The sequence below is a fragment of the Prunus mume genome, linkage group LG4 (assembly GCF_029339155.1).
Source record: "Prunus mume cultivar Tortuosa linkage group LG4, ASM2933915v1, whole genome shotgun sequence".
NCBI lineage: Eukaryota > Viridiplantae > Streptophyta > Magnoliopsida > Rosales > Rosaceae > Prunus > Prunus mume.
In genome coordinates, this window is record NC_142701.1 from 12,062,856 (window position 1) to 12,132,596 (window position 69,741).

The 69,741-nt window shown below is 35.9% G+C and overlaps 7 protein-coding genes and 1 pseudogene across 34 annotated transcripts in view; 3 read left to right on the forward strand and 5 right to left on the reverse strand.

Annotated features, from left to right (window-relative positions):
* Positions 1-329: 329 nt before the first annotated feature.
* On the forward strand, positions 330-4,354 carry AR791 (actin binding protein family). Of its 2 annotated transcripts, none has more exons than XM_008230176.2 (5): positions 330-802; positions 1,221-1,451; positions 1,550-1,659; positions 2,350-3,120; positions 3,207-4,354. In XM_008230176.2, exons 2-5 carry the CDS (start codon positions 1,301-1,303, stop codon positions 4,074-4,076), a joined length of 1,902 nt encoding a protein of 633 aa, XP_008228398.2. In that variant the 5' UTR covers positions 330-802; positions 1,221-1,300; the 3' UTR covers positions 4,077-4,354. The 2 variants fall into 2 exon arrangements, with proteins under 2 accessions (XP_008228398.2, XP_088906126.1); XM_089050000.1 differs by lacking the exon at positions 330-802 and adding an exon at positions 911-928.
* Positions 4,355-5,075: 721 nt separating this feature from the next.
* On the forward strand, positions 5,076-8,892 carry LOC103327811 (polyadenylate-binding protein 6). Its single transcript, XM_008230175.3, has 8 exons — positions 5,076-5,448; positions 6,190-6,499; positions 6,883-7,127; positions 7,228-7,521; positions 7,609-7,871; positions 7,985-8,041; positions 8,226-8,429; positions 8,528-8,892. The coding sequence occupies exons 1-8, from the start codon at positions 5,175-5,177 to the stop codon at positions 8,681-8,683; spliced, it is 1,803 nt and encodes a 600-aa protein (XP_008228397.2). The 5' UTR covers positions 5,076-5,174; the 3' UTR covers positions 8,684-8,892.
* Positions 8,893-8,991: 99 nt separating this feature from the next.
* On the reverse strand, positions 8,992-11,863 carry LOC103327810 (GDSL-like Lipase/Acylhydrolase superfamily protein). Its single transcript, XM_008230174.3, has 5 exons — positions 10,980-11,863; positions 10,331-10,461; positions 10,002-10,235; positions 9,436-9,691; positions 8,992-9,338 (listed from the first exon to the last, which is right to left on the reverse strand). Exons 1-5 carry the CDS (start codon positions 11,242-11,244, stop codon positions 9,142-9,144), a joined length of 1,083 nt encoding a protein of 360 aa, XP_008228396.1. The 5' UTR covers positions 11,245-11,863; the 3' UTR covers positions 8,992-9,141.
* Positions 11,864-13,646: 1,783 nt separating this feature from the next.
* Positions 13,647-17,796, reverse strand: LOC103327855 (LRR receptor-like serine/threonine-protein kinase IOS1). Its single transcript, XM_089050441.1, has 13 exons — positions 17,712-17,796; positions 17,085-17,622; positions 16,504-16,976; positions 16,286-16,424; positions 16,125-16,196; positions 15,944-16,015; positions 15,773-15,853; positions 15,373-15,545; positions 15,083-15,279; positions 14,863-14,989; positions 14,713-14,775; positions 14,424-14,613; positions 13,647-14,221 (listed from the first exon to the last, which is right to left on the reverse strand). The coding sequence occupies exons 1-13, from the start codon at positions 17,794-17,796 to the stop codon at positions 13,837-13,839; spliced, it is 2,595 nt and encodes an 864-aa protein (XP_088906567.1). The 3' UTR covers positions 13,647-13,836.
* Positions 17,797-44,144: 26,348 nt separating this feature from the next.
* Positions 44,145-48,614, reverse strand: LOC103342877 (putative LRR receptor-like serine/threonine-protein kinase At1g51880; annotated as a pseudogene). Its single transcript, XR_016126161.1, has 13 exons — positions 48,372-48,614; positions 47,736-48,278; positions 47,165-47,640; positions 46,917-47,055; positions 46,749-46,824; positions 46,589-46,677; positions 46,408-46,488; positions 45,985-46,136; positions 45,606-45,823; positions 45,389-45,515; positions 45,148-45,210; positions 44,830-45,019; positions 44,145-44,558 (listed from the first exon to the last, which is right to left on the reverse strand). The product of XR_016126161.1 is annotated as a putative LRR receptor-like serine/threonine-protein kinase At1g51880 (transcript).
* A 1,362-nt stretch (positions 48,615-49,976) lies between these two features.
* Positions 49,977-54,605, reverse strand: LOC148917909 (putative leucine-rich repeat receptor-like protein kinase At2g19210). Its single transcript, XM_089050442.1, has 13 exons — positions 54,515-54,605; positions 53,439-54,087; positions 52,845-53,320; positions 52,594-52,732; positions 52,443-52,514; positions 52,240-52,311; positions 52,062-52,142; positions 51,690-51,841; positions 51,361-51,581; positions 51,138-51,267; positions 50,980-51,042; positions 50,667-50,856; positions 49,977-50,540 (listed from the first exon to the last, which is right to left on the reverse strand). The coding sequence occupies exons 1-13, from the start codon at positions 54,603-54,605 to the stop codon at positions 50,144-50,146; spliced, it is 2,733 nt and encodes a 910-aa protein (XP_088906568.1). The 3' UTR covers positions 49,977-50,143.
* A 6,015-nt stretch (positions 54,606-60,620) lies between these two features.
* The window catches only part of LOC103342878 (putative leucine-rich repeat receptor-like protein kinase At2g19210), an 11,853-nt gene continuing 2,732 nt past the window's right edge, over positions 60,621-69,741 (reverse strand). Inside the window, exons 9-14 of the mRNA XM_089050443.1 lie at positions 69,715-69,741; positions 69,492-69,621; positions 65,118-65,124; positions 61,463-61,521; positions 61,160-61,349; positions 60,621-61,035 (exon numbers count right to left, since the gene is read on the reverse strand). The exon at positions 69,715-69,741 is cut by the window's right edge and continues 217 nt beyond it. Coding sequence (XP_088906569.1) covers positions 60,621-61,035; positions 61,160-61,349; positions 61,463-61,521; positions 65,118-65,124; positions 69,492-69,621; positions 69,715-69,741 — 828 coding nt within the window. The remainder of the gene's footprint in view (positions 61,036-61,159; positions 61,350-61,462; positions 61,522-65,117; positions 65,125-69,491; positions 69,622-69,714) is intronic.
* LOC148917910 (large ribosomal subunit protein eL20-like) lies at positions 63,417-69,311 on the forward strand. Of its 26 annotated transcripts, none has more exons than XR_016126299.1 (13): positions 63,417-63,569; positions 64,849-65,001; positions 65,430-65,479; positions 65,609-65,702; positions 65,785-65,901; positions 66,055-66,134; positions 66,676-66,791; positions 66,888-66,951; positions 67,037-67,110; positions 67,225-67,273; positions 67,889-67,948; positions 68,114-68,278; positions 68,976-69,311. XR_016126299.1 is itself a non-coding variant. In XM_089050974.1 (10 exons), the coding sequence occupies exons 4-9, from the start codon at positions 65,886-65,888 to the stop codon at positions 67,927-67,929; spliced, it is 366 nt and encodes a 121-aa protein (XP_088907100.1). In that variant the 5' UTR covers positions 64,684-65,001; positions 65,430-65,479; positions 65,609-65,702; positions 65,785-65,885; the 3' UTR covers positions 67,930-67,948; positions 68,976-69,311. The 26 variants fall into 26 exon arrangements, 1 of the variants encoding a protein (XP_088907100.1); XR_016126300.1 differs by lacking the exon at positions 63,417-63,569 and adding an exon at positions 64,481-64,650; XR_016126317.1 differs by lacking the exon at positions 63,417-63,569 and having other exon boundaries at positions 64,686-65,001; positions 67,025-67,110.

The window sequence follows — 69,741 nt, forward strand, 5'->3', positions numbered from 1 at the left end:
AAACTAAATATAATTTTTAAATTCTTGGTCAAAGTACAAATCTTAAACATTAAAGCTGTGTAATTTCCATACTTGTTGACCTAAGTCCACACCTCTTTTATTTTTTTCTCTTTTTTCCATTTTTTAAAATGAAACCTAATAATAGTAGACGTGGATTTAGTCAAATTGCCTAGAACGAACGTGATTCTGCACCTGAGTTTGAATCTCTCTCCCAATAGATTAGATTGAAGTAGAATATATCTTATATATATAAAAAAAGAAACCCAATAATAAATTCCAGGTTCCCACCTTCTCACCCACTCAATATATAGTTTGTAAATGGAGGGAAAAGAAAACTGTAAAGAACAAGAGAACAGAGGGCGCTCTTAATTATAGGCTATCCTGTACTTTCATCAAAGTCCAAAACCAAACCTTCTAAATTTACCAAAAACCCTCTCCATTTTTCTTCTCCTCCTCCATTTGAGAGATTCCAACAAAACAACCCTGTTTTCTTTCTTTTTCTTATGGTTTGTCCACCTGGAAGTAGAATCTCTTTCCTCCCTCTCTCTCTGAGCTGCTTTTTTGTACATCACATCCAACATGACATAAGACAACAATTAGTGGCAGATGTTTCTGAACATTGTATTTAAGAAAGATTTTCATGTAAGATTTTGTTTTATACTTTACCAACTGTTTCATCAGCCCACTAGAGAGACAAACAAATCCTCAACTGAAATTTAAATCACAGACCAAATCAAAACGTTTACTGTGTTTTTGATCCTTACTGATTCAGTGCCTTCGAGAAACGCTCCCTTAAATAATTGTAAGTTCTCGTTTTATTTTGAATCACCATAAATTCAAAAGGGTCTTGCTTATTTTTGCTATTTTATGTTTTTTTTTTCTTTGTCAATCTGACATGATGAGCTATATAAAATTTTCTCTTTTCTGGGTATGTAGAGACGCTTTTGAATTGAGATGGGTTTGGCTTAGTTTTTAATTCCTGTGATTTTTTTTTTGGCTTAATCTGTAATGGGTTATGTGATTCTTTTCTGTTTCTGGTATGAACTTTGATCAAAATCAGGCTTTTAATTTTATTTGAATATTTTGTTGTTGTCATTTTTGGTTTAATTTATATGATATGGTTCATGTTTATTCTTTTGGGTTAAGGTTTAGTAAGGGTCTTTGATAATTTCTCTCGTGTGGTTTAATCTGACATGAGTTCATGGGTCATGTTCATGTAGCTGGAGGAAGATGAAGAAGAGGAACCATAATCATTCTCTAAACTATGTGGCTAATGCTTTTCAATTAGGGGGTTTTTAATATGGTGCTGGGAAAGAACAGGGACATAAAGCCTCTTTTGTTGAAATTTGGGGTGGCTTTTGCTCTCTCTTTTGCTGGATTTCTCTTTTCTCGTCTCAAAATCAAAAGGACTAAGCCCTCCCTGCCTCCTCCATGCTCGCCGCGCTCTTCGGGTTTGTCTTCTCACCTTAGATTGATCTCCTTCGGTTGAGTTTTTCTGTGTTTGCTTGGTTTTCAATTTACTCATCATCTTGATCATGTACGTATGTAGATAAAGAAAGTGAAGTTGATCCAGGAGTAAGACATCGGGGAAAGGATGACCTTAATGTGACAAGGAAATCACACAGTTCATGCAATGCTTCAATTGCGTCAGAAAAATATGTATGTTTAGATTGATCATAAAGTCTTTGTTATATTCACTATGAAATCTCTGTTTTTGTTTTCGATTGATTTCAAAATTTTACAGTAATAATGATTTTGTTGCTTGATCAGAAAGTCTTATATGAGCAGATTATTTCTACATGCTGATATAGCTTTACCATAAAAAACGAAAATCAGTTCTGAAGGATTTTATTGGTGTGATAGCATTCCTTCTGATTTATATAAGGGAAGAGATGATTTATATAAAGGAAGAGATGATTTATATTGGTGTGATAGCTTCATGATTATCCAACTAATTGTCTCACTTGAATGATGAAGGATTACTTTTCCAATTATAGAAACTAAAGATATGATTATGGAATTTCTCATTCGTTCTTTGCCCCTATTTTCCCTTGATATTTGTGGTGGAAACCAAACATAGAAGGTTGATTGCAAGTACATAACTTGATCATGCATTAATTTTTCAACTGTTCGTTTGTCTAGCGATTGCTTCCTGAATATTGAAATGCGTTTTTGCCGTGACTAATGAAATCCATTCTATTTCAAATCTTTGTTCCTTCATTTTTTTGAGCATGAGAGGGAATATATCTGTATTTCATCTTGATCACAGTTATGAAGAACCAAATGAGTGGCTTTGTTCCTGTTAAATTTAATATCAGTAAACTAAGCATTTCTTTGTTTTTTTACCAGGAAGAGGCATACATCCCAAAGGTCTGTGCTGGTAATTGCACAGCCAGCGTTTTTCCATGCAGTAAACATGGTGGAGGTAAAGATGGATTACTCTTGCCAGTGTTCAATGATCTTGTGAAGGAATTTGACTTTGCTGCTGCAAATTCTGGGTTTTCTCCAAGGATGAATGTTGAAACGCCTAGGTCAGATGTAGACACTCCGAAAACATTTAGAACATCAGAAATGGAAGAACATGAACAAGAAATCAGACACCTCAGAAGCACAGTCAGAATGCTTCGAGAGACGGAGCGGAATCTTGAGGTCCAGTTGCTTGAGTATTATGGCCTGAAAGAGCAGGAGACTGCCGTTATGGAGCTCCAAAATCAGTTAAAGATAAACACCATGGAGGCTAAGCTTTTCACTCTCAAGATTGAGTCTTTAGAGGCAGAGAACCGAAGACTGGAGGCACAAGTGGCTGATCATGCAAAAATGGTGGGTGAGCTTGAGGCTACTAGGGCCAAAATCAAGATTCTAAAAAAGAAACTCAGATTCGAAGCTGAACAGAACAAAGAACAGATCTTAACTCTTAAGAAAAGAGTTGAGAAGTTTCACGATAGTGAAGCTGCTGATTATTCCGAGATTCAATTGAAGCTGAGAAGGCTAAAAGATTTGGAGGGTGAAGCTGAAGAATTGAGAAAGTCTAATTTTCAATTGCAAATAGAAAATTCTGAATTGGCTCGGAGTTTGGAGTCCACACAAATCCTTGCAAATTCTATCTTGGAAGATCCAGAGGTAATTAGCCGATCATATTCTTTAATTGTTTTCCCGGCTTCCTTTGATCATTACTTATAAAATTTACGTTGTACAATTTGTTACAGGCAGAAGCATTGAAGGAAGTGAGCGTGCGTTTAAGACAAGAAAATGAAGATTTGACTAAGGAAATTCAGCAACTCCAAGTTGATCGATGTTCTGATGTTGAAGAATTAGTTTACCTCCGGTGGATAAATGCTTGCTTACGGTATGAGCTGCGGAATTTTCAGCCCCCAACTGGTAAAACAGCGGCGAGGGACTTAAGTAAATCACTAAGCCCGAGATCGGAGGAGAAAGCCAAACAGCTAATAGTTGAATATGCAAACACTGAAGGGATGGGGGAGAAGGGGATGATGGTCGACTTTGATTCTGATCAATGGTCATCCTCCCATGCTTCCTTTTTTACAGACTCTCCGGAGTTTGATGATTTTTCTGTTGATAATTCATCAGCAACAAAAACCAACACCACCAGTAAGAGCAAATTGTTCAACAAGCTAAGGAGACTCATGCTTGGTAAAGACATTCATTACGAAAACCGGGTTTTGTCAACAGATAGAACTGGATATGCGGAAGATAACGAGTCTCCATATTGCAGCTCAAGTAAATCAACAGCAGCTTATACTGGGCCTGAGGGTCAGAGTAATGTATTTGCAACTTCATCGCGTAGTTCATCTAGAGCTTCTTTAGATCTTCCCAGATGGAGGAGTCCAAAGCAGCAGGATACCAAGGATGTACAAAGTGTTCAAAGACATAGCGATGTGGGATCCTCCCCGGGGTATAAGACCTTCAGCAGGGAAGGTTCTGCAGATTTGCCCCTCAAATCTGATCAAGACTCAGATTCTACCGAGAAAGCTGAGTTGGTGAAATATGCCGAAGCTTTGATGAGCTCTCGTGGTGCAACGCCCAAGGTACACAGAAAATCAGCATCAGCATCTTAGTTCATCATCATCTGGTTTATATATACACAAGTGAATGTTATAGTTAAGAAGTTAGCAAATCAATACCAGTTTACCATATTTTGTCATTTGAAGCTAGTTAGGAACTAATTGAGCAAAATACAAAAGCATTTCAATTAATGAGGAGTGCTTTGAGTTTTTTTGAATGAACATTCCATTATATACATTGGAGTTTCCTTTACTACCATGGATTTGTATACAACAAACTTACATGATTTGTATAAATCTTTCCAATTACAATTGTTCACTTTTGACAGCAACGTTCAGTTAATCGACGACGATGCATTAGGGTATTAGGGTGTGTGAGTTCTAAACTGTTACATTTTGAATATAAATCTTTAATCCGTTGATAGTATTGGTCGATTTGTAGATTTTACAATCCAACCTACAATTTAACCATGAATTAAAACAAAATCCCATGTCAATTAAATTAAAATTGAATTATCGTCTTTTTAATGAATGAACAATTTTTTTTTCTTCCACCAAATGCTTCATCAATAGATACTCACTAATGTAATGCCCCAGTAGTTCTCAACATTACATTACCATCGATTGACTTGCGGTTTGAAGCCTTCCTAATATTTTTGGCAATTCAAATTGACGTCTTTTCTAAAAAAATTGTGTGTGGTTGTCACTGGCCTGCCTTCCTCTTTTTCTTACATGGTTTAATCCTAACCGATTCAGTTAGACTGATCTTCTTCACAAACAATCTATTACAATCCCAGCCGTCCAAGTTATGAGTTGACAAATTTATCCTTGGAACCTCTTGAATGGGATGACAGCTGTATCGCACATGCACGTGAACGAAGAAACGCCTCCACTTAAACGGCGTCGTTCAGCCATTTCCCGCCCTTCGCGACGCTCAGCATTCCCAGAATCCAAAGCGAGTAGACTCTGTAATCCTACTCGAAGCGAGTGGGTTCCGTCCGTACAAATTCCTCCCTCGCATTCGCTTTTATATATCGTACAGTACACACACGCCATCCTCACCGTTATAACAAACAAACAAAACTCTCTCTCTCTCTCTCTCTCTCTCTCTCTCTGAGCTTCTGTACTCTCTGATTCTTGAGCAGCAAGGAAATGGCGTCAGAGGCGTCAGACGCAAGAACCCCAATGCCGCCGCCGCCACCACTACCCCCAAAACCACCGCTACTGCGGCTACCTCCACCGCCGGTTGATCCTCTGCAGAATGTCTCGCTGTATGTGGGTGACCTGGACCCACAGGTCACGGAAGATGACCTCCTCGGAACGTTTCGTTTCATCGGCCCCATTGCCTCCGTTCGCCTCTGCCTTAACGCTCACTCCGGCGAGTCCCTTCGCTACGCCTACGTCAACTTCTACTCTCACTCCCATGGTAACGGAAACGACACTCAAAACCCCACTCTTTCGTCTTCGTTTTCTGTTTGACAATGTATAGTAGCTCTGCTTCTTCTGTAGATTTCTCTTGTTGTGTGACTGTATCTTCGTTATATTGGCTGTTTTTTGCTTGTGGTTCCTTGTGATTTTCGATTCTGTGAAATGGGTTTTCTATTGGGATCTTTTGTCTAGCTCTTAGTTGCTCTTTTTTCTCTTTTTTCTCTTTTTTTTGGGGATTTTCTTGCTTAATGGTGAACCAACTTTCATTTTCCTGAAATGGGTTTTGGGTGGTTTCGTTTCTTGGGCTTTATGTCTTTTTGTAATAGCATTCTTGGTTACTCAAGTGTCTGAAATGGGTATTCGGTGGTTTTGTTTCTTTTTGCAATGGCAACCTTGGTTACCCAATTTATCTGTTTCGGGTTTATTTTCGTTCTGGTGGCTTTGTTTCATGTTATTTTGGTTGCATTTTCTTGCTTAATGGTGAACCAACTTTCATTTTTCTGAAATGGATTCTTGGTGGTTTTGTTTCTTGTGCTCAACTTCTCTGTTTGGATTCTCTAGTTAGATCTCCTCCTCTGTTTGCATGTTTGCATGTATGCTTTTTTGTTTCTTGGCCAGATTTCTTACTCTCTGAGTTTCTTATGTCTGCTTTCATGTTTGATTTCTGCACCACCTTTTTTGATACGTTATATTTGATCTTTGATGCGTCTGTTTACTGTGAGTTATCTGTTTTGATCAGCATCCAAGGCTATGGCTTGTCTGAATCACACTGAATTGAAGGGGAAAACCATGAGAATAATGTGGTCTCAAAGGGATGCTCTTCCAAGAAAAACAGGTATTGCCAATATCTTTGTGAAGAACCTTGACACTTCAGTCACCAGCACTCAGTTGCAGGTCATGTTTGGCGATTTTGGGACTATACTCTCTTGCAAGGTAGCCGAAGAAAATGGGAAGAGTAAGGGTTTTGGGTTCGTCCAGTTTGACACAGAGGATTCAGCTATGGCTGCTGTCAGTGCTCTGAATGGTACTGTTATTATGGGGAAGAATTTGTAAGCCCTCTGTTTCCTTTGTTCTGTGTTTCTTCCTTACTCCTGTTTTCTCTTCTCGAATGTTCTTGACTGAATAAACTTCAATGGATGGCCCTCAATGGATCATTGTTTTAATGACCAGTGATGATCTACAAGGTCATGGTTATTCCTTGGATATGCTTGTCTTCCTGGTGTTGATTGTTTATGATATTCTTGGGCAATGTGTGTTATCCAAAAATTCTTCTATTCTGTACAACCTGGATGGTTACATGTGTTTCTTATAGGTTCTGAGTTTATATATTGATATAAAGGACTCTCCTATAGTTTCCGCTTTTGTTAAATGATTTATTTGTCAATAAATTTATGCTGTTGTAATTGTTTTCTGTCCTGTCATTTCTGTTTAGATATGTGTCAAAATTTGTTAAGAAAAGTGAGAGGCTATCAGAATTTACAAATCTGTATGTGAAAAATCTGGACGAAGATGTAACTGAGGATCTGCTTGAAGAGAAGTTCTCTCTGTATGGAAAGGTTGATAGTCTTGCCATCATGAAGGATGCCAACGGGAAGTCAAGAGGTTTTGGGTTTGTTAATTTTGAGTCACAAGAAGAGGCTAAGAAGGCGATTGAGGCCATGAATGGTGCACTGCTGGGTAAACCTCCAACTCTCTTCATCTCATTTTATTTTGTTTTGTTTATAACATTATTGTGCCTGAAACTTTCTCTAATAAGCAAAATCAAAATGTGGATCAGGAACAAAACATTTGTTTGTAGGAAGGGCTCAAAAGAGAGCTGAGAGGGAAAAGCTTCTAAATTGTAAAAATGAGATGCTCAACAGTCCGATTGAGAAACTTAGGTCTTCGAATCTCTACATTAAGAATTTAGCTGAATATGTTGACGATAAAAAATTAGAAAAGCACTTTAGTGCCTTTGGGAAGATAGAATCGGTTAAAGTGATGTGCTATGATAACGGGAGGAGCAAAGGATTTGGCTTTGTTTGTTTCTCAACTCCTGAAGAAGCTGTAAAGGCTCTCAATGCTCTTAATGGTACACTCATTGTCTCTTTTCCTGCTTTTTGTCCTCTTAAGGCTGTATTTGGTTTACACCTCTGTGATTTGAGTTTGTTTTTGTCAGGAACCATTTTTGAAGGCAGAAAACTGTATGTGGCTGTAGCTCAACGCAAAGAAGATCGCTGCAGAGATCTGCAAAATTACTTTTATCATCAATTGCCACAAAGATCTTTCCAACCTCCAAACTGGGCTATCCTCCCCCCACTCCAGTACAGCGTTTCCCCTAGCCCTCCTATGTCTCCTCCGCTACACCAACCAGTCATGTATCAAACTTTTGGTACTAACGTTGATGCACAGTATCCTTTGGTGTCACAAAACTTCTCATGGGTAAAGTAATCCACCTTATTTGCTAATATATATTATATATATGTGTGTGTGTGAGTTTCTGCATGTGTATTTAGTCTCAGCAAGTTTTTCTTACTTGATTTATGATGCCACAGATTCCATCCAGACAAGCACAGTGGGGTAGCACCAGGAATGAGAATTCCCAAAAGAATGTAGGTTAAGTTTTTCATTTTTTTCAGTTACAGTCACATAAGTTTGTTTTAACTACTCACGAAGTGCCATCTTAGAACTCATAAGACACTCTGTTGATATGTAAAGGCTTTCACAATGTTCTTGTCCTATGCTGGCTTTGCTATGGATTGAACTGATATAAATTTCTTTTCACCTGTTTTACAGTCGAGGACATATGCTAAGTGTAATGTTCATGCCCAAGACATGAACTCTGTGAATCACGGAGGTCATGAAGCTGGCAACAGGAAGAAGGGTTACAAACAGAGTGGACCCACAGGAAGTTCAAGATCAGCAGCTACAGGAGGCAGAGCTGAGAACTCCAAAACAACTTCAAAGGCTCGTCACCACCCTCTTTCTGAGAATCTTGAGGTCTTTGAGTACTTCATTCAGAGGATTTTTATTTATTTATTCATGTGACTGTCAATAATTCTTGTGTTATGTGCTCTCTCTCTCTCTCTTCCTTGTAGCGTGGGCATGCAGCACAGATAACAAGAACGTCAGAAATGCTGTTGGAGATGAACAACTCTGTCAAAGAAGCTCAAGTTTTGAAGGTGGCAAATGGTAGTAGGACCAGTGCAGATCATCGCCCTGTTTTTGCAAAGTGCCGCTCTTACTTGACTTGAAAACTGGTGGCATTTTACCTTTGCTATGTCTTGTTACTTACTAGTTCAGTTTCTATCAAAGCATTTTGTTCTCTCTGCTTGTAATTTGCAAAAGATGCTGTACAATTGATTGCTTCTGTAAATCTCTTCAGTAAGGCGAGACCAGCACTTAGACTCTTCAGTACTAATCAATTAGAAATTTGGAATATAACGTTTAGCTTTTTCTGGTCTGTGCTTCTGTTTTGTTGTTTGCTATAGATTAGGTCTCTCTCTCTCCACCTGAGATCTCTTGTTTGGTTTTGCTTTCCCTCAATTAACGAAGCAAAACATTTATGTAAATCACATCTTAGTAATTAATTAATAAATTGCAGGCAACTTATTAAGCTTTTGCATCACTATCTTTGTAAACATAGTAACCTAAGAAGCAAGTAGTAGCAGTCTTCAACATTTTAAAGAGACAGAAAGATCCATATATATCTTCATCCAATGAGGGAGATGCCCTGGATAATCAATGCATCAGCAAGAACTTGATTAGCAGCTTGAGATGGATGGACGCTATCCCAGAACACGTATTGAGACGAATTCGAACAAGTTCCGATCGAGTGTGGATTGCACAGCAGTGATGTTGTCTCTACAGTCCCAGTTCCACAGCAACCTCTCCTTGCTTCCGCAAACCCTACAAAAAATAACCATAGAAAAAACAATTATATATTATTTCTTAAGTATCTATTTTGTTAGGCTACTTGGGTTGAAATTTTAGTTTAGTTTAGTACCGTAATTCGATGGGGCTTTAATCACATCATAGAGAGGCTTGAAAATGTCGAAGATGACGATCTTAAGGCCAGGAAGTTGCTTTTGGAGATTTGCTGCGGCGGAGCTTATCTTCTTATTGAACCCTTGGGCATCAGAGTTGATTCTACCCACGCACCCTTGCTCATGGTATCCAAATAAGGTGATTGCAGCTGGAAGGCAACCCAATGGAGGGAGTGAAGTCACACCAATTTTCCTGGCTCCCGAGCCATACAAATCCTAGTTTTTCAAGGAAGCATCAAAATCTTAGTTAAGATCCATTTGAATGAAATGATTTCAAAGAAAAGATTGGGAAATGCTAATAAGGCAAATTAGTTAAAAATAAACTACAAAACACTAGATAGACATTAACTGAATTCCTTGCTTTGAAATCATCCCTCTCAAACGAGCCCTTAGTTTCGCAATCAGAAATCAGCAACATACAATTTTAACCACTTTTTTTTTTAAATAATTTTATTTTATTTTATATATATTAAAAAAAATATAAAAAAGAGGAGATTAATAAAGAGAAGCACCAATGACAAGATACCTTAACAAAGCTTGAGAAGAGGCCAACAAGGATAGAGGAATATTGCTCAGGAGTGTAGACTCTGTTAAGATAAGGGTTGACATAATAGTTCTGAAGAAAGTCACTGTTGCCAGCACTCAATAAATAGAGTGCATCTTTGACGATGGATGCTGCTTTCTTACTGCCTGCTACCTTGGCCAGCTTACCCTGATATTCCCTGAAATATTGTAGCTGCTGGGACAATGGGATTGCATGCTGCCACAACAAGTTCAATTGTTTTGTGTGAAACATGTGAAATTAACATGTACATAGGTGTAAAATTAACTGTCATAACTAAGATGGAATTTTACATTTAGAGTTGCTGCTTTTTCGTCGTAACCGGATGCAGCTGAAGCGAAGTTGGCTCCAATCAGAAGGTTCTTCCCTGATGCCTGTGGGCTAAGGTATGCCGGTGGGTAAGTCGTGAACCCCAGAGTGTCAGCTGCATAAAGAAACTCAGATTATCATGTTTTTACCAGTTAACTAAGACGCTTGGATTGTCTAATTAACTGCTAATCCAATCCCAGATTAATGCTGGAGGAGTCATATTATAATTTCTAACTACAATAGCTTAAGAAATTAATGATCATTATCAACAATTAATCTGGTTACAGAAAGATATATACTTTTAAAATTCTGTTCCTGTAAGACAGGTTAAGCTACATAAAGAAACTAATTATGTTATGTAGTTGAAACTAACTCAACTAGACAACTTAAACAATCAGGTTGGTGTTTCTAACAAGATCACTTTTCTTGCTCTAGGAAGCAATTACTGTCAGGCTTTTGAGCATTAAACCAAAAGAGAGAAAGACTCCAATGCATTGTGCCCGCCTCGTGGCACCCAAGTTCGATCTCCCTCCCCCTCCCCGTACATTAGAGTAGTCTACACTATCATATTGTAAAAGAAAAAAAAAAGGGGGAAAGAGAAAGGCTTCAATTTGAAGCTAATTTTCCACTTACCAGTGATGTCAGTGGCTAGCTTCCCATTGCAAAACCTGCCAGTAGGCTGATGGTTGACAAAGTCCCTTCCATATGGAGGGTAATTAGCCTTGAAGATAGTTGGGAGATAGTCATTGTTGCCCACATCAACTGCAGAGTCACCAAAGGTCATGATGGCTGGAACAAGAGTGGTTGCTTCTTGTGCATTTCCACCACTTACAAACAAAGCACATACAAAAACCAAACCCAAGGCTGCAGCTGTCAAGTATTGGCTATGGCTGCCCATTTCTGTGAAGCAGCTTTCTTTTGTTTGAAGCTCAATGCTATGAAAAACTGGACTTTATAAGGGCATTGAAAATGACCCCCTTTTGAAGTTTCCTCTTGAAGAGGGAAGGTAGGGTTTGTGTTCAGGCATTAAATGAGAGTTCAATTGGTTTTACCAGCACTAAAAATTATACAAACACCATAACTCATTGAGCCCTTTTGTCTTGCTAGCTTAACACTCTTATTTTTCTTATTATAAATCCAAAATAATTGCCAACATCCAACCGAATGGAAAAAACACTTTGATTTGTAAGTCTCAGGGTAGTGTCTTTGTAATTTAAATTATCGCTTATATTAATAAAAATATATCCATAATAATTTGCGGACAAAACATTTCTCTGGTTATATCAAATATGGGGCAGTTGAGAAGATAGTAGGTGGAGGCATTATGAGTTAAAGCTATGTCAAAGCTGCATGTGATGGAGTTATTTTGGTGGTTCTGAAACTCTTCTGACTTATAGTGAACTGGTTGGACAAATAAGGCATGGAAATCGGTGGCTTAATTAGCAAAACCAAAACCCAATGAGGATCAAGCAAGGGACACCAAAATATGCATCAAATCTAGAGGCATTGTGAGTCACAATTTGATGAGGCTCTCTTTATTTTATTTATGTTTAGAGAGAGAGTTAGTTGGAACAGTTCTCTCTCATGATAATGGTATTGATGATCATCGACCTGCATTGGGACTCGGGTGGGGTCCATATGTGCTATGATTTATGGACGGTCAGGATCAGTGAATAGAAATGGATACTTGTTGCCATCAAACCCTGCCAGCTTTCTTCCATTTTGTGGATAGTACACCACGTTCCTGAAGCACGCGTTTCTGTGTGTGTTTGATGTTTTTGAAAATTAATTGAAGAGTCCGGACCAAACCTTTTGAAGAACAAATGTAGTAAGAACCCGACAAGAAAATATCGCATTAAAAGAAGAAAAGATAAGAGAGAAACATTTTAGATGTTTAAAATGTTTCTTTTTTATCTGCAGATATTTAAATGTAACATGCTTTCGTTAAGATTTTAATTTTTACAAATAAGATTTAGTCAAGTGAAAAAGAATATTGATTTACACAAGTACAAGTACGGGTAGATAACAATTACAACTATCTACACATGCTATGCATAGTCACTGCAAAGTTAGGGGAAAAAGAAGCATGATGGTTGTGGGAGAGACACAGTGTGTGATAAATGATTTTTTAATTTCCATTTTACTCTCAAATTTTATATTTATTATTCAATTTATTAAATGTTTTAAGAATAATTGAAATTTCATTCCCTCTCCAACAAAAAAGGATTCTCTTAATATATAAAGTGTAAAACAAGATAAGCTGATAAAATATTTTTTGTCCATGCTTAGAGCATCCATAGTGGGGGGTGTATTTTTGGAGAGTGTAAAGCCACTTTTACATCCCCTTTACACCTATGGGGGTGTAAATACATTTTTTGTTCTAATGAAAAACGATATAAATCTAAAGATATATAATTGATTTGTTTGTCTTAATTTGTTTTTGTGTTAAATTTGTATTTTGTGTTTAGTTTATAATTTTTTTTTTGTATTAGGTTGATTTTATTTTTTCAAACAAATAGACCGAAACATATTTAAATTCGGAGAAGGTATGATTTGTCACATCCTAGGATTAGCTCCGCCTTAGCACAATATTGTCCGCTTTGGCCCCCCTATGCCCTTACGGTTTTGTTTCTGGGAACTCATGAGCAACTTTCCAATGAGTCGCCCATCCTGGATTGCTCTAGCCCAAACTCGCTTAATTTGGAGTTCCCATGACTCGAAGCCGAGAACTCCCAAAAGGCCTCATGCTAGATGAAGACGAGCATGTACATATAAGGCACACCACTCCTTCTCCGTTGGTTAATGTGGGATGTTATATGATTTCATCCAAAAAGATTTGTTAGATTGTAAAGTACATTGATTCTGAACTGTTGGACTTGATTTAAATGTTGGTTGTTTGCTCTTTTTGAAAATTCAAGCCGTTGGCTATTGCAATCTAGTCGTTTGGGGGAGGGGGGGTGGTGGGTGGGGAACATGACAACCAAAAAATTGCCCCGCATGTGAATTTTTTTCAGTAATTACTGTAGCTGCGGGTCCCACCTTTTGATGCCGACTTTTCTCTATTTTTCCTTTCCTTTTCTCAGCTGGGTTCCACCCACAAGAGATGTAAAAAGATGTACAATTGCATCTAAATTTACATCTCATGGTGGTGATGTAATTATATATTCATTTACACCCCAATTATTGGTGATTCCGATCACAACGGGTGTATATTTAACATACACCCTATTATACACCCCCCATTGTGGATTCCCTGAAATCAAGTGGTCTGTATCTTACATTTTTTTTTGGGTCTGAAAACTGAGATTCATTCAGTAAAAAAAGCAAGAGAGGCCCAAGGGCACAAAGTACCTAAGACTAGGTCATGCATTGAGGCCCAGACAAAGAGCCCACAGTACAATGAGATTGATCAACTTGCATAAAACAACATTGATATAAAAGAAAAGGAGGAAAACAATACACCCCAATTTCCATTATTTTATTAAGATAGCTACCTAACTGTGGGGCTTTCCATAGGTACTAAATTAGTTTCAATGCCAGTCTGATTTGTTTGAGCTAGTTCTGTTGCCAAACATTCCCTTATTCCCATCACTACCTCACTCATGGTCGGCCTTTTGATGGCATCTGCTGATGTACATGATGTTGCTATTTCCACAGCTTTCCAAACAGAGTTTACATTGAAACTTCCCTCTAACCTCCGATCAACAATATCGGAAATGTCCCCGTTCGAAAGCATGAAAGCAACCCAGTTACTTATGTGAATTCTCTCATCATGTGTGTTTGAATAAACAGGTCGACCTGTGATGATCTCCAACAGTACAACCCCAAAGCTATAAACATCACTTTTCTCATTTAGCCTGTTTGAGTAGTGGTACCTTCAAGCCAACCGTGCGTCACGAGTCATTTCAAAACAACAATACTAAAAGATCGACTTGTTTCCGGAATTTTAGTTGATCAACATTAAGATGATATGGCATGTGACGTGATAGTATCTTATTTGTAGAAATAGATAAAGTCGAGAATAGGCTCAGATATGAACAAATGAAATGGCACGTTAGGCTAGTAACAAAAACTTACTCGGGGGCAAGGTATCCAGGAGTGCCAGCAACACCTGTGAGTATATGAGTACCATCCTCCACAGTGAAATTTCTAGATAGGCCAAAATCAGATATCTTGGCTTGGAAATTTTCATTCAGCAAGATGTTGGATGATTTGACATCCCTGTGGATCATAGGTGGTGTACAACCATGGTGCATATATTCCAATCCTGTATTGCAAAATTCAGACTGATCACAAAAAAAATTTAATAAATGATGAAGATAAATTGCTAGTAAAAAGGGATTATGAAAATGATTTTGTTGCAGACCTTGGGCAGCCTCTATTGCTCTTTGAAGTCTACCTTCCCAAGTCAAGACATTTGAACTGCTACCTGCATATATAAAATAACCACATAAAGGAAACCTCACCTAAAGAAATGGTGAATTTGGCCAACGAAGAATTTCAATTGAAAACAAACCTGAAAGATGTTTTTGTAAGTTTCCATTGGCCATGTACTCGTAAACGAGCCCTTTGTTGGTCTTATCATTGCAATATCCTACAAGGCTAATCAAGTTTATATGGTGAACTCTCAGAAGAAGATCAACCTGCAAATGAAGAGGCCATAAATGCAACATCTTAGTATATTACATGTGATTGAGGATCAGAAAGTCTGCAGTAGTTTATTTTGACAAACATGCCTCTGCATGAAATTGTTGAGGCCCTTGAACTGATGATGGAGAAAGCATCTTGACAGCTACTTCAGTTTTGTCTATGCACCCATAATAAACTGTTCCAAACCCCCCTTTGCCAAGAATCTTCTCTAAGTTGTTGGTGATCGTCAGTATGTCCGAGTATGCAAACTGTCGCTTTCTTGACTCCAGGGACCCAATGGTGGCTTTAATTTGCATCATCACAAGTTAATAAGAGGATGTTTGGTTTTATGATGTTGTATTTACAAAAATATTTGAACAATATTTATAGGTCTTACCATTTTGTCTTCTCCTTTTAATCCCCCACCAGATAGCTGCCACAGATAATAAGAGGATTGATATTCCAACGATTGGCACAACTATGGGAACAATATTGGAATTCTGTTTCTTCTTTTTCATCTCCTTCTTTTCGCAAGAAACTTGTTCGGACGTGTTTAGATTTTCGCACAAACTAATGTCAAGATGGTTGATAGCAACAATAGTTAAATTTTGATTAATAATAGGTACCAATAATATAATATCCTCTGTAACATTAGCAGCAGGGCAGCTGTTATAATTCTCAACCATCTTCCAATTTGTATGGAAATACCTGATCATTTTATATTTTCATGAAGAAATAAATTTGGAAGTAGAAATAGAAAAGTGGTGGCATATCTATGTTGATCAATATAAGCAGACCTTAATGATAGCAAGCCATTGTTTCTTCTTTCAATGAGTCCTACGGGAACTGGGCCTGTGAGTTTGTTTTTCTCCAAGTTCCTGCACATGTAAAGGACTCTATCACCCATGTTTTGCAATTAATTAAGAATTTGAAGTCTATCGACCGCCGTATATATAAAAATAACTTACAAGACATTCAAATTTGGCAATTGAGACAAAAATTCAGGAATTTGTCCTGTTAAGCTGTTGTTTGATAAATCCCTGAAATCATGAGCAGCTCAACTCATTTAAAACTGAGAAATCATTACAAAATGAAAATTTAAAACTGAGTTATCTTGTAACTGACATGTAAAAAGACGTATATACTTACAGTGTCTGTATCATTGTTAGGTTGGCTATGGAAAGAGCTATCTCCCCTGTTAATCCATTCGAGGACAAGTTCCTGTTTGCATATTCCATAACTTCATTAACACATGAGTTCTGGAATTAAAATGGAATGTTATGAGTAAGTTTGTATGAATAGATACTTACAAGGATGTGATTCTTGGGGTCTCATTTTCACGATAGCTACAGTTTAGACCATTCCACAAGAAAACTTCAGGGGCACATGGATCTCCTTGCCAGTTCTTAGTAATTTTATAAGTTGACTTGATGTTTGTGATTGCGTCAACTAATATTTTCAGAAGGTCAGCAGAAAATGTCATTAAAATCAATCATCAAGGGATGAAACTTAAGGAAGAATTACTTACAATCTTCTTCATTTGTCTCTGGTTCTAAGAATTCTTTTACCATGTAAAGCTCAATGGCATTGACGATGGGTTTAAGGGTAGAGTTCTCAGCCGCAAAGATTGAAAAATTATATTGTACTTCCCCACCAACAGCCAAACGGGTGAAAAGAGTTCTTGTGTACAAGTATTCAGGAGAAAAAAGCTCTTGAAAGAGCACTCCATTCTTAGTCACATATTGCTGTCTAGAATGGTTAGTTTTGAGCTTTTCAACTTCTGCAAAGTGCATGTAAACATAATATTCTGAATTTTTATCCACTGGCTTCCAGGAGAAATCCAAGGAGCCACTTGCACTTTTCGGCGTGGCAGCAGTACACATGACATCAGATGGTGGCTTGTAAAACAATCCAGGGTTAACATTGAGTGAGGTATTTATCTGTGTCCAATCATCGCGGGCATAGATATACCAGAAGCGATCATGAATATCTTTTGGATACCTAAACAGAAACAATTAAACAAGAGAGATTGATTTAATCAGTGTTTAGCTACTAATTGACTTATATGTATTGATCATGTCCGAGGACATATATTACTTAATGTCTCACCTATATCCTTCAAAAGTGGCTGCTAAAGCACCAGTGTCGTACCGCGAGACAAGTGCCAAAGACCCCACTTGTGTCTGATAAGTTTCATTAAGTAAAGGCCTTATCTCTATTGTTGATATAAATGGAACCCCGGATCCTGTGTTTACAAGACATATATGCATGTAATTTCGCAAGGGAATATGTATGAGCTCAAAATCTACGCCATACTCCCCGAATTTCACATAATCCCACAAATTCGGTCCAAGATGTAGTTCGAATTCTGCGAATTTATTTTGGCCATCATAGTTTCCATACAGGAAACTTGCTCGGATCAAATACTTGCTGCCACTCGTAACATTTATTTTGTAGCAGTTTCTTATTCCTTCAGGGAAGCTCCTGACAGACCAATATTGTTGTTGATATTCGTTCTTGTAATCATGTGATACAAATTTAACTTCACCAGTGTCTATGAAGTTTGTGTCTGAGGTGTAGTTAATGCCTGTTGTCTTTTCAGTATAGCTAGAATCTCCTGCAAGGCCGCAGTCTATGCTAATGAAGCCTGAGACAGATCACAGACAGACACATATTATAAGTGAGAGGCCTTAGAATTTTCAACAAATTATACTGTAGTTGCAGAAATATTCATACCTGATTCATCCTGGGCATGAACTAGGAGAATAAGAGCAAAACCACCAAGCAGTGGAAAGAGGAGTGACTTGAATGTTCGTGACATCATTAAACTTTCAGAAACAAGTTTGTATTCAATTCGAAGACTCTGATCATTTTATATAAGTTGGATGCTATAATGCAGATCAGAATTCTTGACCCAGTAATACTTTAAAAGAGCCTTATATGTCAGTTAAGAAGCTGACCATAATAATTAATCTAACAAGTAGACATTAGTTGTGGTATCATGTCAGTTGAGGCAGGCAACTGGGTTTGTATTATATTATCTTTAAATTAAGCTCTCTTTGATTACTACGCTTTTTTCAACTAGTCACCTGCTTTTATTCTTGTCTCCTGTTGTTCTCCTCATTTCTGTCTCAGTAGCAATTCTTACCTCCTAACAGGGCCTTTGTCCATTACAAACCGAATTGAGGCAGAAGATTCCTATAAATCTGGTTTGAAGTGTTACAAGAGGTTCTATGAAGCATGATATTTCCAATTTTTCTATCATGGCAACATGCACAAAACAAAATTAAAGACAATGATCAACCAAGTTTTGCAAGCTAAGCATGAGGGTTAAAATGAGCAGAAGTTCTAGATCCAGAATAGGGATAAGATTTTAGAGAGGCGCGGACAATCAGCCCACTACTAGTTGGTCTAACACTGAGACTGTTCCAAACTTAACCATGTGTTATAGCATAACAAGTGTGAGGTTTTATCACAAAATGTCTTGGTGTTATTAGTCGTGGAACCACTCATTATATATTGTATTTTATCTTTGACTAATTACGTTAAAAGCCATTAAATATGCAACCAAATTGTTATGTGTTTGAACCTTTCAACCTCATCCCCATTATCACTATGTTAACATGGAGGGTGGGGCTGCGCCAATCACATTTTTGTTTGTCTCACTTCTGTTTCCGGGATTCAATTAATGGTTGTAATAATCTAAGAACTTAAGAATTTATGTAACACCCCGACTCTAATTATTTCCTATTTTAATTAAATTAAGAGAAAATATTAATTTACTCTTGGGTTAAGGGTAATTTTGGTCAATTTCTTATTCGGGAAGATTGTGGGACCACGAGTGGTTTGGTTGCGTAGGTGGTACTGAGACGAAACCGTAGACAGCGGCAGGCTTGAATCGGAGATTTAACGAAGTTTTGGCGATCAAAATATGTTCGGTGGCGGAACCGTAAATATTTTGATAAGTTTGGAGTAAAAATCAGATTTTTCATTTTTACCTCACCCTCTCTCTCTCTCTCCCGCGTACACTCTCTCTCTTCCTTTTCTCTCTCCCGATTCTCTCTTTCTCTCTCTTGAATCTCTCGGTTCCGGCAACGGAAGAGCGCACGGTTCCGTTCGACTCGTCTCAAGCCCGATCACAACCCACCCCATTTCCCGCGAAACCTCGAATCCGACGCGTCGATTCGACTGGTTCAAACCGGATTTTCACGGCGTTGCGCCGTCGTCTCCGCCGTCCAATTCCGGTGAACTAGGTGAGGTTTCTTCTCCTTTTTACGTGCTCTAGCTGATTTTGGGATAGGTTTGGATCGATTTGCAGTTTAGATTCACGAATTTGGAAGTTAGGTTTTGGCCGGTTTTCAATGTGAAATTCCGGCCACTTGCCGTCCAAATTGGACTTGGCCGTAGTTGAAAAAGATGCTCCATTCGTCGAGTAGTATCTAGGATTGGAAGGGTGGCTCGTGATTTGGAGATTTTCCGTCGCCGGAAATTTCTCTACACACCCACGCTGCCGGCGCGTGTGGCGGCGCGTGGGCAAGGCTGGTGAAGTTGCTTTTATCTTGATGAGATCCTTAGGTTGTCATGAGTGCGTAGGATTTTGCGGATCTCAATTTGGATGTCGTTTGACTATCGAACGGATTTCGCATATTGTGCGTTATCCGGGTTCGATAAGTTCTAACCGTTGGATCGTTTCCAAACTGAAGTATGTCGATCTAGGTACTCTTAGAAACCTATAGGAATTTGCGGATCGTGAATCGGAGGCCCCGGATGTTCCGATTCAATAATTTGAAGTTTAGGAAATCGCGATTACCGTGCGATCGGAAGCGATTCCCAAACCTGTAACCGGACCTTAGGATATTCCTTTGGACGTGAGCGCACCGGGAACTTGGGGATTTAAGTATTTCCTTTTGTGAATTTCTATTTTGGAAGTACGTTATATTAATCAAGGGTTCGTATCTCGAAATAGGTACTTCGGTTGACCATTCGCAGCAGGGGACCCTCGGGGCCGGGCAGCTTGGGACTATTTGTGAGTGGACTTTGTTTTAAGCATATGCATGGTTTTATTGATGAAAGATTTGTGCATATATTTTAAATGGTGATTTTGATTTAATAATGATTTGGTTGATGGATTTGAGTATTCTTATACATCTTGGCAAAATATTTTGAGTATGGATATATATATATATATATATATTTGAGTATGATGAATATGTTGATATGGATTTTGGGATGACTATCTATATTGTCTATGTATGGAGTATGAGAGGTTGTTGTGGTGAGATTGTGGAAAGATATGAGTTTGAGGGATGGTTGTGAGATGTATGAGCATGTTAGGTGAGTACCATTCCCTAGTTACTAGGCTTCCCACACACGTCGTTGGCAGTGCTGGTGGGTGGGAAGGCCATGAGATTGCGGGTCTCACACATGTCGCTGGCGGTGCGGTGTGTGAGACACTTTCCATACGTGTCGTTGGCAGTGCCGGCGTATGGGAAGAGTATGTATATTGCTTAAGTATCATCACACACGCGTTGGCGATGCGGTGGGGTGATGATACCTGCGCGCGTAGGACTTGTTATGAGATTTGTGAGCTACACGTGTCGTTGGCGCGTGCGGCGTGTGAGCTATGGAGTTCCGTCCCGGTTGGACTACTCATCCACAGGACGCTTGGTTAGTGTTCGAAATCTGCACCAGCTAACAATCCCCCGGTTGGATTGTTTCCCCGGTACATTAGTATGGAGAGAAGTATATATTATATTAAAGTCCTAGTTATATATATATATATTTATATATGAGTATTTACGGGTTGGTGAGAGTTGCATATCATTGGGAAATGAGTTGTGGATTTGAGATGTGGAGATGTATTGGACTTTGGAATATTGTGTTTTGAGTTCCAGTTTCTGGATTGTGAAACTGCATGCTAGAGTATTATTTTTACATGGTGGGGTTATTATGTTGATTTAAAGTCCAAACTTTATTTTTGTCCACTCAAATATTTCTGTTTTGCGCCCCCCATGCAGTAGTTGCTTTGGAAGGCGTTCGAGCAGGTTCTGAGCTTCAAACTTTTCGTCAGTTGTTAGGGTCTGTGTAAATTCCTTCTACTCAACTGTTTGTTGTAAACAAATTCTGTAGATGCTCTGTTATCGCCCATGTTAGGTTGCTACTTGAGGCCGGAGGCCATTTTATGTTGGATTGTTGTATGTTAAAAGCATACTGGCAGTTGGAATATATTTATCATGTAAATTATGCAGGTTGAATATTGTTGGGTTTGAGCATTTTACAGGGGAGACTCTGCCAAAATTTTGGTAGGATGTCTTGGATTTGTAGTAGTGGGCCCGGCATCAGGTGTGATGTCGGCACCAAGACGGGGTCCGCCGGTTTCAGGGAAAATTCTAGGGCGGGTCTTGTCAATTTAACTATTTGAAAATACCAATATTATTATAGAACTCTTCCATCACTAAAGAATATTACAACTGTTTTTGGTTTGTTTTTTCCTTTTTCTATAATGTATCTTTGTATTGGTCTACCATTTGGGGAAACTCATTGGCGAAGTGGCAAAAGGATGAGACGAGAAGAAGCTGGTGAGAGAGGCGAGGAGAAGAATGGCAGCACGAGGGAAGAAGCCAAGAAATGTGTCTGTGATAAAGAAGATGCTTTTGGTACCTATTAGGTACTAAATTTGACGATGAAATGTCTGTTAGGTGCAAATTGACATAATACATTTTAAAAAATAAAAATAAAAATTGAACGCATTAATCAATTGCTCAACTTGTTAACTCTAGAGCCGAAGTCTACGACACAGCTGGTTCGACTCAAATGTCCAAAGTCTACAACACAGCTGGTTTAACTCAAATTTAAGTATATTAGTGGGTCAATGGCTTGAAAGATCCATTACCAGTAGATTATCCATGAAATGATTAGGAATAGGCATAAGATTATTCTTGATGATGTACCCACTATTCTTAACTATAACTCCTGCCCATGTGCCTATGTATTATAACTAAGAATTTTAGGGAGCTTTATTTGTGATCTTGCGAACCTTAATTATGAGTGAGTGTGAGGAAAACACTTGCGCTTGTAGTTGTTTTTCCTTCTTCTTCTTTTGTAGTGAGAATTTCATAGAAACCCGGGGATGTAGCTTATTTATGAACCTTATAAATTCTTGTGTCGTTTGTGTGATTAGTTTACTTTTTTGTTTCCTAATCGCATTTGTTGTTTCGCGTTCTAGGAGATCCGATTTCCTAACAACTAGTATCAGAGCTTCATGTTCAAGTGGGAACGATGAACGTACAATGTTGAGAAGAGAGTGGACTAGTTCAACGGCAGAGACTTTGTGATATGGAGGTCGCAGATTAATGATTACCTAAAGCTCAATATTAATATTGCACAAGCAGTCAGTTTTCTTTTCTAAAGAAGCTGCATAATTGATTATGAAATATTTGCAACTCATACATATTACATAATTTGGCATCTGTTACAAAAAAGATTGAATGACTTCCAAAAAAATATTGTCAAAAAGAAAAGTAACTACTAGCATCTCAATTCCCATTATTCTGCCCAACAGAGTGATGATTTTGCACAGCAATCAAACTCTTAGACACTGTCTCAATGGAGTTTCCAGACTCAATTCGCTGCTCTGCTTTGTTCAACCCAGTTGTGTTGCCAAACACTCCTTTAGTCCCACCACTACCATACTCATGGTTGGCCTTTTGCTGGGATCTGTAGATACACATTCAATTGCTACTTTCCGGACAGAGTTAATGTTGAAAGTTTCATCTAACCGGGGATCAACGACTTTTGAAAGCATGGGATAAACAATACTAATGTGTTCTTTTGGAAGCATAGAATCAACCCATTTCTTAATGTGAATTGCTTCTGTTGTCTTTGAGAAAACACGTCGACCTGTGATGGCAGTACAATATGTTAGCCATTTTTAACTACTTTAATTAGTAGTTATATTTTAAAAAATAATGAAATTAAATAGGGAAATAGCTCTAAATGCCACATTTTTTTATAATTTTTTTTGGAAATACCACCTCTCCCCAATTTTTTTGCAACTATCACTTATAAAAATATATTTATTGTTCACTTATTGCACACATCACTTTTCTCTGAAATTTAGTTCTCTCTCTCTCTCTCTCTCTCTCTCTCTCTCTCTCTCTCTCTCTCTCTCTCCCCATCTAGCTAACTACCATCTTCTCATGAAGAAGATCAATAACAACATACAGAACCCACAGCTTTGCCCTCAAAACCCAGTTCTTCCTCTTCCTCTCTGTTTTCTTCTCTACCCAAATCCAAACCCCAATTTCATCTCTCTTCGAATCCCTTCTGCAACATAAACAAACCCAAACAAAACTATCTTTTCTGAATATGACAGCATGTGTTGGCATTAGGTGGCCATTGTTTGAGCATTTTGGTCCAATTTTGGGGGGTTTTGAAGTCTGGGTTTACATGCCCTCTTCAAGAACAGCTTCTCCTGAAAATGAATTGTTGGGAATATGTAAGTTTTGATGTTAAATTGAACTAACTACGAATCTTCTCATGAAGAAGAAGATCAAGAAAAACCCACAGCTTTGCCCTCAAAACCTAGTTCTTCCTCTTCCTCTTTGTTTTCTTTTTTACCCAAATCCAAATCCCAATTTCGTCTCTCTTCGAATCCCTTCTGCAACCTAAACAAACCCAAACAAAACCATCTTTTCTGAATATGACAGCATGTGTTGGCATTAGGTGGCCATTGTTTGAGCATTTTGGTCAAATTTTGGGGGGTTTTGAAGTCTGGGTTTACATGCCCTCTTCAAGAACAGCAATCGTATTGTGATTTTATTGCAGTTGTATTGTAGTCGTATTGCTTTTGTATTGCTATGGTATTGTTGTATTGATTTGTTTTGGTGTTTTATTGATATGTTACTATAATTTAATAGGAATATATGTTGATATCATTTTTCTTTATCTGTTTGTGATTTGAGTAGGAGTTGAGATTATTCTTGGCTGAAGTATTATTTACGATCTCTCTCTTTCTCTCTCTCTTTGCTCTTTGTATTTTTCTCAACATTTATGTGTTAATTTAATGTCTGGCATTGTTTTGGAACCATAATCATTGTCAATCTCATTGTTTCTTTAAAATATTGCTGTGAAATTGTTACTTCATTTTCTTCTTTCCTTTGTTTTAAGATATTTTTGTTTGGAGAAAAAGAACTCTGTTTTTGTAATCTAAAAGACTAGGTACTCATGGTGAGTGTTTTCTGATCAACAAGATCCAGACTTTATGTATGTCAGTTTACTACTTTTGCACTTAAACTTTGGCTGTCTAAAATTTGAAAAGTCTTGTATGCTAGCAGTGTATCTATGTCACACATCTTGGGTAAGAGGTATTCTTCAATTGTGATGGTTTGCTTTGTTGTACGTATTCAAACTGCCTCAAAATGTTTTCATTAGTGTCTTGAGTTCAATACTAACAAAAGTTTTTAAATGACAAGAAATTATGAAAAGCTTATACATAACAGACATATAGTTGAACATAGTTAGAGTGTATATTTAGAAGATGTCATTGTGCTTCAAATTAGCAAATTTATGGGGTGAAAACACAATGGTTGACATGTGCATTTGATGAAAATAATTGATGACTTTGTATGGAAGTGTACTCATTAAATATCTTAGATTCTATCAATGAATGAAATATTTGACTTCGAGAGCTTCATGTTTTTCGGGTTGTTTATCTTATATTCTATAAATGAATGAAATATTTTGGTAGATTGGAGAGACTAGGCTTGAGCAGCTGCAAGAGTAGAAGGGATGATGCTTCTTGAAAATTCAACAATTAAATAGGAGATTTTTGTTTTCAATTTGTTAATTCTTGAGATACTTGGTCATTTTTTAAGATTACGTGAAATAAAAAACTTGTATTGAATATTATTGTATAGGAGACCATGTAATTATTTTGATACCATTAAATGAAATTTTAATTCAATTTACTTAAAAACTTTGGGATCTTGAGCAAGATATGGCAGTCACGTATACGACAGTTTTGAAACATAAAAGACGATAATGTAAGAATGGTTAATTTTGACGATATCCATAGTTGCTTCCACTCCATTATAATGTCATGTAGATTATAAAGTGGCAATAGACATGCAATACAAAAGCAATATGAAAGCAATAAACAACCAATAAAGCGGCAATAGACAACCAATGCAAAAGCAATAAAATGGCAATAAACAAGTACCGTATGGATGTCTTTGTACTCTTTTTCGCATATTATATATTGTTCTAATTGTTGAACTATTACAATATTCAGTTGCTACATATAATAAATAGTACATAAAAAATAATGACCATGTATGAAAATTTCGTATCATTATAATAATGACCTCAAAAATAATATCAAGTACATTACACAAATATTAGAAACATATAGCTCCACAAGAAGAATACATGATATCTTATGTCCTTACTAATTCTGGGGCCTAATAACAAGTATAATCAATGATGTGTACAGTTTGCTGCAAGTTTGCTAAGCATTTTCATAATAGAAGCTTTGTTTTTGTCTTCAGAAGGCATCTCAAAGAACTCCTTGTCTACACATTACATTATGCACAAAATGGTCTCCAATGCCAGTGTATGACTTGCACATTAGTGCTGCACAAACCAGCTAAAACACATTGTGTAATTGTTAACCTCAAATTTGTTCTTCACAGGGAAACGAGTTGGGTGCGGCTTTTTCCTTGTGCAATTTGAAAAGAAAAAGAGAGAGAAACATAAATTGTCAAGACAAAATTGCAGCAAATTATACTTTCGTCAAGTACTCACCATCGGGAAACAATATGCTTTCAATGAATAAATAACATATTAATTTTCACCCAACACTACTGCACAACTCATCTCAGAAACATGACTGAGATTTGACAAACATACAGGTAGAAGATCCAATCCATTAAAACACGCACATGCAAAAAACGAACCTAAATTATACGCCAACTCAAGCTACAAAAACCCAACTTGTTGAGCACCAGTCAACAAGTTTTATAGGCAAATTGAAATCAAGTAGAAATTACTTCAGCAGTAACACCTTCATTTTTTCAACCAAAGATGCCTGCTTCCTTTCAATATCAAAAAGCACATTCAATTAGTCCCAAGATGTGAGACATAGATACCTAGTCTTTTAGATTACAAAAACAGAGTTCTTTTTATCCAAACAAAAATATCTTAAAACAAAGGAAAGAAGAAAATGAAGTAACAATTTCACAGCAATCTTTTAAAGAAACAATGAGATTGACAATGATTATGGTTCCAAAACAATGCCAGACATTAAATTAACACATAAATGTTGAGAAAAATACAAAGAGCAAAGAGAGAGAGAAAGAGAGAGATCGTAAATAATACTTCAGCCAAGAATAATCTCAACTCCTACTCAAATCACAAGCAGATAAAGAAAAATGATATCAACATATATTCCTATTAAATTATAGTAACATATCAATAAAACACCAAAAAAAATCAATACAACAATACCATAGCAATACAAAAGCAATACGACTACAATACAACTGCAATAAAATCACAATACGATTGCTGTTCTTGAAGAGGGCATGTAAACCCAGACTTCAAAACCCCCCAAAATTGGACCAAAATGCTCAAACAATGCCTACATAACGCCAACACATGCTGTCATATTTAGAAAAGATGGTTTTGTTTGGGTTTGTTTAAGTTGCAGAAGGGATTCGAAGAGAGACGAAATTGGGGTTTGGATTTGGGTAGAAAAGAAAACAAAGAGGAAGAGGAAGAACTAGGTTTTGAGGGCAAAGCTGTGGGTTTTGTATTGATCTTCTTCTTCATGAGAAGATGCGTAGTTAGTTCAATTTAACATTAAAACTTACATATTCCCAACAATTCATTTTCTGGAGAAGCTGTTCTTGAAGAGGGCATGTAAACCCAGACTTCAAAACCCCCCAAAATTGGACCAAAATGCTCAAACAATGGCCACCTAATGCCAACACATGCTGTCATATTCAGAAAAGATGGTTTTGTTTGGGTTTGTTTAGGTTGCAGAAGGGATTCGAAGAGAGACGAAATTGAGGTTTGGATTTGGGTAGAGAAGAAAACAGAGAGGAAGAGGAAGAACTAGGTTTTGAGGGCAAAGCTGTGGGTTCTGTAGGTTGTTCTTGATCTTCTTCTTCGTGGGAAGATGGTAGTTAGCTAGATGGAGAGAGAGAGAGAGAGAGAGAGAGAGAGAGAGAGAGAGAGAGAGAGAACTGAATTTCAGAGAAAAGTGATCTGCGTGCAATAAGTGGACAATAAGTATATATTTATAGGTGATAGGTGAAAAAAAATTGGGGAGATGTGGTATTTTCAGAAAAAATTATAAAAAGGGTGGCATTTAGAGCTATTTCCCAATTAAATATGGCGTTTGCTCCACTAGGATACAACTTTCTAAATCAAAGTCTTAGCACTAAAGCTTTCATTTCTAGAGAAATTTTTGGTTTTATCGATGCGGCTATACAAGAATGACGATATGAATGTTCTCTGCGAATTTATAGGACAAACTCAAAATATTATTTAAAAATAATTAATTAACTAATCGGGTTTAATTTAAATCACTGAGCCCAAGAGCCCTAAGGCCCAATGCCAACCTTTTGATTAATTAAATATATATTAATTAACCATTGAACACATAATTCTCACATATTATTGAAGAAAAATGATATATACTTAAATAAAATAGTCTAGCCGCACGGCAATACTCAGTATTCACCTTAATTGCTTTTCAAAATAGTACAGCCGGTCGGCTATACTCTTTTTTAAAAAAAAACGATGCTAATCATTTGAATCGTGGCGCATAAGCAATAGGAAGGCCTTATAGTATAGCCGAACGGCTATACTGGATTCTTTTTGAAATTTTTTTAAAGGTAATATAGCCGAGCGGCTATACTCTTCAAAATGAAAAAAAATATTAAAAAAATATAATTAGTTTCTTAACTTTTATTTTTTGGCCTGCTTTTTAAATTAACATATGTAATTAAGTAATATGTTAGCCTTTTTAAATTACTTTAATTAGTAGTTATATTTTAAACAACAAATAGAATAACGAAATTAAATTTGGTGTTTGTTCCACTAGGATACAACTTTTTAAATCAAAGTCCTTGCACTAGAGCTTTCATTTCTAGCGAAATTTTTGGTTTATCGATGCGGCTATACAAGAATGACGATATGAATGTTCTCTGCGAATTTATATGACAAACTCAAAACATTATTTAAAAATAATTAATTAACTAATCGGGTTTAATTTAAATCATTGAGCCCAAGAGCCCCATGGCCCAATGCGAACCTTTTGATTAATTAACTATAAATTAATAAACCATTGAACACATAATTCTCACATATTATTGAAGAAAAATGATATATACTAAAATAAAATAGTATAGCCGGTTGGCTATACTCTTTAAAAATAAAAAAAATATTAAAAAATATATAATTAGTTTCTTAACTTTAGGGTTTAGGCCTGCTTCTTTAATTTAATATATGTAATTAAGCAATATGTTAGCCTTTTTTAATTACTTTAATTAGTAATTATATTTTAAACAACAAATAGAATAATGAAATTAAATTTGGCGTTTGCTCCACTACCGATCAAAATTGTGTGAAATTTTTAGGATACAACTTTTTAAATCAAAGTCCTAGCACTAGAGCTTTCATTTCTTGCGAAATTTTTGGGTTTATAGATGTGGCTATACAAGAATGACGATACGAATGTTCTTTGCGAATTTATAGGACAAACTCAAAATATTATTTAAAAATAATTAATTAACTAATCGGGTTTAATTTAAATCACTGAGCCCAAGAGCCCTAAGGCCCAATGCTAACCTTTTGATTAATTATATATATATTAACTAACCATTGAACACATAATTCTCACATATTATTGAAGAAAAATGATATATACTAAAATAACCCGTTAATTGCTTTTAAAAATAGTACAGCCGTTCGGCTATACTCTATATATATTTGCATTTATTCCGTTTGAAAAACGGTGCTAGTCGTGTGCTGGGCGGGTCGGTATACATACACATATAGTAAAGCCGACCGGCTATACGAGATTCTTTTTGAAATTTTAGTAAAGATACTCTTTGAAATGAAAAAAAATATTAAAAAATATATAATTAGTTTATTAACTTTTGTTTTTTGGCCTGCTTCTTTAATTTAATATGTGTAATTAAGTAATATGTTAGCCTTTTTTAATTACTTTAATTAGTAATTATATTTTAAACAACAAATAGAATAATGAAATTAAATTTGGCGTTTGGTCCACTAGGATACAACTTTCTAAATCAAAGTCCGAGCACTAGAGCCTTCATTTAGATTGAAATTTTTGGGTTTAACGATGCGGCTATACAAGAATGACGATATGAATGCTCTCTGCGAATTTACAGGCCAAACTCAAAACATTATTTAAAATAAATTAATTAACTAATCGGGTTTAATTTAAATCACTGAGCCCAAGAGCCCTACGGCCCAATGCTAACCTTTTGATTAATTATATATATATATATATATATTAACTAACCATTGAACACATAATTCTCACATATTATTGAAGAAAAATGATATATACTAAAATAACACCTTAATTGCTTTTAAAAATAGTACAGCCGTTCGGCTATACTCTATATATATTTTTATTTATTTAGTTGAAAAACAACGGTGCTAGGCGTGCGCTGGGCGGGTCGGTATACGTGTACATATAGTAAAGCCGCCCGGCTATACGAGATTCTTTTTGAAATTTTCGATAGTATAGCCGTTCGGCTATACTCTTTGAAATGATAAAAAAAAAAAAAAATAATTAGTTTCTTAACTTTTGTTTTTTGGCCTGCTTCTTTAATTTAATATATGTAATTAATTAATATGTTAGCCTTTTTTAATGACTTTAATTAGTGATTATATTTTAAACAACAAATAGAATAATGAAATTAAATTTGGCGTTTGCTCCACTAGGATACAACTTTCTAAATCAAAGTCCTGGCACTAGAGCTTTCATTTATAGTGAAATTTTTGGGTTTATCGATGCGGGCATACAAGAATGACGATATGAATGTTCTCTGCGAATTTATAGGACAAACTCAAAACATTATTTGAAAATAATTAATTAATTAATTAACCATTGAACACATAATTCTCACATATTATTGAAGAAAAATGATATATACTAAAATAAAATCGTATAGCCGCTCGGCTATACTCAGTTTTCCACTTAATAGCGTTTAAAAATAGTCCAGCCGTTCGGCTATACTGTATTTTTATTTTTATTTTATTTTTAACAAAATAGAGAGCTACTCGTGCGCTGGGCGGGTCTGTATGCATATATAGTATAGCCGACCGGCTAAATTTTCTATCGTATAGCTGTCCGGCTATACTTTTTAAAATGAAAAAAAATATTAAAAAATATATAATTAGTTTCTTAACTTTTGTTTTTGGCCTGCTTCTTTAATTTAATATGTGTAATTCAGTAATATGTTAGCCTTTTTTAATTACTTTAATTAGCAATTATATTTTAAACAACAAATTGAATAATGAAATTAAATTTGGCGTTTGCTCCACTAGGATACAGCTTTCTAAATCAAAGCCCTAGCACTAGAGCTTTCATTTATAGTGAAATTTTTGTGTTTATCGATGCGGCTATACAAAAATGACGATATGAATGTTCTCTGCGAATTTGTAGGACAACCTCAAAACATTATTTTAAAATAGTTAATGAACTAATCGGGTTTATTTTAATACAAATTTAAAAATAAACCCAATCCTAGACACGTATTTATAAAAAAACTCAAACACTATTTAAACATAGAAACACATCCAAAATCAACCCCAAAATCAACAATTGTATATTTTTTGGGTGTGTTTATAAATGGGTTTTGAGTGTGTGTAATGATGGGTTTTGGGTGTGTTTATAAAGCGTTTTTGATGTTGAGTTTTTTTATAATTTCAGCACCCATTTTGGGTGTTTTAGTGGAACTCCCTTATTTTAAATCACCGAGCCCAAGAGCTCTAAGGCCCAATGCTAACCTTTTGATTAATTAAATATATATTAATTAACCATTGAATACATAATTCTCACACATTATTGAAGAAAAATGATATATACTAAAATAAAATAGTATAGCCACCCGGCTATACTCAGTTTTCCCTTAATTGTTTTTAAAAATAGTACAGCCGTTCGGCTATACGCTTGTTTTTTTTATTTTTTTAAATTTTAAAAAAAACGGTGCTACTCGTGCGCTGGGCGGGTCTGTGTACCTACATATATAGTATAGCCGACCGGCTATACGAGATTCTTTTTGAAATTTTATCACAGATAGTATAGCCGGTCGGCTATACTATTTAAAATGAAAAAAATATGAAAAAAATATATAATTAGTTTCTTAACTTTTGTTTTTTGGCCTGCTTCTTTAATTTAATATATGTAATTAAGTAATATGTTAGCCTTTTTTAATTACTTTAATTAGTGATTATATTTTAAACAACAAATAGAATAATGAAATTAAATTTGGCGTTTGCTCCACTAGGATATAGCTTTCTAAATCAAAGTCCTGGCACTAGAGCTTTCATTTATAGTGAAATTTATGGGTTTATCGATACGGGCATACAAGAATGACGATATGAATGTTCTCTGCGAATTTATAGGACAAAATCAAAACATTATTTGAAAATAATTAATTAACTAGTCGGGTTTATTTTAAATCACTGAGCCCAAGAGCCCGAAGGCCCAATGCTAACCTTTTGATTAATTAAATATATATTAATTAACCATTGAACACATAATTCTCACATCTTATTGAAGAAAAATGATATATACTAAAATAAAATCGTATAGCCGCTCGGCTATACTCAGTTTTCCACTTAATAGCCTTTAAAAATAGTCCAGCCGTTCGGCTATACTGTAATTTTTATTTTTATTTTATTTTTTACAAAATAGAGAGCTACTCGTGCGCTGGGCGGGTCTGTATGCATATATAGTATAGCCGAGCGGCTAAATTTTCTATCGTATAGCTGTCCGGCTATACTTTTTAAAATGAAAAAAAATATTAAAAAAATATAATTAGTTTCTTAACTTTTGTTTTTGGCCTGCTTCTTTAATTTAATATGTGTAATTCAGTAATATGTTAGCCTTTTTTAATTACTTTAATAAGCAATTATATTTTAAACAACAAATTGAATAATGAAATTAAATTTGGCGTTTGCTCCACTAGGATACAGCTTTCTAAATCAAAGCCCTAGCACTAGAGCTTTCATTTCTAGTGAAATTTTTGGGTTTATCGATGCGGCTATACAAGAATGACGATATTAATGTTCTCTGCGAATTTATAGGACAAACTCAAAATATTATTTCAAAATAATTAATTAACTAATCGGGTTTAATTTAAATCACTGAGCCCAAGAGCCCTAAGGCCCAATGCTAACCTTTTGATTAATTAAATATATATTAATTAACCATTGAACAGATAATTCTCACATATTATTTAAGACAAATGATAAATACTAAAATAAAATATTATAGCCGCCCTGCTATACGCTTTAAAATTAAAAAAATAAAAAATAAAAAATATATAATTATTTTCTTAACTTTTGTTTTTTGGCCCGCTTATTTAATTTAATATATTTAATTAAGTAATATGTTAGCCTTTTTTAATTAATTAAGTTAGAAATTATATTTTAATCAACAAATAGAATAATGAAATTAAATTTGGCGTTTGCTCCACTAGGATACAACTTTCTAAATCAAAGTCCTAGCACTAGAGCTTTCGTTTCTAGTGAAATTTTTGTGTTTATTGATGCGGCTATACAAGAATGACGATATGAATGTTCTCTGCGAATTTATAGGACAAACACAAAACATTATTTAAAAATAATTAATTAACTAATCGGGTTTAATTTAAATAGCTGAGCCCAAGAGCCCTAAGGCCTAATGTGAACCTTTTGATTAATTAAATATATATTAATTAACCATTGAACACATAATTCTCACATATTATTGAAGAAAAATGATATATGCTAAAGTAAAATAGTATAGCCTCCCGTCTATACTCAGTTTTCCCTTTAATTGCTTTTAAAAGTAGTACAGTTAAACAATAATCTATTTTTTTCTTAAATTAAAAAAAAAAACGCAGTTCTACTAAATGCTGGGTCTGTATACATACATATATCATATAGCAGCCCGGCTATACTAGGTTCTACTTGAATTTTTTTTCAAAATAGTATAGCCGAACGGCTATACTCTTTAAAATGAAAAAAAATAAAATAAAAAATATATAATTAGTTTCTTAACTTTTATTTTTTGGCCTGCTTCTTTAATTTAATATATGTAATTAAGTAATATGTTATCCTTTTTTAATTAATTTAATTAGTAATTATATTTTAAACATAAAATAGAATAATGAAATTAAATTTGGCGTTTGCTCCACTAGGATACAACTTTCTAAATCAAAGTCCTAGCACTAGAGCATTCATTTCTAGTGAAATTTTTGTTTTTATCGATGTGGCTATACAAGAATGACGATATGAATGTTCTCTGCGAATTTATAGGACAAAATCATAACCTTATTAAAAAATAATTAATTAACTAATCAGGTTGAATTTAAATTACTGAGCCCAAGAGCCCTAAGGCCCAATGCTAACCTTTTGATTAATTAAATATATATTAATTAACCATTGAGCACATAATTCTCAAATATTATTGAAGAAAAATAATATACACTAAAATAAAATAGTATAGCCAATCGGCTATACTCTGTTTTTCCCCTTAATTGCTTTTAAAAATAGTAACGCCGTTGCTATACTATTTTATTTATTTATTTTTAAAAAAGGTGCTACTCGTGGGTGGTCTGTATACATACATAAATAGTATAGCCGGCCGGCTATATGGGGTTCTTTTGAAATTTTTGTAAAGATAGTATAGCCGTACGGCTATACTTTTTAAAATGAAAATATATATATATATATATATAATTAGTTTCTTAACTTTTATTTTTCGCCTGCTTCTGTAATTTAATATATGTAATTAAGTAATATGTTAGCCTTTTTTTAATCACTTTAGTTAGTAGTTATATTTTAAACAACAAATAGAATAATGGGCGTTTGCTCCACTAGGATACAACTTTCTAAATCAAAGTCCTAGCACTAGAGCTTTCATTTCTAGTGAAATTTTTGGGTTTATCGATGCGGCTATACAAGATTGACGATATTAATGTTCTCTGCGAATTTATAGGACAAACTCAAAATATTATTTCAAAATAATTAATTAACTAATCGGGTTTAATTTAAATCACTGAGCCCAACAGCCCTAAGGCCCAATGCTAACCTTTTGATTAATTAAATATATATTAATTGACCATTGAGCACATAATTCTCAAATATTATTCAAGAAAAATGATATACACTAAAATAAAATAGTATAGCCGACCGGCTATACTCTGTTTTTCCCTTAATTGCTTTTAAAAGTAGTAATGCCGTTCGGCTATACTCTTTTTTTTTTTTTTTTTATAAAAAAAAAATGTAATTTTTTTAAAAAACAGTGCTACTCGTGCGCTGGGCTGGTCTGTATACATACATAAATAGTATAGCCGGCCGGCTATATGGGGTTATTTTTGAAATTTTTTACAGATAGTATAGCCGTGCGGCTATACTCTTTAAAATGAAAAAAAATATTAAAAAATATATAATTAGTTTCTTAAGTTTTGTTTTTTGGCCTGCTTCTTTAATTTAATATGTGTAATTAAGTAATATGTTAGCCTTTTTTAATTACTTTAATTAGTAATTATATTTTAAACAACAAATAGAATAATGAAATTAAAATTGGCGTTTGCTCCACTAGGATACAACTTTCTAAATCAAAGTCCTAGCACTAGAGCTTTCATTTCTGGTGAAATTTTTGTGTTTATCGATGCGGCTATACAAGAATAACGATATGAATGTTCTCTGCGAATTTATAGGACAAACTCAAAACATTATTTAAGAATAATTAATGAACTAATCGGGTTTAATTTAAATCATTGGGCCCAAGAGCCCTAAGGCCCAATGCTAACCTTTTGATTAATTAAATATATATTAATTAACCATTGAACACATAATTCTCACATATTATTGAAGAAAAATGATATATACTAAAAATAAAATAGTATAGCCTTACTATGGTCATTTTCCTTAATTGCTTTTAAAAATAATACATCGGCTATACGGGTTTTATGTTTTTAAATTTTGAAAAAAAAGGGTGCTACTCGTGCGATGGGCGGGTCTGTATACATACATATAGTATAGCCGGTCGGCTATACGAGATTCGTTTTGAAATTTTATTAAAGATAGTATGGCCGTTCGGCTATACTCTGTAAAATGAGAAAGAATATTAAAAAAATATATAATTAGTTTCTTCACTTTTGTTTTTTGGCCTGCTTCTTTTATTTAATATGTGTAATTAAATAATATGTTAGCCTTTTTTAATTACTTTAATTAGTAATTATATTTTAAACAACAAATAGAATAATGAAATTAAATTTGGCGTTTGCTCCACTAGGATACAACTTTCTAAATCAAAGTCCTGGCACTAGAGCTTTCATTTATAGTGAAATTTTTGGGTTTATTGATGCGGCTATACAAGAATGATGATATTAATGTTCTCTGTGAATTTATAGGAAAAACTCAAAACATTATTTAAAAATAATTAATTAAGTAATCGGGTTTATTTTAAATCGCTGAGCCCAAGGGCCCTAAGGCCCAATGCTAACCTTTTGATTTATTAAATATATATTAATTAACCATTGAACACATAATTCTCACATATTGTTGAAGAAAAATGATATATACTAAAATAAAATAGTATAGCCGATAGGCTATACTCTATATATTTTGTATTTATTTAATTTTAAAAAAAGGGTGCTAGTCGTGCGCTGGGCGGGTCTATTGTATAGCCACAGGCTATACCAGGTTTTCGTTAAAATTTTTGTATAGCCGTGCGGCTATACTGAAAATAAATAGTAAAAAAATATATAATTAGTTTCTTAACTTTTGTTTTTTGGCCTGCTTCTTTAATTTAATATATGTAATTAAGTAATATGTTAGCCTTTTTTAATTACTTTAATTAGTAATTATATTTTAAACAACAAATGGAATGATGAAATTAAATTTGGTGTTTGCTCCACTAGGATACAACTTTCTAAATCAAAGTCCTAGCACTAGAGCTTTCATTTCTAGTGAAATTTTTGGGTTTATCGATGCGCCTATACAAGAATGACGATATGAATGTTCTCTTCGAATTTATAGGACAAACTCAAAACATTATTTAAAAATAATTAATTAACTAATTAGGTTTAATTTAAATCACTAAGCCCAAGTGCCCCAAGGCCAATCTTTTGATTAATTAAATATATATTAATTATCCATTACCCACAAGCCACTCAATTGGGCTACTTGCATAGCCTATCCACACTACATTATTTGCAAGAGTAAGTCTTATAAAGGCCTCCAAGGAACTCTAGTGTTCCAATGTGGGACTAATTTTAACTCAAACATGTGAGATTGTTGATGAGAGTTCACCGTATGAACTTGGTTTCTCTAATTGGGTATTGCGTTGAAGGTGACACTGTGGCACTTGTTTATGGGTAAGCGGCCAATGGAAATTTGCAACACCATATATTAGCTGCAGGTACAATACTCTTATATATTAATATTAATATTAACAAAGGATAACTTCGAACAAACTTAACTCCGTCAATTCTAAAAATACCCAGATTATAAGTAAAAGATGAGAGAAGAGTCACACTCCCCCAACCATTTAGGATCTTTTGACTTCTATCAATAGCCGCATAACATGTACACAAGTGGTCATATGCTAATCTAAACCTGATCTTGATGTGACATGTATACTCCCATATCATGTGATAAGTGACTGATTAAGAAATGTGATCTGTATAACATTCCTCTTCTATATAATAGTGCCCAAGTTGTCCATAACTGTTCCTAATTTTTTTGACTGGTCTTGGGTACGGCTTTTGGTACCTATTTGAATTAATGGATATGGTTACCATGATCCATACTTACAGGCTAGCCATCAATGGAAAGTGTAGAAACTGTATATTCTATTATTATATTTGAGATATTACAACCAATATTTATACACGAACTATAAGATATCTTCCTAGTGGTTACAATGAAACGGAAAGCCCATTATATCCTAATAAAGGCTAATAACAACATAACAACTAAAACACTAATGTATTGTCATTGAAGACCCTTAACTATGGTAACTCCCGTAACCCCCTAACACTCCCTTGCAAACTTGACGCCGGAGAGGTGACAAGTTTGGAAATAAGACGTGAAAAGAAGGAATATAATAAGATGAAGAATGGAAACAAAGGAAAATTCATCACATGGAAAGCAAAAAGGGATGCGTGCAGAGAGAAAAGAATGAATATTTGAAGGGAATAAAGGGGCTAAGAGAGGATGCAACACAACTGTAAAGGATAGGAGGTGAAACCAACCTGGGACACATAGAAAAGAAAACGAGAGCGTGGGCAAATTTGAATTTCAAAGCACCATAGAGACAATAAGGTATGGGGAAGAAAACCACAGGGGAACAGATAAATAATAAAGAGAAGATTATCACAAGAGGATAAAGGCCCATATAGATTAAAATAAAGAGGGATAATTGACCCAAAAAAACAAAAATAAGAAATAAAGGAGGAAACCAAGTGAGACAGAGAAAGGAAAAGAGAGTGTGGGCAAAACACATAGAGTTAAAATCCTTTCAAAATAAAGACGGAAAAAGGAGAGAAAGAAATAGACGAAAAAGGTAACACCCATCAAAAGGAGAAAGTAGTCAAGAGAGGAAGAGAGAACAAGATGCAAGAGACAACCCATGAAAAGGAATGGAAACTCAAGATGCCAAAGACAACCCATGACAGGGAGAGAGACAACACAATTGAAAAGAAGAGAATAGAATACCCCAGTAACATAAAATAATTATAAAGAAAAGAAGACAATACCCTTGTAAACAGAGAAGAAGAATGGCAGGGCAAGAGAGCATTGAAGAAGACAAAGACCAAAAGTAAAATCAAAGAAAGAGATTGGGCTTAAGAGGGGAGAAGAACATAGGTTGAGCATAGATAGAACGTGAGAGGTTGATACCAAGGCAGCAACACAGAGATAGGGCTTGAGTGCCCGATACCAACTCGGCAACACAGAGGAAGAAACATGGGTTGTGCAAAGGGAACACCGGCAGTGTAGCAAGGCAAAGAAGGCTTAATGAGAGTTGACGAGGCTCACGGAGGAAAGAGAGACGGCTCGGTGAGCGATGAAAGGCAACATCAGCAAACAAGGGGAAAGTATGGACACCAGATAGAGAAACCATCAGAAATACATGAGAAAGAGAAACCACAATTGCAAACTAGGAAAAGTGAAAGGAAATGAAGTTTTTTATTATTTATTTATTTATTTAATTTTAGATATGGGCTTCTAATAAAAACAAATAAAAACAAAATAAAGGAAGGGAAGCATTAAGGTGAGGAGCACGAGTGTTTGGGCAGGAGAGAGAGAGATGAAGCTTAAGGGAATGAAGGGGAAGCATGCATGTAGATTGGAAAAATGGGGGGGGCTCATGACACCAAAGAGAAAGAGAGGGAGTCTTGATATAACCAGAGAAAGAGAGAGAGTTCAAGAGGGAGTTTTGATAGAGAAAAAAAAAAGGAATGAGATCCTGGAGAGAGAGAGAGAGGATAGAGCACATGAGGACAACGGTTGTGCAAAGGGACTAACGACAATGAAGCACAGCAGGACAGAGACAAAGGCCGGCTAGGATAAGGCTTGGTGAGCGATGACAACTGACAAGGGGGAGAAGGCTCAATCTTCAATAGAGAGCATAAGAAGGAGAAATGGCTCAATCAGAGAGCATTACATGGAGAAATGCATGGCTCAATCTTCAACAGAGAGCTAGACATGGAGAGAGTGAAAGATAAAGGTGTTGGCGTGACTTGTGGATATTGACTTACTTTCCTTACACACCAAGGATTCATATTTTATTTGTAATTGATTTACTTTAATTTCTGATTTCCTACTGTAAATAGATTTAGGAATTTATTATTTACTTGCCCATTCAGGTTTTGTTGTATTATAAATATGACCTCCTACAAGGAGAAGAATATATAGAAAATTCCCACAAACAAATATTCTCTCATAGTTTTCATATTTTAGCATGGTATCAGAGCGGCGATCTTGGAATTGCTGACTCTAGTTTCAAACCCCCGCCGCCGCTATGGGGGTTGATGATTTTTTCAACCCTCATGGAGGTAGCACCACCGACTCCTTCTCTCCTTCTCAACCAACCATAGCTGAGTTGAGTGCCCAAATGGCTCAGGCTCCTACAGATGCAGACTTTGGCCCGAATTTGATCACTGAATCGGATCCTATTTTGACGACCCCAACCCGACCTCGACTATGACGCAGCGACCCGACCCGACTCCGAAGGCGACCTCGACCCCAACTCCGATGATGACCACAACCCCGAATTTGTCTATGATTCGGACCTCGATCCCGATTTCGACTCCGACTCCGGCCCGACTCAGGCTCGGATCCCGATCCGAATTCCTACTCTACCAGTATCCTATGCATCTTCCGCTGCACAGATTATGACTTCTCGACTAACGACACCGACACATGGACTAGATTGCGCATATTGTGGTGATCCGAGACACACTCGTGAGACTTGTTTTAAATTGCATGGCTACCCCGATTGGTGGACTATTCTTAAAGATCGAGGACAATGCAATACGACCAGTAATGGTACTGGTTATGGATTCCATACTTCCGATAAGATTGATTCCAGGAGTTGGATAATTGATTCCGGTGCAACTGATCATATGACGTTTGATCCTGATGATTTTCTGAATACTACACAACCTCGACGAACCTGTATTGCAAATGCCAATGGCGTTACTTATCCTGTGACAGGGGCTGGCACTGTTGCACTCTCATCCTCTCTCACACTGTCTAATACTTTACTTGTTCCATCTTTATCCACTAAATTGTTGTCCGTTAGTCAGCTTACTGAACAATTGAATTGTTGTGTACTCATTTACCCGAGTTTTTGTTTGCTTCAGGATATTCACACTAAGGAGATTCTTGGTCGTGGTACTAAGAGAGAGGGGGCTATATTATGTCGATGACTTCAGATCCTGGCATGGCTAATGTACGCATCCTTTGATAGCAAACAAAAGCAAATTTGGTTGTGGCACCGTCAATTGGGACATCCGTCTTTTAGTTATATGAAGCATCTTATACCAGATTTATTCTCAGGTTTCAAGGACTCCGACTTCACATGTGATACTTGTATTTTGGCTAAGAGTCACCGTGTGCCCTACCCATTGAGTACGAACAAGTGTACTACTCCATTTACTTTAATTCACTCGATGTGCGGGACCTTCACCTATCACTTTGCTCCTTCGGTGTTTGATGGTTTGTCACATTCATAGATGATTGTACACGAATGACATGGCTTTATTTGCTGAAGAATAAAAGCGAAGTATTTTTCCGTTTTCAATCATTCCACAAACAGATGAAAACTCAGGTTTAATGCTCAAATCCAGATTCTTCGCTCCGACAATAGTGGAGAATTTGTCAATCATGACTTTCGGACTTACTTCCAACAACATGAAATTATCTATGAGACGACTTGTCCTCGGACACCGCAACAAAATGGTGTTGCTTGAAAGAAAGAATCGACATCTTCTTGAAACCGCCCGAGCACTTCTGATTGGCGCTCATGTTCCTCGCCATCACTGGGATGATGCTATTGTCACTGCAGTTCACCTAATCAACCGCATGCCTTCTGGTGTATTGACCTTTAAAACTCCCTTACAGGTGCTTGCGTAACACAGACCTCTGCCCTCTGTTTTGGTACTCACACCCCGAATCTTTGGATGTGTAGCTTTCGTTCATCTTCACAAAAATCAACGTAGCAAACTTGATCCATGTGCGCTTCGTTGTGTTTTTGTGGGTTATGCCACTCATCAGAAAGGCTACCGTTGTTATCACCCTCCTACCCGACGTACCTATGTCACTTTGGATGTGACCTTTTTGGAATCTGAGCTGTTCTTCCATGACCCATTATCCAATTCTACGCTTCAGGGGGAGATACGAAATGAAGAGCGAATTAGAGCAACTTGGAAAACGAAGAAATTCTCCTATGTACAGAAATGATTGATCATCCCGAGTCTAAAGCACAAGATTACTCTCTGCCAAAAAGTGACAAATCGCCCATTCATAGCTATCAATTACCTGACCCACCTGATCCATACGAAGATATTTCTGATCTGTGTTTCACACCTACAAACAATACAGAACAACAAGATGAAGACTCCCCCTCTAACTCAACAGTACAAACAGACCAATCTCCTGAGAATATCCTTGAGGTAACTGCTCCTACTAGACTTGTGCATTTAGAGGATAAAACTATTGGATATCAATTACCTTTCAGGCAAAATCGTGGGAAGCCGCCAAACCGCTATTCACCTGATATTGGCAAGACATCCAAGTATCCAATTGCAAATCATGTATCTCTTGAGAAGTCATCTGAACCACTCAAGGCTTTTGTGTATCGGTTGTCTGCTATCCATATTCCAACCAAGGTCTCTGAAGCATTGAAAGATCCTAAGTGGGTCCAAGCTATAAAAGAGGAGATGAAAGCTCTTGAGAAAAATCAGACTTGGACATTGGAGACTATACCAGAGAAAAAAAGACTATCGGATGTAGATGGGTGTTTACTATAAAACACCATGCAGATGGATCTATCGAGCGATACAAGGCAAGACTTGTGGCAAAAGGGTACACACAGACCTATGGTATAAACTATGAGGAAACCTTTGCTCCAGTTGCAAAGTTAAACACCGTCAGAGTCTTATTTTCCCTTGCAGCTAATTTGGATTGGCCACTACACCAGTTTGATGTAAAGAATGCTTTTCTACATGGCGAACTCACGGAGGAGGTGTACATGGACATTCCTCCTACGGCTATAATACTACTCAGATTGGAGCAGTTTGCAGGCTACGAAAAGCATTGTATGGGTTGAAACAGTCACCACGTGCATGGTTTGGGCGGTTCACCATGGCAATGAAGAACAATGGTTTCAAACAGTGCAACTCAGATCATACTTTGTTCTTGAAACATCGGAAAGGGAAGGTAACAACATTAATAATTTATGTTGATGATATGATTATTACTGAGAATGATAAACAGGAAATATCACAGCTACAAGACTATTTGGCTACAGAGTTTGAGATGAAGGTTCTAGGTGGACTCAAGTATTTCTTGGGAATTGAGGTGACTCGATCGCAGCAAGGCATATTTCTCTCTCAAAGGAAATATGTCCTGGACTTGTTGATAGACACAGGAATGCTAGATTGCAAACCTGCGGACACTCCTATTGTTCAGAATCATCATCTTGGAGAATATTCGAATCAAGTTCCAACTAACAAAGAAAGATACCAAAGGTTAGTGGGAAGATTGATCTATTTGTCACATACTCGACCAGACATTGCTTATGCAGTGAGCATTGTCAGTCAATTTATGCACTCTCCAAGTGAAGACCACATGAATGCAGTTCTTCGGATACTTAGATATTTGAAGTCTGCACCTGGAAAAGGACTTATGTTCTCAAAGCATGGTCATCTAAATATTGATGGTTATTCAGATGCAGATTGGGCAGGTAATGTAACAGATAGAAAATCCACATCGGGTTACTTCACATTTGTGGGAGGTAATTTGGTGACATGGAGGAGCAAGAAACAGAATGTAGTAGCTTTATCTAGTGCAGAAGCCGAGTTCAGAGGCATGACTAAAGGGATTTGTGAACTTCTTTGGTTAAGAAAGTTGCTTACTGAACTTGGGTATAAACCTACATCTACAATGAATCTCTTTTGTGATAACAAGGCTGCTATAGCCATTGCACAGAATCCGGTTCAGCATGATCGTACTAAACCTGTTGAGGTGGATCGACACTTCACCAAACAGAAGCTTGAGGCTAAAGTGTTTCAGTTTTCTTTTGTGAAATCCGAGGATCAATTGGCGGATATTTTGACAAAGGCGATTTCCAGTAAAGCATTCCACAATTCACTGGATCAGTTGGGCATTGGCGACATCTATGCACCAACGTGAGGGGGAGTGTTGGCGTGACTTGTGGATATTGACTTACTTTCCTTACACACCAAGGATTCCTATTTTATTTGTAATTGATTTACTTTAATTCCTGATTTCCTATTGTAAATAGATTTAGGAATTTATTATTTACTTGCCCATTCAGGTTTTGTTGTATTATAAATATGACCTCCTACAAGGAGAAGAATACATAGAAAATTCCCACAAACAAATATTCTCTCATAGTTTTCATATTTTAGCAAAAGGCTCATCAATGAGCAGAGAGCTTGACAGCGAGGCGTTGAAAAATAAAAGGAAATGGCAGAGGCAGAGAGAAATAAAAACAATTACTGATTATAAAAGGGAGTAGAAGATGGAGAACTATACAGAAGCAAACACCCTTTCGGGCGAGGAGAGCCAACGACTCTCAATGTTGGCAATTGGAGGATAGCTAATCGGCGTTAGCCATTAGCTCTGATACCATGTAGAAACTGTATATTCTATTATTATATTTGAGATATTACAACCAATATTTATTCACAAACTATAAGATATCTTCCTAGTGGTTACAATGAAACGGAAAGCCCATTATATCCTAATAAAGGCTAATAACAACATAACAGCTAAAACACTAATGTATTGTCATTGAAGACCCTTAACTATGGTAACTCCTGTAACCCCCTAACAGAAAGGATGCGAATCTCTACATTAATTGACCGATCTAGATTAATCTTAGTCCACGACAGGGCTGGTTCTACTAAAATGTTTTCTTTTTGTCTGACAACTCAAATGTACGTGGAAGTGGCTGACTTTAGTGGGTTAACGGGCTTGAGTTACAGATCCATTATACCATGACTTGAGTAGGTCAATAGGCTTGAAACATCCAAAAATGGTCCATAATTCTTGATAAGAAGATATATTATTGATTATGAAACATTTGCAATACATACATAATACAACCTGCAAGGATTGAAATAATATATTCCAATCCCATTATTTTAGTACGTACTACTACCTAACTGAGGGACGTAGCATAGCGATTGAATTCTGAGACATCATCTCAATGGAATTTCCCATTTCAGTGTGATTGTCGCTCTGCTTTGTTCGAGCCAGTTCGGTTGCCAAACACCCTTTAGTTCCACTAATACCTGGCTCATGGATGGCCTGTTGATGGGGTGTTTAGATACACATGCCATTGCTAATTCCACAGCTTTCCAGACAGAGCTAACATTGAAACTTCTCTCTAACCTTGGATCAACAATGCTGTAAATGTCTCCTTTTGGAAGCAACAAACCAACCCATTTACTTATGTGAATTCTCTCATGTGCGTTTATAAAAGCAGGTCGACCCGCGATAATCTCCAACAGTACAACCCCAAAGCTGTAAACATCACTTTTCTCATTTAGCCTGTTTGACATATTGTACCTTCAAGCAACCATGCAACTCAAGTCATATCTTCTGCAAAAGAATTTGGCTAGAACGTCCATTTACATATGGTTTCTTTCTTCATTCATGTCCTTGCTTTATCTTTAATTTTCTTCAGTGACATTACTAATATTTTGAATATTAAGGATGATGGGTGTATAAAACAGTAGCACTAGAGGGCACCAATACCAAATTAATATTAGTTAGAATTTAAAATGCGTTGGGATTAGATTTGATATATCATTACCCAGACTGAAAACAAAAAACTTACTCGGGCGCAAGGTACCCGGGAGTGCCAGCAACACCTGTCAATATATGAGTCCCATCCTCTACAGGGAAATTTCTGGATAGGCCAAAATCAGATAGTTTGGCTTGAAAATATTGATTCAACAAGATGTTTGTTGATTTCACATCCCTGTGGATCATAGGTGGGCTACAACAATAGTGCAGATACTCCAATCCTGCATTTCCATATTCAGACATCAGTGAATTCTCATCACCAAAAAAAAAAAAAAAAAAAAAAAAAAAAGAGAGAGAGAGAGGAGATGTTAGCTAAAAAGGAGTATAAGATAATTTATTAGTTTCACACCTTGTGCAGCATCTATAGCTATTTGAAGTCTACCTTCCCAAGTCAAGACAACTGGAGTGCTGTCTGCATCCACAGAAAATAAAAAATAATGTGGAGATCAAGAAATGTTTCTGCAGAACTTAGATTTCTAGTGCTAAAAAAAATCAAAGCCTCTGGTAATTTATTGGTCGTTTTCCAACAAATTAGAAGTTACTAAACAATGGTAAATTTTGGTATGGAATAGTTTCAATTGCAGCCAAACCTGATAGATATGCTTGTAAGTTTCCATTTTCCATGTACTCGTACACAAGCCCTATGTGGTTTTCATCATTGCAATATCCTACAAGGCTTGTCAAGTTAATATGATGAACTCTCATCAGAAGATTAACCTGTAAGATAAGAGACCCCAATGAAACATCTTAGTTTATTATATAAGATTGAGCTCAAAATGATTGCATAGCTTATTTTAACAAACGTGCCTCAGCATGAAACTGTTGAAGCCCTTGAACTGAAGACGGTGAAAGCATCTTGACAGCTACTTGAGTTTTGTCTATGCATCCATGATAAACTGTTCCAAATCCACCTTTGCCAAGAATCCTCTTTAAATTGTTGGTGATCTGGAGGATCTCAGAGTATGTAAACTGTCGTTTTGTTGCCTCCACTGGTGCAATGATAGGATTTGCATCTGTGACAGCTCCTAAGATTTCATCACAAGTTTAATGTGCATATATTTATGAAGAATGTTATTATTATTTTAAGAAATGTACTTCGATATCTGATGTCAAGTCGTAATTCTTCATTTTTAAGGCCATAAGAGAAAGAAAAAAAGGAACTTTGACAGATATTTGGAAGTCTTACCAGGTTGTCTTGTCCGTTTACTGCCCCAACAGAGAGCTGCTACAGATAATAAGAGGATGGAGATTCCAGTGACTGATGCAACTATGGGTAGAACAAAATTGTGCTTCTTTTTGCAAGAAACATTTCCGGATAGATTTGGATTTACACACAAACTGACATAAAAATGGTTGATAGCAACAATAGTTAGATTTTGATCTGTTATACCAAAGAATATAAATTCCTCTGTAGCATATGTTATAATTCTGAAAACTAGTTTGTACTATGTAGGGATACACCTCATCATTTAATATTTTCATTAAAAACAAAATAGGAAAACAGAAATAGAAAACTAGTATCTGTGTGGATCAAACTTCTAACACAGTGTTGTAGTGAGTTGGAGTTAAGTACAAAATTTGAAGGTTATACGTGCTTCACATAGCACACCTTAATGATAGAAAACCATTCTTCCTTCTTTCAATCAGTCCTACTGGAACTGAGCCTGTGAGCTTGTTTTTCTCCAAGTTTCTGCAAAGGTAAATTAATCACTAATCTTTCACCATACTTAGTTCCTAACAAAAGATTTGTAGTTTTTTCCTCCCCAGATACAGGTAACCAAATGACTTACATGACATTTAAGTCTGGCAATTGAGACAAAAAGTCAGGAATTGGTCCTGTCAAGTTGTTGTTGATAAATCCCTGAAATAAACAGCTCAACTTATTTAAATCAAATTCTGATCATGTGCTGTCTGCCTTCTGGTAACTTATTCACAGGAAGACATATATACTTACAATGTCTGAATCACTGTAAGGTTGGATATAGAAGGAGCTATCTCCCCTGTTAATCCGCTCGAGGACAAGTCCCTACAGATTGCATGTTCCATAAATTTAAATTTACTACACATAAGTGGAATGGGAATGAAAATTTCGGTAACTTTGTTTGAAGGCATACTTACAAGGATATGATTCTTGGGGACTCATTTTGAGGATAGCTACACTTTACACCTTCCCACAAGTAAGCTTGAGGGGCACATGGATCTCCTTGCCAGTTCTTTTTAATCTTATATGTTGACTTGATGATGTTGATTCCGTCAACTAATTAAAACATTTTCAGAATCAAACAGAAAATCTCATTTAAATCAATCATATACATATAAACACTAAACTGAGAGTATGAAAGCTAGTCTAAGGAAGAAAGACTTACTATCTTCTTGGTTTGTTTCTAACTCTAAGAATTCCTTCAATGTGTAAATCTCAATGGCGTTGAGGATGGGCAGAAGGGTAGAGTTCTCCGCCTTACAGATTGAAAAATTATATTGTCCTCCACTCAAAGCGGCAGGGCTACAAAAAGTATTTGTGTACAAGTAATCGGGAGCAAATAACTCATAAAAGACCTGCCCGTTCCTAGTAATGTATTGCAGTCTGGATTGGTTTTCTCGTAGCTTTTCAACTTCTGCAAAGTGCATGTATACATAGTATGATGCCTTGTCATCAGCAGGCAGCCAGAAGAAATCCAAGAAAGCATTCGCACGTCTTGGCATTGCAGCCGTATGCATCACAATAGGAGGTGGTTGGTAATCATTGCTAGATCCAGAGTCAATGGTCTGTGATGTACTTAATTGTGTCCAATCATCACGGTCATAGGCATACCAGAAGCGATCATGAACATCGAACGGATACCTAAATAGATTTCGATATTTCATCAGTCTCATTAGCAATTAGAAGTTGACTAGGTATATGTTCATCATCTAACTCCTATGAGATTAGGCACTCACCTGTATCCTTCAAAATCAGTTGGTACTTGACCAGTATCAAATCGCATCTCAAGCTCCAACGACCCCACTTGTGTTGGATAAGATGCATTAAGTAAAGGCCTGAGTTCTATTGCAGATATAAATGGAATGCCGGAGCCTGTGTTCACAAGACAGACATGTATGTAGCTTTGCAGTGGGACATGTATAAGCTCTTTGTGTGCTGCTGCTACGGAGGCATTCTCAAACCGTATTGACTCCCATAAGTTAGCTCCAAGATGGAGTTCAAACTCAGGTGCTTTTTCTTGGCCATCATAATTCCCATAAACAAAACTTTTTCTGATCAAATATTTGATGCCACTTGTGACGTTTATGTTGTAGCAGTTCCTGGTTCCTTCAGGGAAGCTCCTTAGAGACCAGTAGGGTTGTTGATAGTCATCTCTAAACTCATTCAACACGGATTTACTTTCACCAGCGTCTATGAAGCTTGCGTATGAAATGTAGCGAATTTTTGTTGTCGTTTCGGTATAGGTAACTTTCTGCAGGCCACAATCTATGCTAATGAATTCTGAGATAGACACACACATACAAAAAGACAGAGAAGCTTTCATTAGCTATGTATGTATTATAGATAACATTATTTCCTTCAAAATATTCCTTCCTGATTGATCATCCTGGGCATGAACTAGGAGCAGAAGACTAAGACCAAGGTGCAGTGTGAAGAGGAATTGCTTGACTGTACGCGACATCATTAAACTTTGAGAAGCAAGACACAGATTTAAGCAAGACATAAATGTTGGTCCTTTCTTAACCACATTTAGCTTATCACTGTCAGATAAAGTTCTCTTTACATTCTCTCTGTCTGATTTTTCTTAAAAAGAAAATTAAGCAGTATTTAAATCAGCTCGTTGAGCCTTCCTTCTGTGGAAAAATATGTCACATTCTTGGCTTCTTTACCTCCAGTTGTCCTCCTAACCATGGAAATTCTTAAAAAGTCAAATGTACATTTTTTTCAAAGAAATAAATTAATGACGAAATTTCGGTTATGTCCTCGAATTAGCCATCGATACAATAGAATAAAGGGAGTTTCACTAAAACACCTAAAATGGAGGTTGAAATTATAAAAAAACCCAACACCCAAAACACTTTATAAACACACCCAAAATCCATCATTACACACACTCAAAACCCATTTATAAACACACCCAAAAAGTTGACTTTGGGGTTGATTTTGGGTGTGTTTCTATGTTTAAATAGTGCTTGGATTTTTTTATAAATACATGTCTAGGATTGAGTTTATTTATAAATTTGTATAAAATAAAATCAACTCGCAGGTTGGGGCCAAAATACAAGATGTTGACTCAACAACCCAAGTCCAGAACACGGCTGTTTCAGTTGAAACTTGAAATGCATATCCTCCTTGCAAGAAGAGGTCGCTGAAAGATCCATTACCATTAGATTAATCATGACTTGCGTGGGTCAATGGGCTTGAAAGATCCATTATTATTAGTTTTTTTTTCTTTTCAGTCTTAAACCACTACTAATTGTTAATATCCATCATTTTTAAAGTACTAATAATAATGAGTGGATTTATTAATATTGCATCTTCCAAGCACTATCAAGAAAAAGAAAGCACTACAAAGGACCCACTAGTGTAGTGATTTGGAGTAGTTGCTCTCCAAGGCAAGGTCCTGAGTTCGAGTCTTAACATCTGTGTTGTGTGTATGAGTTTAGTGTATTATCGCCCCTCTCTATAAGAAAAGTCCTCAAAAGAAAAAGAAAAGCACTTATCAACTATATGCTAAGCTCAAGTACATGGATGACGTGAGTAACAAATCCTAATTTTCAAACTGTGATAATTGTGGTATGTATTATTCCGATGTGAGACTTACACATCATGACTTGTATCACGCCAACCACACTAACAATCCAATACAATTCTAGGCACGAAAAATTAATTTGTTAAAAGTTTTTTCATTTTGTCTTTAGCGGCTGAAGATAAAAACAGGGAGTTTTTTTTATAATCTTTCGGTTAGACTTTTATTATTCTCCCTCTCATCTCAAGTCTTCTTGCACAGCTCGTACACTTTTTCTTTATACACATCAAACCTTTTCATATTAGTAGACGCCTCTCTCACCAACTTTAATTTAATAGAGCATATAGATGTTTTCTATCACATTAAGTTTAATACAGTTGGTTATTGCATATTAATATTAATACAACAAATAGCACATTAAGTTTAACAAAAGGATCATTAACTTTAATGCCAATGGCATATGCATTATTACTTGAAGAAGAGCTACATGATTTGAAGTACATGTGCTAGGTCTTATTGATTTTACGCATAAAAAAAGAATTGATCTAAAAAGAAAATGGAGGAAACTAATACATCCCAACTCCCATTATTTGATCTAGACAAGGAATAGTTCAACTACCTAACCGAGGGATTTAGCATAGATATCTCAATGGAATTTGTTAACTTAGTTTCATGGCTCTGCCTTGTTCCAGCAATCTCTGTTGCCAAACTCTCCTTTAGTTCCACCACCACCTGACTCATGGTTGGCCTTTTTATAGCATTTGGAGATACACATGCCATTGCTATCTCCACAGCCTTCCATACAGCGTTCGTGTTGAAGTGTCTCTCCAACCTCGGATCAACAATGCCGTAAATGTCTCCTTCTGCAAGCATGGACCTCACCCACCGACTGATGTGAATTCTTTCATGTTCCCTTGATGAGTAAACAGGTCTACAGGAGATAATCTCCAACAGCACAACCCCGAAACTATAAACATCACTTTTCTCATTCAACCTGTTTGATAGGTTGTACCTTCAAGTACAAGTTACAACCATTTGCAAATCAAACATCACATTTTTTAGTTTCTAATATTTGATAATTTGAATGCTCCAATTAAGGGATGGATAAACTAAAAACAAAAACAAAAAAATTACTTACTCAGGGTCAAGGTAGCCAGGAGTGCCAGCAACGACGGTCGATACATGAGTGTCATCATTAGAGGGGAAAGTTCTGGATAGTCCAAAATCAGATAGCTTGGCTTGGAAATTTTCATTCAGCAAAATATTTGTTAATTTTACATCCCTGTGGATTATTGGTGGCTTACAGCCATAGTGCAGATACTCCAATCCTGCATTTCAAGTTGAGATACCACATCCCAAATATTGAATTAAAAGAAAACAAAAGAAAAGAAAGAAATTAATAGGAGATGCTAGCTAACAAAAATATTGTTACAAAGCTTTTAGTTTCAGACCTTGTGCAGCGTCAATTGCTATTTGAAGTCTGTCTTTCCAAGTCAAGATAGTTGAGCTGCTACCTGCATCCATAACAAATAAAGAGCCTAAAGTTTAGAAGTAGTATGAGAAATAGTGAAATTTTGCTACTGAACATGCAATTGAAGTGCAGGCAAACCTGAAAAAAGATGTGCGCGCAAATTTCCACTAGACATGTACTCGTAGACTAGCCCTACCCCAGTCTTATCATTGCAATATCCAACCAGGCTTGTCAAATTTTTGTGATGAACTCTCACAAGAAGATCAACCTGTAATAGAACAGACAAGAACATCTTAGTTTCTAACAAATGATTTCAGCTCAAACCCAATAATATTGTATTAGTTTATTTAGACAAACATGCCTCCGCAAGAAATTGTTGAAATCCTTGAACTGAGGATGGCGAAAGCATCTTGATAGCTAGTTGAGTATCGTTGATGTAGCCATGATAAACATTTCCAAATCCACCTTTTCCAAGAATCCGCTTGAAGTTGTTCGTGATCTTAATGATCTCAGAGTATGTAAACAGCCGTTTTGTTGACTCCACTGACGTCCCAATGGTGTCTTTTGCTTCTGCAACAACTCCTAATACCATATAGAGCCATAATGAAGAAGGTTATACATTAGCATTTTAGGATGTAAACTTTCATCCTATGTATAAAACTATATAGCCATAAATTTATGGAAGTCTACCATGTCTTTTCCTTTTGAAACCCCACCAAGCAGCTGCTACACATAATAAGAAGACTGAAATTCCAACGATTGACCCTACTAATGGAATAACAAAATTGTTCTTCTTCCTTTTGCAAGAAACAGCTCCAGATAGATTTGGATTTTCGCATAAACTGACATAAAGATGGTTGATAGCAAGAGTAGTTAAATTTTGATCAATATAATAGGTACCAATAATATAAGCTCCTCTGTAATATTAGAAGCTAATGTTATAATTCTCATGAAAACAGAATTTGGTTACAAAACTGGTGGAAATTTGAAGTAGGCCAAACAAACAAAAACAAAACACACAGACAGACACATATTACAGCCATGGTTTTCTACAACACAAACCTTAAAGATAGCAAACCACTCTTGTTTCTGTCAATTAGTCTAATTGGAACTGAGCCTGTGAGCTTGTTTTTCTCCAGGTTTCTGCAAATGTGAATTAAACACTATATCCATCACCCTGCTTTAGTTTGTAACCAAGGATTTGCAGTTTTGCCCCATATAAAAGTAACAAAAAACTTACAGCACATTTAAGTTTGTCAATTGAGACACGAAGTCCGGAATTGGTCCTATCAAGTTGTTGTTTGATAAATCCCTGAAATCAGCTCAACTCAGTTAAAATAAACTGATAGTGCCACATAAAATTCTGATCATATTCTGTGTACCTTCCCATTAATTTGTAAACTTATGTAACAAGTACAGAGGAAGACATATATTTGCACTTACAATGTATGTATCATTTCGAGATTGGATATAGAAGTAGCTATCTCCCCTGTCAGTCCGCTTGAGGACAAGTCCCTGCAGATTGCACATCCTGTAACTTAATTCATCGAAACATGAAATTTAAATGAAAAATATAAACTGAAGATATACATACAAGGATATGATTCTTGGGGACTCATTTTCACGATAGCTACAGTTTAGACCTTCCCACAAGTAAGCATGCGGGACACATGGATCTCCTTGCCAGTTCTTTTTAATCTTGTAAGTTGACTTGATGTCTTTGATTGCGTCAACTAATTTAAATATTTTCGGAATCAAACAGAAAATCCTCATCAAAATCAATCATACACATGTGCACTAAATTGATAGCAAAAAAATTCGCTTGTGTAGGGAAGAATTACTTACCATCTGCTTGGTTTGTTTCTGATTCTAAGAATTCTTTTACCATGTAAAACTCGATAGCATTGAGGATTGGTGGAAGGGTAGAGTTCTCAAACTTAAAGATTGAGAAATTATATTGCCCTCCATTACTGAGAGCTTTAGTGTTGTAACTAGTTATGACGCCCAAGTAATTACGAAGAACAAGACTTTTTTCAAAGAGTTTTCCATCCCTATTGATGTACATCTGTCTAGACTGGTTGCCTGGGAGTTTCTCAACTTCTGAAAAGTGCATGTAAACATAATATTCCGTAACATTATCAGAAGGCAGCCACCGAATTTCCAAGGAACTGTTTTTATTTTTCGGTGTGGCAGCTGTGCTCAGGACAATTTCTGGTGGTCGGAAATTATTGCTATTGTCTATGGTGGATGTGGTAATTAATTGTGTCCAATCATTGTCATAGTAGCCATTCCAGATGCGATCAAAAGCATCATATGGAAACCTGCATAGAGAATAAGATACATTGAGTTCATTAGTATTGTTGGCAGGGGATTTGAAATTAGGACGTCTTCTGACATTGGGAAGAGAAATACTCTCGAGCCCCTGTACTATGTACTCACCTATATGAAGTTAAATTAGCGTTTTGACCCGTGTCAAATCGCATGTCAAGTGCCAAGGACTCCCCTTCAGTTACATAAGATCCATTCACTAAAGGCCTTATTTCTAGAGCTGATATAAATGGGACCCCGGAGCCTGTGTTTACCAGACAAACATGTATGTAGTTTCGGCCAGGGACATGTATGAGCTCCTTGTGTGTGATAGTAGATGCACTCTCCAACTTCACCGAGCTCCATAAGTTAGCTCCAAGATGCAGATCGAATTCAGGAACTTTATTTTGGCCATCATAATTCCCATATACGAAACTTGATCTGATTAAATACTTGTAGCCATCAGTAACATTGATCTCGTAGCAGTTTCTGTTTCCTTCAGGGAAGCTCCTAAGAGACGTGTAGGGCTCTTGATACCTATAGCCATATTCCTGTAACACGGATTTTCTTTCACCCGTGTCTATGAAGGTTTCGTCTGAAATGTAGTTAATGCCGGTTGTGTTTTCAGTATAGCTGGAATTTCCGGCGAGGCCGCAGTCTATGCTAATGAATCCTGAGACACATGGAAGGCATGGATTATACATAAGATGTGTTAGTTTATGGATGAAGAGGTTTAGAGTGAACCAACGCCCAAGGTTAATCGGAACAAGCTCTGATACCACTGTTAATTTATGGAAGAAGAGGTTCATGAAATGGTTGGTTTAGTGTTTAAGACAACAGCTTAACTTGGAATATAAAACTTTTGAAAGATTAACAAAGTAGTTTTACTTGAATGGAGGAGGAAAGGTACAAAGCTTTAGATATAAGACTTAGTGGGATATAGGACAGCTGGTAGTTTTCAGCTTACGTATTTGTCAAGGCAACAAGCCTATGTATAGGAGAGTTCTAACCGACATAGCTTAGTCGGTTAGTTTATTATATTACAGCACTTATACTAAAGCATTCTTTGATATCATGATATTTTGGATTCACCGACTTTGCTAGGTTGGTTTTCAAGACACAAGTACATTAAGTTTAACAAATGATACTATATATATATATATATATACATGTATATGTTACCAAAATTGTGTTATGAACATACATACCTGGTTGATCATCCCGGGCATGAACTAGGAGGAGCATAAGAGCAAAGCCACCAAGCAATGGAAGGAGGAATGGCTTGAATGTTTGCGACATCCTTCAACTTTGGGAAACTAGATTAATATCTGTTATCATTTTATACAATCAGAAATGCTATTCAGATACATTTTCTTGACCGAGCAATACGCTAGAAAGTGAAGTATCACATATTTTAAAGAGATGTTTAGTCATATACCCATTCTTAGCACTAATAATATAAATAAATCCTACACCATTTAATTTCTATAAACAAACCCAAGAAAATCCAAAAAATGACAGCTAACCCTATTGAATTTAATCTTAATTATTAAATTACTTTGATACCCTATTGAGTATTTTAGGTTTTTTTAATGAGGTTTTGGGGTTGTACTTGTTTTAAGAAATTGATGCAAGTTTTGTAATTTATAAGAGCATCTCCAAGGGAGATGTCAAATACCAAACATCAAATTTAAATTTGATGGTGATGTATTTGATATCTTACACAGCTTTACACTCCACCCGATATGTCAAATTAAATTATTAAATTATTACATTTTAGTGTTGATTTATTTTTAATTAAAAGAAAAGAAAAGAAAAGAAAAAATAATAAAATATTCATTTGACATCTTACTTTGAGATGTCAAAATAACATCTCAACCTGACATCGGTTGGAGTGATGTGAGATGTTATTTCTAGTATAAAGGTCTATGTGACACTTTGACACATCGGTTGGAGATGCTCTAAGAAGTTAATGTAAATGAGCTTTGAGTGTATTTAAGTCCATTTCATATATGATACTTTTATAATTGGGCCCCTATATTGGGTATAATAGTGAATCCCCCTATTTTAAAACCAATGGCTAATTAAACATATTGTGGCATTGGCAGGAAGAGTCAATTAACAAATATTTTCCGGCTTATTATTACAAAACGTCCCTAAGATTTACGAAATTATCAGATTGCATCCTTAATTTTTTTGTGTCATTCGTGGTTCTCAAGGTTAGTATGTATGATAACAAATGGTCCCTGCCGTTAGGTTTCGTTAAAAACTCCTTTAGTTTGCTGACGTGACATATATATATATATATCATAAAACATCCATGAGGTTCACGCACCTATCAAAAATGATCCATGCGAATTTTTTTAATTTTTTCATTTAAAAATATAAATTATATTTTAAATACATGTGACACTATATTATTGTAGATGTGGGCTCCATATATATGTGTCACATCAATAAACTAATGGAGTTTTTAAAAAATAATTAACTAATGGAGTTTTAAAAAAGAATTTAAAATTCATAAAATTAAAAAATTAAAAACTAAGGGTTTAGGGTTCATAAATGGTCCTCAAGATTAAAATCCTTCTACAAATGGTTTTTTCATTATAAATAATTTTAAAAAGAAAACCAAAATTTTATGAATTTTAAATGAAAAAATTAAAAAATTTCATAAGGACCATTTGTGATAGGTGTGTGTGAACCTCAGGGACGTTTTGTGATATATATATATATATATGTGTCACATCAACAAACTAACGGAATTTTTAACAGAACGTAATGTCGATGACCATTTGTGATCGCACATACTAACCTTGAGGACCACGAGTGACAAAAAAAAAATATTAAGGATGCAATATGATAGTTTCGTAAACTTCAGGGACGTTTTGTGATAATAAGCCAATTTTTCCACAACATGCAAGTCTACCATTCATACCTATCTTTGGATGGAGTTATTCAAAATCTAAATTTGAATGACATTATAATGTTAAAGTCGTATGCGTAATATTTTCCACAACATGCAAGTCTACCATTCATACCTATCTTTGAAAAACAAATTAATGATGAATTGTGTATGTTTTGTGCACGAAAGTCCCATTGATGATAATCAACTGACCAAACTGGTGGCTAAAATATGAGCTGATTCTAGAATCTCAGTCACCAACGAAAATTTGCGTCTTTAGATCGACTTGAAGGAAAATTTGTTCTTGTAGGTGCGTCTTTGAAGGAATGTTGACACGTTCTGTAGTTGACTTATGACCAATTCGCTTTGACTTTTGCGGAAAATTTGTCTTGCATTTGAAAGACCGTGGGTCTACGGAAGGCTCGTAAATACGGAGGAAGACTTAGACATGAATATGATTGAGTAGTTGTGGAAGCAAAATATCTACGGATCCTATGTCAAATAATTAAGTCAATTAATTTGGGAATTATTTGATTCTTACATTAATTAGGGATTTGATTTGAATCAAATCCCTAATTAAATCAATCTCTCCAAATTAAGGAAGAATAATTCCTTTCCATATGTGGAATTATTCTTCCGAAACCCTAGCCTCCGAGTCTCTTATAAATACATAGCTACACCAAGAGTTGAGGTAATTCTAAACTTAATTCTAAACTTTTGTTTGAAACTCTACAAAAATCCTCTCTCATAAACTCCAGTTGCCATCCTCTTTCTCTCTCTTACACAAGGCTCCGGCCACCACACAAGACTCCAGCCACCCGGTTCTCACACTAGATAAATCTCCATACCTTTTGTTAGCTATTGTTTTCCTACTAACACTCAACCTAACTTAGGGATCAAGGACAGACCCAGGATTTCAAAATGGAATGGGCTAAATTTACCTTGAGTATAAACCTATTATGTCCATCTCTATTGCTAGAGAACTCAAACCCAACATTTCGCGACCTAAAATAGAATTATTCATGTATATCTCATACTGAACTTTATTAATTATGTAAAAATGATTGAACTCTAAAATAATTTTATGTTTAATTATTTCTTAATTTAATTTTAGTTTATGTCATCGTAATTTATTTTCTTGAACATTTAACTTTAAAAAATTCAAATTTAGGAAACAAAATTTTGATTCACAAATGGTGTAAGGAGATAAAAGATAACATTTATTACCTCTAAAAAAAATATAACATTTATTACTTTTTTTGTTGTTGGAGCTAATGTATTACTTGTTTCTTTGTCTCAAAATTCTTTTTGATGTTATTGTTACAATATTAAAGCTGCGCAAGGGGGTGTGGTTTTAATTTAAACAAAAATTTGATGGGTAAATGTGGTTTTTAATTAAAGTTTTTTAAGGTTAATTGTTTCTCTGTTCTCAAAACAAAAAAGTTCATTGTTTCATCAAGTCAACGCACAGCTAGGGTCCATTTATGTTGATCGGAACTTGGGGTATAAAAAAAAGAACCGCCTGGTCTATAGGCCATGTTAACCAAAGGGATGGTCCGTCCCTGTTAGGCATCCTTCTGAGTATGTTTTTTTTACTCCGTATTGTTTTGCAGTGGTAAAGAGAAGCGAAGAGGAAGACGGAATCTTTAGATGAATATTCTTTGGGGACGAAAATCGCGGTCAAGCCTACGCTTTTGTCTCATGTTCATCATCCAATTATCAATCGGCAGCTCAGAAAGTCACTATACACTTCTCAAAGTCCATTTTTTAAGTTCTGTTAGTCTAGTTTTTTTTTTCGTTGGAAGTTCTGTTAGTTTAGTTAAATTGAACACTTGACTGTAATTTCCTTTGGTTATTATAGTAGCATTAATTTTCTCCACCAGCGTGGAAGCTACTTCCAAGTCAGGGTTCGCTAATATACAAAGTTACATCGCATGCATGACTTGGTCGTCTTGTAGGCATCTTGCGCGTAACCGTCCATGTCAGAAACATCATCGTATCGTATTATATGGTGATGATTGATGACCAATTTACGTAGACAATTGTGTGGAAATTTGGGTTTGATTAGAGAAGACTTGTAAAAGGGACGGTCTGAAATTAGACTTTTCTATATAATTTAAGCCTATACTTGTTTTAAGTCACGCTTTTAACTCTAAATAAGATGTCACGCTACTCCACGACTAACCCACTCCAACGGAAAACCTTCAACTTATTTGTCTTTCATCAAATGTCCCACAGTATAGTTCAGGATGATTTCATCAAACTTCCAGCCCTTACGCCCAATGTTGATCGAATAGCTCTCCCTGATAAAGGATTAGAATCAGCCCTTACGCCCAATATGATCGAACAAAGTTCTGATACAAGTTGTTGGAATTTATGCGCTCAACTCTGATACCATTGTTAGGATTTTTAAGTGCTCTGATACAACTATTGGATTGGATTGACTCGGTCGTCCTGGACGTACCTGTCCATGTCAATTTGGCTTGCCTTATGGAATATTTGGGCTTGATTTGAAAGGCCTGTAAAAATAATTGATAATTAGACACTGTTGTTTGGCACTTCAACCACTTTTGACCTTATAGTTTCAATTCTCTCAATTTTGCCATTGTAGTTTCGTATTTGTAGCAATTCAAGGACATGTTTGTATTTTTGTCAATTTCTTTAACGATGCAAGAGGCAATTTCGTCAACCCAAAACCCTTGAGCCTAAAAGCTTGTTTGAAATTTTCCCCATTTCATATTAGGGCTCAAAATTCAACCACTAATCCCAATTTTTGAAGAACCCTAAACCCAAATGACCAATTTCAAGCCCTAATATGAAATTAGGGGAGTTTCAGACGAGCTTTTATGCTCAAGGATTTTGGGTTGATGAAATTGCCCCTTGCATCGTCAAAGAAATTGACAGGAATACTAATTTGTCCTTGAATTGCTACAAATACGAAACTACACGGCCAAAATTGACGGAATTAAAACTACATGGTCAAAAGTGGTTGAAGTTCCAAACTACAGAGACCAAAAGTGACTTTTAGCCTTATTCTTTTTCTTTTTACCAAAAGAAAATGTGTTATTTACAAGTATTATTTTTCATTTTGTTTTTCGCTAGGGGGGAGGAAGAGTCATTAGAGTCACCGCACTGGTCAATAATAATAATTTACTCCACAGTGAACCAAAAAACGCTGTGATAGGGGATAACTAGGGGTATTTTGTTGCCGGGTTGCCCAAACTGGTGACCAGGGTCTCATCAGCAGAGCATGAGGAGGCTGTAGCTGCAACGGAGGCTGCTGTGATGTTTGCTGAAATGTTAGCCTTGGAATGGATGATTTTTGAAGGAGACTCTATTGAGGTAGTGCTGAATTTTACGCAATACTTTCAGCCGGGTTAAATTTTTACGCACTCATTGTGAGGCAAATAGTGTAGCACATAGGACTGTCAGATGTGCTCTATTATGTACTCATGTTAATGAGTGGTTTGAAATGCCTCTAGACATTATTCATAAAGTCTTGATTGAGGATAGTTGCAATTGGAATCACATATTAAGTTTCCTACTTCTTTCTAGTTTTTGATAAAGTTTTCCTCCTACCATCGAGCTTTACAAAAAAATTAAAATTAAAATTAAAATTAAAACAAGAGAATGTAAACATAACAATGCGCAAGAAAATTGAAAACTTTGGAGACGGGGCCTAATATTTATGATAATGCGACCTTAAGTTAATTAATACAAGAACAGAGCTCAAACAAGAGTCCTAATTCATGGACTTGAACAACATCCAAGAAATATGGAAGATTACAAACTTGATGAAGCCTAACTTCTGTGATGTGAAGAACTTATATCTATACTAGAAGTCTAGAACAGAGTCAAAACAAGAGCCCAAATTCATGCTTCTTTTCATGATTAGCTACAGAGGCACAATGGAACTCAAGCAGAAGCATTATGTACTGGTACCAGTACTACCTCACGGAGGGAGTTAGCCTAACGATCGAATTGTCAGCCATTAATGCATTGGAATTATCTAATTCAGCTACATGGCTATGATTTGTTCGAGCACGTTCTGTTGCCAAACACTCCTTCAAATCCACCACTAAGTGCTCATTTGGCTTTGCTTATTTGGGGTGACAAGTGATTTTTTTAAAATTTTGGGAAGCATTTAACAAGACGATCATTAACTTTAATGCCAGTGGCATATACATTAATATTTGAAGAAGAGCAACATGGGATTTGAAGTACATGTGCTAGTCTTATTAATTACCCATACAAAAAGAATTGATCTGATGGGGGAGAAGCATTTGGTAGAGTTCTGTCTTGATCCATCCCTATGCTCCTGCATCACGATCTAAAAAGAAAAAGGAGGAAACTAACACATCCCAGCTCCCATATTATTTGATCTAGCCAAGTAATATATAGTTTTACTACAACTACCTAACCGAGGGATTTAGTATAGCGATCGAACTATCAGACCTTATCTCAATGGAATTTGTTAACTCAGTTTCTTGGCTCCGCCATGTTCCAGCAATCTCTGTTGCCAAACTCTCCTTTAGTTCCACCACCACCAGACTCATGGTTGGCCTTTTTATAGCATTTGGAGATACACATGCCATTGCTATCTCCACGGCCTTCCATACAGTGTTCGTGTTGAAGTGTCTCTCCAACCTCGGATCAACGATGCCGTAAATGTCTCCTTCTGCAAGCATGGACCTCACCCACCGACTGATGTGAATTCTCTCATGTTCCCTTGATGAGTAAACAGGTTGACAGGAGATAATCTCCAACAGCACAACCCCGAAGCTATAAACATCACTTTTCTCGTTCAACCTGTTTGATAGATTGTACCTTCCAGTACAAGTTACAACCATTTGCAAATCAAACAACTCATTTTTTAGTTTCTAATATTTGATTTGAATGCTCCAATTACGGGATGGATAAACTTAAAAAAAAAAAAAAAAAAATTACTTACTCAGGGTCGAGGTAGCCGGGAGTGCCAGCAACGACGGTCGATATATGAGTGTCATCATTAGAGGGGAAAGTTCTGGATAGTCCAAAATCAGATAGCTTGGCTTGGAAATTTTCATTCAGCAAAATGTTTGTTAATTTTACATCCCTATGGATTATTGGTGGCTTACAGCCATAGTGCAGATACTCCAATCCTGCATTTCAAGTTGAGACAACACATCCCAAAAATTGAATTAAAAGAAAACAAAAGAAAAGAAATTAAGGAGATTGTAGCTAACAAAAATATTGTTACAAATCTTTTAGTGACCTTGTGTAGCGTCTATTGCTATCTGAAGTCTGTCTTTCCAAGTCAAGATATTTGAGCTGCTACCTGCGTCCATAACAAATTATATATATACTAAAACTGAGTTCACGAATTCACTGTTCCTAGACTGTAGCTTAGGAATAGTGAATTGTCGATTTTGCCCTTTATTAAATTTTCCCTTATGTTCCCTTTTTGCCCCTTCCCATTCGCGTCTCTTTCGATTCGAACGTTTCGTTTGCTCTCGCTTTCCAAATTGATCCGTTTCGAACCAGGCTTGGTTGGGCTGTTTGGGGGCAGCCATGGAAGATCGAGTTCACTGTTCTGCATGCGTGGGGGGCCGTCGATTTCGTTTGGGGAGGCGCGCTGCAAATCTAGCCACCCTTTTGGTCTTTATCTTATCGGTTCTCCTCTCAGATGTTGTGTTCGTGTGTTGCTGTTCCAGATGCGTTTCATCCTTCTTCTCATCGCACGGGTTTAGCTCAAAGGATTTCTGGTTTTCTAGGTTGGTTTATTCATTTGTCATGTCGAAAAATTGAGAAGTAAATCAGAAATTGTGTTTGGTTTGTTTTTACAGGGAGGAAGATCTAAGGAAAAAGAACTGGAGTAATCAATATGAGAACCCCCAATCAGCTCATCAATCTGTAATTGATGTCTGCGTGGCTGATATTCTGTTTGCATGTGGTTATAGACTCCTTTTTTAAAAAAAAATTATTTTTTATTTTTATGACTCCAGATCAGAATTATAATTCTAATAGATGTTATAGATTTTCTGTTTGCGTGTGGTTATAGATTTACTGTGTGGCTGATTTTTTTATTTTTTATTTCTTTCTGTTTGTACTTATCTTGATTGTTTTCCGATGAATTGTTTCAGCAAAGATCAGTTCAATAGTACTCTGAAATGTATATTTTGATGTTCAACTACGAGTTTGTCATACATATGTGTGTTTAATGTCATGAAGAGGTCTTTGCAAGTAAGACTTTGTACTTATTTGTTGAATGTTATGTTTCTTTTCTCGCTTGGCCTCTCCGATATCACTCTTTCCTCCATCACATCATTTCCTTTAGTTGTTAAATTTTCTGCTTTTAGTGAATTTGAGGGGTATAAAAGGAAGTGGAGGGAATTGGGTTCGGTTGTGTGAGTGAAATTATGCATCTTTGTGTGTTATTTCAGTCCAAGTTTGTACCTTTGTATATAAGACTTTGTACTTATTTGTTGAATGTTATGTTTCTTTTCTCGCTTGGCCTCTCCGATATCACTCTTTCCTCCATCACATCATTTCCTTTAGTTGTTAAATTTTCTGCTTTTAGTGAATTTGAGGGGTATAAAAGGAAGTGGAGGGAATTGGGTTCGGTTGTGTGAGTGAAATTATGCATCTTTGTGTGTTATTTCAGTTCAAGTTTGTACCTTTGTATATATGAGTGTGTTGTTCTGTTTTGATAAATGGGAAGGCAGCTGTGATTGGGTTTCTATTGTTAGATTTTGAAATTTTGACTGGTAAAGGCATTCTCAAGGGAACTGACTTTTTGGACTATATTTGCTCTGTTTCAAATGCTTTGCAGTAAATCTTTCTCTGAAATGAACCAAAAATTATATACACTACTTAACCCAAGCAAACAAAAGTGGGTGTTTTCATGAGTCATAATATATATATATATATATATATATTAATTTGATGTTAAAGCTCCTTCAATTTGTCATTTTGGATATCTATATAAGTGCATATGTTTGTAAATCTTTTGAGAAGTAGATCATTTTAGATCCTTCTTAGGTTTTGCACTTCCTCTGTCTAAAGCACCTGTAATTTATAATACAATTTACATCAGAGCATATGCTTTGTAATTGAATCATGAGAGCATTGTTGAATGAGGGGATCCGTACAGAGTGGTTTCTTTCCGTACAGATTTTTCTGTAGCTAATTTTTTTGGTTTAATGAAAAGATTGTGCATGTATAAAATACTCAAACTAATTTCATCTCCGATTTTTCTGTTTTTTTCTTCCTTTTTCTTCTTCTTTTTTTAAACCATGTTTTCTTTTGATATTTTGCGGGTGGTCTTTTGTTGCTTTGGATAGAGCAGTTTGGTTGGTGTTTTCAATTCTGTTAAGCAAGGGGTGAGTTTCTAGGCTGAAATTCCAATTAATTGTTTTAAGGTTTGTGAATAGAGCATAGGAATTAGCTAATGGCATCAATTGACAATTGGTTGGTGTTAATTTGTTGTTGTAATGATGGGTTTAGATGATTACAGTATCTGAGCATGTTGGTAAATCCTTTGAGTGTTTTGGCAATTGGGTACTTGAGAACTCCCAACATGAGGAGAGAGTGACAATGCGTAATTGATTGGAGGGAAAAACATGGTGTCTCTCTTTGTGTGTAGGTGGCTCAGTGGGGAATCAATCACTGCCTCAGATTCAAGCAGCGTTTATGCGACGCTCTCATTTTTTTGCTTGCAAATTGCAATTTGTTGGTATTTAAAGTAGTGGAAAATTTTCAAAACATTTCAAAGTGGTCCTAACTCTGATTTTCTGTTGTTTTTTGGTTTTTGAATTTGTTTGTTTCTTTTGTTTTTGTGGAATTTTTTATTCAATACTCTCTCTCTCTCTCTCTCTCTCTCTCTCTCTCTCAAGGAAAGCAAAACTTGAAAAAGCTTTTCTGATCAGTAGAGTGAAAATAATACTTAGAAGTGAAGAATCACTTTATCTCTTAATTACTAGGACAACAAAACTTGAAAACGCTCTTTTAATCCAATAATATACTTACAAAGGTTAGAACCAAAGAATCACTTTATAATACTTCAATTGATCTGCTACATTTATTGGATTCCTGAGTATTTCTTTTTTCTTTTTTTTATCAACTTTCATATCATATTAGTACATCCACCACACAGACACATCTTTCATGCTCTATTTTTCGTTTGTCTTGCTTCTAAAAAGTTAATTATTAATTTTCCTTGAACATGGTTTTCTTTTGTTTGTCGTAAAAAAAAAAAAAAAAAACAGAACAAGGAAAAAAAAAGGAGAGAAAACTCTATGATGAGAAAAGTCCAACCAGCTGGTTTTGCCTTTTGTTGGAATTGTTGGGGGATGGGAGATATTTTTTTATTGGCTCTTTCTCCCATGAGAGCTTCACTGTTGAAGCTTGATCTGGCTTTCTTGCGGCCGTTGATTTCGTTTGTGGCTGCTATGGTGCGAATTGGTTCGTCCATTTGGTCCTCTTCTTCATCAGATAATCTTCTTTTTATTTGTTCGCCTTTTTGTCTCATATCGTCTTCTTCCTCTTTCTTTCGTTTGTGCCTGTGCTGTTATTTGTTGGGTTTTCTTCTTCAATTTTTCAGATATGTCTTTCTTTTTCTCTTCTTCTTTTTTAAGCACGTCTTCTTTTGATGTTTTGTAGGTAGTCTTTCGACTGACGGTTCGAATGCCTCACCCGTTGTATCTCCCGATCGCTCCTCCTCGAGATTCAACGACAGCCATCCGACGATGACATGATCAATCGTCTGGGACCTGCGGTCTTTCCGAGGATCTCAATCAAAATATTATTAAGCAGGCAAGATCTCTCTCTCTCTACTTGAGCATGTGGATAATGAACCCTAGGAGCTTAATATCTGTTTGCATCTAAAAGGAAATATGATTTAACACTGTATAAAATATGTAGAAACCTACTTATCCTCTGTTTGCTAAGAAAATGCAAGAAAAAAACAGAAAATTTCGTCTTTTTAAACATTTTACTGTTGTTTTGTGGGTAGGAGTTCAATAATTATGCTTATAAGAGCGTTTGAGGTCACCCACTTAATAACATTATACTTTTTATTGAAATCACTTGGGTTTCTGTGGAAACTCAAGGACATAAGGGCAAAAGTTTGAGTCTTTGTTCTATAATTATCTTGAATTGAAAATTTGGTGCTTTTCTTCTTTCTTGCATTTGCTTGGAATTACAATGAAAATTTCCTTTCATTGTTTTTTTGGTTGTTGAAGGGTTTGAGCATGAGGAAAGGTGATTTTGCAACCTCACCAAAGCATTTCAGGTAAGAACCATATCCTTGAATTGCCCTTTTGGACCAAAAGTAAGCCTTTTGTGTGACGGTTTATAATATGATTGGGTTCTATGTTTGAGCTTATGGATTGGTTCATGGTGGATTTGAATTGGCACGCAGAGTTGCTTGGGTGAAGCTGATGACTTTGTGCATTGCAGGACTACAACAAAATGGTGCAACTACATCTATTCGTGGACTTTGAAATAGAAACAAGGTTTGCATCTTTTAATCACCTCCACTGTATTTCAATTTCTTTCCCTTTTATTAATTTTGATTGTATTTCTCCCCTATGATAGGATTGAACATGCTTTTGAACTGGTAATGGCAAGTGACTGTTTGTGCGTGAATGAAGGCTTGCCATTGCCCTTGGTGCTGATGTGGGACAGAGCCAGTGTATATGTACAGAAGTTGCGGTATACAATGTTCTCTCTCCCTCTCTTTAATTTCAGTTTTTTTTTTCTTTTAATAGAATTTCGTCAAATATTTTGGTTCTGGATTTTTTGTGTTGAAGAAATTTACAATAAAGGTATTTTATGACGTTCTGTGTTTGTAAATATCTTTTGTAGAACAACACAGAATGTTGACTGACTTTGAAGGTGTTACAAGAAAAAACGAAGTAGGGTTCTGCGTTTGGACTAGCAAAGAGGTTTGTCAATTGTCCTCTCATCCTCATTTTTTTTTTCAATTAGTCGATTACATCTCAGCCTTAAATTCACTGTTTTTTTTTAAATTTCTGTTTAATTTAATGAGACAATTTCTGTTACAGAATTCTAAATTATGCACTTCTTTTTCCATGTTAGGGTACTGGGATGCTAGGGGTTTCTTTTTATTCTCTTTTCCACTGCATATTATAACTTAGATGGGTATGCTTCAAGAAGGTTAGTTTTATTCTTGAAGAATACCCATTTGGTTTTAGACGTAGTTTATTTAGTTAAATATATGGCTACTGGTGAAATGGATTAGCCAAACATTGCATATGTAATATGCAAACAAATTCTTAGTATTGTTGCAAACAGTCAGTTTAAGTGAAGGATTGTTGTATGAAATTTGGTAAACAAATATCTAGAAATTATCTTCACAGTTTCTTAGGTTCCATTTAATTTGGTATTTGTTTTTGTGTGATATATTTCTCTTAGCGCGTGTCAAATGGTAAAGCTGCAATTAACGGCGCCTTTTTTGTGTTGCAGTTCCACCAGTACCAGGTTGTTAGGAGGAAGCTCCCTACTGCATCTATTGAGCACCCTAAGATTTACCAAATGAAGCTCTGGGCCACCAATGAGGTTCGCGCCAAGTCCAAATTCTGGTATAATCCTTAACCCTAGCTCAGCTTTTGTGATCCCAAATGTTCATTGGTGAATTTGGTTAAACTTAATATAGTTGATTGATTTGTTTGGATTAGGTGTTTCCTTAGGAAGCTGAAGAAGGTCAAGAAGAGCAATGGCCAAGTGCTTGCCATTAATGAGGTTTGTTCTCTCTGCCGTTTATACTCTATTTTTTCTTATTAATAAATTTATACCCATTTTGATTATTTGTCAGTGTCTAATGTAGTCAATGTTGTTTTGTGGTGGGGAAGTGGTTCCTCCTCAACTCTCCTCCTGGCTTAATCCAATTTGTTGCCAAAGGTCTCGCCTTTGACCCACTCTTTTATCACATTTATTTCGCTTTTTTCTAATTTTGTTTCAATCATTTGAATCGTATTTTGTATTTGATGTTTGGCTTTGGTGGCAAATGTGAAGGAGGCTGCGTCAGAGGCATCCCCTTGAAATGACCAGTTGATTTGGAGACGTATGTTTTCTTTTCTTTTTTTCCTTCATAATTGAAGCCTCCACTTTGCTGAATAAAGGCTCCTCTTGGCTTTAGTGTTTCGTTTCAATGAATTTTGGGCTCTCACATGTCTGCGAAATTGCGAACCTCTTTTTCTATAGAGATGTTCAAAGTTTGAACACTACGTCCATTATTTGAGTTCTAATACTGAATTTTAATTCTTCTCTCTTTTTAAGAACACTACCTCTATTATTTGGAATTGATTAAGATTATTTTTTGCGCCTGTATTTTGGCTAATTTTTTCTTTGGGAGTATTATGAAAACCTATCAGCATATCCACACCTTCTTCTACACCCTATTTCTCTGCACATTCCTCTCGAAAACTTAAATGCTTTATGCTCCACTGTAGCCTTTTGTAGTTTTCTCTGCTTTCACTTGGTTCCATTTTAAGTTTTTTTTTTTTTTTTTTTTTAATCTTTATTGTAAATTTGTTATTTTAAATCCTTAATTTTAGGATTAGTTATGGTTTATTTTTATACCTTATAATAAATTGAGATGTGGACAATGAATGTGTTTCTTCCTTCATAGTTGTGCTTAAAATAATATTTCTCTTGATATCTTTTCTTTCGTATATAGGTGACATGAAGAAGAAACAGGGAAGGAAATCTCATATGTAATGGGTATTTTATGTTGGAGGTTAGGTTTATTTTATGATTTTTTATGTTAGATTTCATACTGAATCAATTTGAAAGGTTCCCCTGAAGACTATATGAATTTCTTTTAAGGTTTTATGGTTATAAGTTATAACACATTAAATTTATTTTTCTTATCAGTTCTTTCAACTTTATTTTGCTAATTCAGTGAGAGTAGTTGTCAAAGATGGCATCAAAGCTTAGCAAATCTATGCTTGATGGGGTGAAATTACGATTTGATCAGTGATAGGACTTTTGGTTAAATCCCAAGCAGGAAATGCATTCTTTGCCATAGTTCCCGGACAGGTCCTCTTGGCTTCCCTTGATGCTATCAGTAAGTTAATTAGGGTTCTATAACCTATAGGTGTTTATAGGTTATTTCTGCTTTTATAGCTTACTTCTCTATTAGATCAACATAGCCTATAAATGGCAATACATGTATCAGTTTTGACCTTAGGTGTCTATAGATCATCTATTCTTTTGTACAACAAACTTGCACATGGTTTGATTTTGTTATGGGTATTTGGTTTGATTCTATTGAAGTCTGGGTCTTTTGGTTTCATTGTGGCAATGACAGGTTATACTTTTGTCTACCACATTTGTAGAATGCTTGGCGAATTTAAATTGTGGTTTGTGCAGTCGATTTTTTGGCCTTAATTCTGTAATAATAGCCACTTGTCTTCACTAAATTTTCCCATTTGTCTACACCAACACCTCTACCAGTTTCCAAATTTGTAGCAACAGATTAAACACCCATTGATTTGATGCTATTAAAGCTCGAGTGTTTTGGCTTAATTCTCTCATACCTATTTAATAAATTGTCACAATTGTTCTAAGTTTGTTATCAATTGATTAAATAGACTGCAGTTATACTTTTGTCCATCATATTAATAGAATGGTTGATGTACCTAGACTGTTGTTTGTCCTGTTGGATTTTGTAACTTAATTTTGTGATATGGTAGTTGGTCTTCGCTTAAATTTTTCCATTTATCTACACTAACACCTGCCATTTTCCAAATTTGTACCAACAGAGTTAAAACCCCTGCAAAGGACAAGAAAGAACAGAAGCCACCTCTATAGCAAAGCCATCAAGAGAAAGATCCCCTTCCAACATACATCAAGGCAGAAAATCCCCTTCCACCACCCAGTAGCATATATATGTAAAGACCTGTCCAAACTCTTTTGAACAATGAACATCTTAAAACTGCTGATATTTTGATACTATTTTGATGTTTTAATTGCTGCTTGGTTTATTAAAATATGATCAATATTTTAACATGACAAGCTGCATATAAAACGTGTTATTTGTCTATTTTTTGTAACATAAACTTGCCAAATAAAGCATGATGCCACTATTTAGATCTCCATGTCTATATAAATATTTCCATCTTTCATATATTTTTTCACGATTTTGTATACATTTCACACGGTTTTAAATCCCGCAGCATCGCGCGGGTACCTTTGCTAGTAAAGAACCTAAAGTTTAGAAGTACTATGAGAAATAGTGAAATTTGGCTACCGAACATGTAATTCAAGTGCAGGCAAACCTGAAAAAAGATGTGCATGCAAGTTTCCACTAGACATGTACTCGTAGACAAGCCCTACCCCAGTCTTATCATTGCAATATCCAAGCAGGCTTGTCAAATTTTTGTGATGAACTCTCACAAGAAGATCAACCTGTAATCGAACAGACAAGAATATCTTAGTTTCTGACAAATGATTTGAGCTCAAACCCAATAATATTGTATTAGTTTATTTAGACAAACATGCGTCCGCAAGAAATTGTTGAAATCCTTG

Bases quoted from the DNA above. Each gene is read 5' to 3' on its own strand.
- LOC148917910 (XM_089050974.1), top strand. The intron at 66,135-66,675 runs GTTTGTCAATTG...TTTGTGTTGCAG, and splicing joins GCGTTTGGACTAGCAAAGAG to TTCCACCAGTACCAGGTTGT. The intron at 67,111-67,888 runs GTCTCGCCTTTG...TTTCGTATATAG, and splicing joins AATCCAATTTGTTGCCAAAG to GTGACATGAAGAAGAAACAG.
- AR791 (XM_008230176.2), top strand. From the start codon at position 1,301: ATGGTGCTGGGAAAGAACAGGGACATAAAGCCTCTTTTGTTGAAATTT. The intron at 1,452-1,549 runs GTTTGTCTTCTC...GTACGTATGTAG, and splicing joins ATGCTCGCCGCGCTCTTCGG to ATAAAGAAAGTGAAGTTGAT. The intron at 3,121-3,206 runs GTAATTAGCCGA...AATTTGTTACAG, and splicing joins CTATCTTGGAAGATCCAGAG to GCAGAAGCATTGAAGGAAGT.
- LOC103327855 (XM_089050441.1), bottom strand. From the start codon at position 17,796: ATGTCACGAACATTCAAGTCACTCCTCTTTCCACTGCTTGGTGGTTTT. The intron at 15,854-15,943 runs GTAAGTTATTTT...TTACATGTGCAG, and splicing joins TTGCCAAATTTGAATGTCTT to GAACTTGGAGAAAAACAAAC. The intron at 15,280-15,372 runs GTAAGACCTATA...TGCAAATTAAAG, and splicing joins TAAAAGGAGAAGACAAAATG to CCACCATTGGGTCCCTGGAG.
- LOC103327810 (XM_008230174.3), bottom strand. From the start codon at position 11,244: ATGGGCAGCCATAGCCAATACTTGACAGCTGCAGCCTTGGGTTTGGTT. The intron at 10,236-10,330 runs GTAAAATTCCAT...TTGTTGTGGCAG, and splicing joins AAAAAGCAGCAACTCTAAAT to CATGCAATCCCATTGTCCCA. The intron at 9,339-9,435 runs GTACTAAACTAA...TATTTTTTGTAG, and splicing joins TAAAGCCCCATCGAATTACG to GGTTTGCGGAAGCAAGGAGA.
- LOC148917909 (XM_089050442.1), bottom strand. From the start codon at position 54,605: ATGTCGCAAACATTCAAGCCATTCCTCCTTCCATTGCTTGGTGGCTTT. The intron at 54,088-54,514 runs GTATGTATGTTC...ATAAATTAACAG, and splicing joins TGCCCGGGATGATCAACCAG to TGGTATCAGAGCTTGTTCCG. The intron at 52,312-52,442 runs GTAAGTGCAAAT...AGCTGATTTCAG, and splicing joins CTCGAAATGATACATACATT to GGATTTATCAAACAACAACT.
- LOC103327811 (XM_008230175.3), top strand. From the start codon at position 5,175: ATGGCGTCAGAGGCGTCAGACGCAAGAACCCCAATGCCGCCGCCGCCA. The intron at 5,449-6,189 runs GTAACGGAAACG...TGTTTTGATCAG, and splicing joins CTTCTACTCTCACTCCCATG to CATCCAAGGCTATGGCTTGT. The intron at 6,500-6,882 runs GTAAGCCCTCTG...ATTTCTGTTTAG, and splicing joins GTTATTATGGGGAAGAATTT to ATATGTGTCAAAATTTGTTA.